Raw genomic sequence first — 72,089 nt, forward strand, 5'->3', positions numbered from 1 at the left:
GCTACCTCCCACTAAGTCATCACCCTGGAAAGACCTGAAAAAGAAGATGCTTTGAGCAAAGCTGGGTCCTAAATCCTGCCATATTTCACTCTGCTCCCCAGAAATGAAATTTCAGGTGTGAGAAGGCAGAAAAAGTTCTCCCTGGACAGTCTGCACATCCTCCAACACTACATGGGCAAATAGACAGACTGCTCTGTCACATTTGGATTTTCATGTCAAGGTTCAGTTCAACCCTTCCCTAGCCATACTCAAGAGTTATTTTGGTTTCTGAATGCTGTAGTTACATTTATTTGATCTGCAATACCTGGCCTTTTAACAATTTTGAAACTGGGACAGCATTTGCACTTTTGGTTAAAGATATGTCAGAAAAAAACATGGGGAGATGTTTTCAGCAAGCTAAAAAATAGGTTATCGGTCACACTTGGCATGACATGGCATTTTAGTCATCTGTGTGCACCAATAGGGATCTTTATCTGAGACAAGATACTAAGTCCTGGAAACCCTGAGGAAAGTTCTTGAAAAGTAACCACAGGGTCACAGAATGTTACATTTAGCACAGAGGCCAGATCTCTATTCAATACAAGATCTGCAGTGCAAGATTTTGCCACAATATATTCTACAACCCAGTGCTTGTATATGTATTAGATTGCTATCATCTTCAACCAACCTGGATGATGCTCATGACTAGAGAAGGATGGGATTTGTACTACAGAAATCCAATATATCAGAGGATACCAACTTTGAACAAGCTGAACTGTGGTATCCCCAGCCAATGAGCATTCAGCCTCTGCTCAAAAGAGAAATCCCAGAGCCTCCAAAGACAGTCTGTCCCACTGTCAAACAAAGTTTGAAGGTTTTCTTACTGTTTAACAGAAATCTACTTCCTTGAGATTTTTATTCCTTAGTCTTCCTTCTAGAACAAATTCCCTGCATGACAGTCCCTCTGTTGTGCTTCTTGTTAATGTTCTGTTCTCTGGGCTGAAACCTAGTAATGTAACACAAAGGATGTTAACAAGGCAATGCATTATCAAAATGAAGGAAACTAGAGATGGTAATTTACCAGGACCAGGACAGGGGCAAGGAGGGAAATTATTATTATTCCTGGAATGTATAGTGTCTACACCTGAACATTTAAGAGTAACCCTCACAACTACTGGTACGATCAGTTCCTACAACCATTGAGCCACATGGACTATGTGAACAGAACCCATATGCTTATCCCTTAACACTTCCAGGTAGCAGATACCGAGAAAACTCCCTGATTGAAACCTCTGAGAGCTGTTACCAGTCAGAGAACTTGGCTTGATGGCCATGAAAACCAACAGACTATCTGGATGAAACCAATTCTGAACAAAGCTGAGCTGTGACAAACTGAATAGCTTTGTAAATCTTCTCCATTACAAGTCAGCTAATGGTCTTTTGGATATGTTGACAATAAATCTTTTGTATGTCAAACAGCCTAAATAAATTCCAGGAAATAAGCTAGATAGTTTAATTTGCATAATCAGCTGATATATGGGAGAGATTTCTTCTATTTTGATGCTGTATTTATGTGAGAGCACAACATTCATGAAGCCATGAAACATAAAAGATGCTCTTCAACAATTTATTTAGGAGTGACTTGACATGATTGGATGGCATTTAACATGGGAATTCAATGGGTAAAAAGCTTTTCAATTTGTCAGAATGTTCCATTTCTGACCTTTAGGTTGCTGTAGTTAGACAAATTTTAAAAGGCAACTAAAGCAGGAGGCTGAAGGATTGGAATTTAAGAACTCTGACTGAGTTTCTCACGCTCCTTGAAAAGGGGGCAGGGATGCTCTCCACTGGAGGACATGATTGCCTTCCACTTGACAAGTATTGATGCTTATTGCTTCATCTGTGGTTTTGGGGCCTGGAGGACATCTAGAGCTGGCTGTGCTTCCACTGATACAATATTTATTTATTTATTTTATTATTTAAATTTATATCACCGCCCATCTCCCCCAACAATGTGTGAAATTCTCAAGATAACAATTTGCTCTGTGCCAGAAAGTGAACTAGCCTCCTGGCAGACTCAGTTGGCAAAGAACCAGGTAAAAACATCTGAGACAGACACAATTAGCAACTCAGTAGCACTCAGCTGTAGGCAAGTATTCACCCAGAGGCTCTGAGTGAATTCACCTCAAGTCATCCCTCCGACTTACTTGTGTGTCTGAAGATCTTCAGTGGAAGCTCTTTTGCCAGAAATATATCAGCAACAGAGAGGTGACACCCTACTTAGGAACATCCTCTCTAGCTCAGCTAGTGTTGATGTAACTATAGTCCAGTGTTTCCAAACCTTGGCAGCTTGAAGATGTGTAGACTTCACCTCCTAGAATTCCCCAGCCAGTTCCAATTCTTGGAGTTGAAGTCCACACATCTTCAAGTTGCTGAGATTGAGAAACTCAGTTTAGACTATGACATTGATCACTGATTTCATTTTTATCATTCATATTGCTCTGTTGTTTTACTTGTTTATTGAATTTGGTCACCACCCATCTCCCCCAAAGGGGGAGTTGTTATTCTTGTCTGCTACTTTTGTGGGCTTTTTGTTTGCTTGCTGGGTTTGTGTTATGACTGAGATTTTTCAACAGGAAAAGAAAAGCAGGATATCATCCAAGGAAATAAGCAACTCCCCTGCTTGCCTGGGAAAGAAGTGAATGGTAGACCATTCACATAAGAAGATTTGACCTGGGTTGGGAAGGTTGAGTTAGACTTCAGTTGGTATTGATTTGATTAGGAAGATACAAACCCATATTTCAGATAAATCTTCCATGGAGTACTAAATTCTTCCTTTCTTTCCTTGTTTGTTTGCTGAGAAAGAATGGCTTTAGTCCAGTGTTTCTCAATGTGTGGACTTCAACTCCCAGAATTCCCCAGCTGCAGCATGCTGGCTGGGGAATTATGGGAGTTGAAGTCCACATATCTTGGCTGGGGAATTATGAGAGTTGGTCCACGTATCTTGGCTGGGGAATTATGGGAGTTGAAGTCCACACATCTTTAAGTTGCCAAGGTTGAGAAACACTGCTATAGTCTGATCTGCTGTTTTTATGACTCTGAGATGTCATTTATGTTTTTATGTCTCACATTTGTAACATGCCTTAATTTTTTCCCCTTTGCATGCCACCCTGTTTTCTGTTAAATTAGTTTCCCATTTTAAGATGGGTAAAAATACTTAAATGGGTAACTAATTTAACTCGTGAGGGCTAGATGAGGAAGGGGCAGAAAAGAATGATCATCGGCATTTCATTCCTCTGACCAATGGCAACCACAAACAATGAAGCCAGCCTGACCAAGCCAGCAGAACAAGAGGCAGCCTTATAAACCCAACAGTAAAAGGGACAGAACCAGTCCGGCAGTGCCAGCACAACAGAAAAGCCCCCCACAACCCCCCCCCCACAACCCTGGCCAGAGAGACCACAGCAGTACAGTCATCTCAACTCATCAGCAGCCAGATGCACCAAGCAAGAGTCACAGTCTCTGCAGCATCATCAGCAAGCCAGCAGTGCCAGTGGCGGAAAGGGGCTCTGTAGAAACAGAAAAACTCAGAACAGCCCAGCAGGAAGGAAAGTCAAAGAAAAGTTGGTTGGAAGCACCTGGGACTGGGGCAGAGGAGGAAAGGATTCAATTCCTCCCCACTTCCAAAGTTTGGAGTGTGTGAGCAAGGGAGTGATGGTGGGAACAAGGAAAGGGGAAGGGGAGCTTTTTTCAGATGGCTGCTGGTTGACCTCTGTTGACTGTCCATGTTGTCAGGCTGGTGTTGCTGGACTTTTCTGACTTTTGTGGCTCTGCCAAGCTTGTTACCACCATTGGCATTGCTGGGTAGTAGGTTGCTGTTGCTACAGGAGCTGCTAGAGCTGGCTGGTGCTTCTCGCTGCTGCTGGGTTGGGGGTGCCCTGTTGCTGGGCTTTTCCCTGCTGGGGATTGTGGGGGTTTGGTTGCTGGGCTGGTGCAACTGCCCCTGGCACTTTTTAGCCTTTTTCCTCTCTCTACCCTCTTCAGTGCACCCCTTCTTCCCTCCATGATGCCTTCCTGCAGCCTCTCCTCCTACTTCCTCCTGTATTCTCCTTTCTTACTCACCATCCCTCTCTCTAGCACTTTCTCCAATTCCCTGGACTCTTCTGAATATCACCATCAGTCCTCTGGGATACATATATAGGGTGGTAGAAACAGGAAAAGGGGTAAAAAGAAATGGTGCCCTAGAAGACAACAAAATAACATATTCATTGGGATGGAGAAGAAGAGATATGGGCATTTTTCCAGTTGTGTTCTCTTCCTTCTGCATGCATACCTAGCTGGATTACTACATTCCCTTGAATAGAGCTGATTTTGAAAAGTGTTTGAAAATAACAGCTGCTGCTTCAAAAAGTTACTGCCACACTGTTGACAGATGGCTTTATTTAGAACATATGGCTCCATTGTTGTTCAGTCTACATCCATTCTCATTCTATAAGTTTGGCCTACTTCCTCAATGTGGTGTCAGGGGATACAGGCCAAGAAACAAGCTGAGTCGATATCTTCAATTCTAGTTCTTTATTATTCTTACCATACAGACAGAATCTTGCCAGACTGAAGGTGCTCTAACTAAAGTGTAAATAATCAGCGAGGCTCTAGGGCAGAGCTATCTTGAACCTGTTAGCTTCCCCACAAACAGAATCCAGACTGTGAAACCTCTTATCTGCCTGGAATGCGCCCCCTCCTCCCTGGGAATGAGGGGCAGCTCTGAAATCCACCACACGTAGTGACCTTCAAATGTGCTGGACTACATCCCCTAACATTTCCTGGCAGTGTCTGGGAGAAAGAAGAGTTGTAGTCTAGCACAGCAGTTCCCAACCTTTTTGGCACCAGGGACCAGTTTCGTGGAAGACAATTTTTCCATGGACCGTGGTGGGAGGGGTGATGGTTTCGGGATGATTCAAGCACTTCGTCTTTTTCCCAACCTTTTATTCTTTTTTCTTCGCGCCGTTTGGAGATAGCAACCAATGGGCTTGCCTTCTCTGACAGGAGGCAGAGCTCAGGCGGTAATGCGAGCGATGGGGAGCGGCTGTAAATACTCAGGCTGTAAATTCGCTCGCTCGCCCACTGCTCACCTCCTGCTGTGCAGACCGATTCCTAACAGGCCACGGACCAGTACCAGTCCGCGGCCCGGGGGTTGGGGACCCCTGGTCTAGTATATCAGGCTGAGACCAAGTGGGGCAAGGTGCACATTTAAGGATGGGGACATGGTATTTCAATTAGACCAATCCACCTGTTAAGACTTCGTTAGGCATTTTGCTACAAAATGCATCTTGCTTCTCTCAACTTTTGAGGAAAAAAATTTATGTTCCTTATGGGTGAAACTTCTTTTGTTTATTTGTTTTGTATTTTATCACAACGTAATTTCTTTCATAGAGCCAGGAACTCAGACAAAAATGATTTCTTGGATGCTATCCCTGAAGAAAAAAATAATTGCTATGAGAGGAACTGAAGAAAAAGGTAAATACCAAGCTATAAAAATATAATTTGGCCTGTAAACATAAAAACAGCTCATTCTAGTCCTCTGAGGTTTCTTCCAGGGGACACTTTATTTTCCACTGAAGTAGCCACAAGTCTAAGATTAGCTCAATATGAGCTATCTAGTTGATTTGCTGGTCTTAGGGCTCTAGACAGCAGCAGCCCCATCCTACTTCGTTATTCTCATGGTGTTGGCAGGAAACCACTAACAGAAGTCAACCGACAAAGCTGAGTTACTTTATTAGAGCATTCCTCCAGTTGCGTGAGTTCTTATCCAGAAGAGCAAACTTCATTAGAAGAAGACCTGGTTTGTCTTTGCTTTTGGCAACTCTGGAGGATTTCAGGAATTTCTTGAGATATGCTTTGAGCCACGCACAAGGAAGTCTAAGGTGAGAAACTGAATTAAATACTCACCATTGGTGCTGCTTATTCATTGGTACTGCATTTGTGGGCACTGAATGTGATCCATAGAACTGAACATTGGAGAGACAAGTCAGTTCAGCTCTTGATTTAGTGTTCAGAAATCTGTTTGGGGGCTAAGCTTATACCATTCACTTAAACTTAGCTTCCCTTCTGTAAAGTGGAAATATTTTAAACAGATGTTAACAACAGCTAGGGGAAAATATAGCTTCTAGCAGCCATGTGTATCCAAAGCTATATTCACTGATCCTTTTGTTCTACATGATTCGGCATTCTCAATTTTCATCAATTTTCTCTTTCTTTTGGTATTTTGTAAGTATGTGATCATGTGGAAGATTGTCTTCAGTGTATATCGGACTGCTTATTTTATGAAAATATTCAGGATAAATTTGTATCTAATGTTGGGTAATGTACAGCCTGCATATAATATCTGATGACTGAATATTCCTCATATTTCATATTTGATTAATTGTTGGCAGTCACAAACAAATCTGAAGATGATCACAAACCCCAGCCATGTATTTTCAATTTTAAAGGGTCACCTAAATATGATTGGCAGCAACCCTGCTGAAAACAGTTCGTGAGTTTTTCTTTAATTGTGAAATTTCTCTGGCATTTTGCTCTGAATCTAAACAATTCACCAAATTTTGGACATTTGGCCTGATCTTTATTAAATACAGTGTTGCATTATTTACAGTCAAAACAAAATAAAATGAAAAGACTCCCTGTGGTGGATTGCTCTGAAGAATTTAAATTTTGATGTTATATTAAATACAGTGACATTTAGCATTTTTATTATTCTTGTATTGAGGGCTCTATTAATTTGCTTGTCAAAAAAGTTGCTGAAGTTTTAGAAGATGTTTTGCACTGTGTGCTGAAGAGATGATGCTCTCTTGTTCATTGGATGGATTATTTAAAAAATACAAGAAGAGAAGTGCTGCAGAGTTAAGACTAGAATTGAATCCATTCTGTAGAGGAGTTATGCTTATCTGAGTCACTTTATACTTGTGTGACTAGAGAAGCGTTCTTACGTTCACCCTTTTCAATTCACCTGAGCATTAGACCACTTCATCCCCAAGTGTCCCACTTTCTCCACACCTTTGAAAACTGCTAATACACATATTCGACTTAAAGCGGTGATCCTATCTAAGTGCATATCCATAATTAAGTCTTTCTGAATTGATTGGCCATGACTACACTTGTGCAGGCATTTATTGTTGATCTTTCTAGCCTGTTGAGTTTGCACAAGATGTTTATTTGTATAGGCTATGGCAGATTGAGAAGACCTACTCACTAAAATATATCCAACTTTGCCGCTGAGTATTTCTCTCTCTTTCTCTCTCTGCTTATGTCTTATTGTCCTTAAAATAAAATTCACCACAAATGGGAGTCCACTATTGACCTCCACATTGCCCTGGCTTCCTCCCCTTATGTTTTTTCTACCTTCTTCATCCCATTCCAGCCTTCAAATAGCAATTAGATGAAGGAGAAATAATAGATGCCTCTACTTTCCTTTATAATCCTTCAGAACAGCAGCGGATTGATCCCAGATGGAGACAGCAATTGAATAGAGAGCAGTGGCTGTGGTGAGGGGAGGGGAGGGATCCCATGAGGGCCCTTGGATTCAGTCCTGAACTAGTGCTGCTTGTTAGGAAGAGAAAATGAATTTGCTGAATTCATATTTTCATGAAACCTACTTTCCCACTCTCAGATCAGTTCATGAATTGAACGTTGGTAATCTTTTGAAAATTGGACTTCAGTTTTGAGATGCAGTTCTCCAATTAAAGGTATTTAGAGAAAAATCTAAGTACACAGTATCATGGATTTCTATGAAAGTAGCACAAAACAGTGCATTTACCTGAGAGCTAATGCTGGCAGAAATGTATGTACTGTTCAAAATTGCATACCCAATTTGGTGGACCAGGAGGAATATACACAAAATAATGTAAACACCCTGTTGATGATTTTTGTTTGGGCTTCTACTATTAAGGTTAAGCAGTGAAAGGGCTGTGCTGATCAATAATACCAAATAATTTATGGTGCTTAAAGTAAAATGCAACCATAGAGATATCATAAAGGATAAAGTTTTGCAGGCCTGATAAAAAACAAAAAATATGGAAAAAATAATATTTATCTTTTGGGTCATTTTTTGTTTTGTTTTATCTAAATATTGAAAATAGAATTATAAAATTTTCCTAATATTTTCATTTTCAATTATTCATAAAATGATTAAGATGTGAAAGAAATTGATCAACATTTGTAACAGTTACGATATAAACTAGCATGGAAGAAAGGTCGAGCCATTTATCTCAAAACAGGCAAAATTTCAGTGTTTAGACATCCATGGTGATGACTGAGTTACGAAAATAAAAGATCTTAAGAAGAACCGCTTATATTTCAGATATAAAAAATAAATCCCATTAGAGAACATTTCATGGAACAAAAGATACAGTGTAAACCAGTGTTTCTCAACCTTGGCAGTTTGAAGATGTTTGGACTTCAACTCCCAGAATTCTGGGAGTTGAAGTCCACAGATCTTCAAGCTGTCACGGTTGAGAAAGACTGGTGTAAACTGTCCCCTCCACCAATCTTGTCCTTTTGTTAGCTTTTTTTCCTTAAATTATTTCTCTTTGTATCTGGTACAGTGGAGGTCAAAATCCTGAATGTATAACTCTCTTTGCTTTAACACAAAGTTACTGGTTTCTTCTGGTCCCAGTGTTAACTTTTTGCCTGCCTGCTTTTCTTAGAGCTCTTTACATCCCTAACAGTGGCATGAACACACCCTAGTAACCATTCTGATATGACTTGTTTTCATTTATTTATTTATTAAACAAATTTATATAGCTGCCCATCTCACCAAGAGTGACTCTGGGTGGTGTACAACAAACAGATAAAACAACAAATATAAAAACAACAGATAAAAAATTAAAAAAACACATTAATATACTGTATACCATTAAAAAAAACAAAGATTCAAACCATAGGTGGAGGGAGGATAAAAATGCCCCCCTCAATAATGGAGCTATCTGAGCAAGTCTCCAGTTCCCCGGGAACCCCAGGCCTGATCACATTTCATGAAGTTGCCTTCAGCTCATTGCCAGCCATCACGGAGGTAGCTTATCCTTTGACTATTATAATTTTTTTAATCCGTTCAATTGTGTCCGATTCTCGGAGGCTGCCTGGACAAGCCCCTGCAGCTTTCTTGGCAAAGTTTTTCAGAAGTGGGTTGTCATTGCCTCCTTCCTAGGGCTGAGAGGGAGTGACTGGCCCAAGGGCACCCAGCTGGCTGTGTGCCTAAGGCGGGACTAGCACTTCTAGTCTTATGGTTTCTAACCTGATGCCTTAACCATACACCAAACTGGCTCTCAATTATAATTTAAAGTAGTGCTTTCTCCCTTGTCCCAATATAGTTTTTGCCATGGAAAAATTCTAGGATGCTTCATCAACAATGTAGTTGATGTCACTGGGGTTGGGATCTCCCCAGCAACTATTGGCTACCTGCTGTGAATTTTTTTAAAAAAATTAAATTAATACAGTTAATATAATAATTCATTGTATGTATTATTTCCCTTCTTCTGGAACATTAAGAATTGCATGGCACATAGCAAAATATTTCATGGAGTTGTGTGCCTCTGTTATCTGCCATTGAGATGGCAGATAACAAGATCCCTTGATAGGAATCAGCAATAAATCACAGATCTTCAGATAGTTCACAGCCTCTCTTGGCTTCTTGGCTAGACAGTCTCAAAGACGTGGCTTAATTTGATGATTATTTTTGCAAATAGATGTAAAGCGATACAAACAGTTGATTGCCCACTACCAGTGAGATGAAGTAACTGCTTCTGAAACTTGTGATGGTTGAAATGCATCGTTAATTCATGGGATGGTGAGAAAAAGAATCAAACTCTTGAAGTAGTGCTTGTTGTCTGTTTGTTTATCTATTGATTTATGTGACCCATCCCAATTTGTAGAGTCTGGGCAGCAAAGAACAAGTACTAATAACTGCAGCAACAAAATATATTAAAGAAGAAAAAAAACCACTCTAAGAGATGCACTACAAAACAATCACCTTAGGTTGAAAGCCCAGTGGAACAGAGTTGGAGGGAGAGAAAACTAGAAGAGAAGGGACCACACAAACCTCCAGGGATAAAGATTTCCACAACATGGGAGCCACAACAAAAATGGCCTGCTTCTTGTCTACCTTCCCCTAACCTCCCACGGTGGAAGAGTAGGCCATTTTGGAATGCCCTTACTGGACAGGCAGTTTGTATTTTTGCAAATGCAATCTTGGCAAGGCAGTGCCTGGGATAATCCAGTAGTACCCCTTCTAAGACTTTGTAGAGGACAACCAGCACTTTGAACTGGGTCTGGAAGTCTGCTGAGGACCAGTGCAGAGCCTTCTGCAGTAGTATTACTTACACTGGTGGAGTGGATCTTGCCACTTCATTCTAGACTGGCTGTAGTTTCTCAATCATCTCCAAAGGCTGCCCCAATGTGTAATCTGAGTGGTCATTAAGGCATGAATTGTAGGTGCCCAAGTGTCCTAATCTAAGTAGAGACATAACTGGTGCACCAGCTGGAGCTGGGCAGAGCCACCCCCCCCACAATAAGTAGTAGCTGTGAGTCTAGGAAGACACCAGATCATGAACCAATTCCTTAAGGGGGAGTGTGATTTTTCCAGAGTAATTACAGGGCCAGTGTTCCTGGATGTTTAGTGACATCCAGCAGTTCAGTCTTGGGAGGATTTAATCTGAGTTTAGTTTTTTCCAACTGCTGATTCCCACCTCACCCCTCACAGAAGGAGCTGAATCTGGGATCCTCTATCTTCAAGGCATATGTTCTATTCCAGATCAATGGCTCTCCCTTGCATTATGGGCCTGTTCCAGCAAAACACTTTTCACTGACGTATTAATGTCCACCTTCCTATCTCCAATCTCAAGGAGTTTCTGAATGTATTCAAAGAATTTTTTGAAACCAGTCTGTAGCATTCCAGATATGATTGGCAGAGGGAGATTAATTTATGTTACTGAGGTTGAATAAAATGGCTGGACTAAAACAGAAAACAAAAAATCCAGATCACTGCCATATCTAGCCACAAACTTTGTGGCTCTCAGGAAGTTATATATCTTCTGAATTAATTTACTTTTCATGTATGGAAACAGAAATAGATTTCAGCAACAATAAGTGAAAAGGGAATGGACACTTAAAATGATACTAGACTAGGGGGCTGTTATGAATAAAGGCCTACAGAAACTCAGTTGATGGCTCTTAGCATGGGGGCAAATGCTCAGATAAGAAACGCTGAAAATAATTCATCAGAGAAAATTCCAGGGAAGGAACTTATGAAAAATGTGCTAAATACATCTCCATCTGTTTGATTCTGTAAATATACTTAGGCTGATTTTTGTTTGGAACTGTTACTAGGTGAGCAAAACTCCACCTCCATGAATTAGAATTCAAGTTTCCATGAGATGCAATTAAGGAGTCCATTTTGTTTCATAGAAAGATTTGGCTCTTTAGCTAGCTCTGTGTGACTCCTTTGCCAAATAAGCCTCAGTGGGATTTACTTATCAGTAAATCTGATAATTAATCATTTAACTGGAAAAACATTGTAAGGAAGTAGCAAACAAATGGAAATAGTTAGAAATCCTAACTCAAATTTCCATGTCTCCCTAAAATATGCATTGAAAAGGTAGTCAGAAACCATATTACATTTTAGTATCCTACTTTTAAATAGCCTTGGTGACCAACATTTATTTAATAAATAATGTTCAAGAAGTAATTCAGAATATATACCCTTCCATTTAGAAAGCCAACTCTAGAGCAAAACCCTGCACTGGTTTTCTATTCCACACAACCAAGCCACTTCTTAAATATTGCAACTGGTGATTGTGTGAATTATTGAATAGCTAGAAGTTTAAAATAAATTTGGAGGGATTTGTTCACAAAAGCGATAACAGTGTTCTCTATTTTTTCAGTTTTTCAGCACTATGTTTTTAAGTAGGTGGGGGGGATAGGGAACTCATGGGCTCCTCACTGTACCTGGACATGATTTTGTCTTTCCCAAAATGCCTTGGAAATTTTCCACATAACTAAAAAAGATTAACTTTCATTCATGTAAAGCTTAACTGCTGATGACTTTATAGATTTCTTGGTAGCAATACAGAAGTATTTTGCCTATATTTATTAAGAATTTTACAAAGGAAGGAAGGAAGGAAGGAAGGAAGGAAGGAAGGAAGGAAGGAAGGAAGGAAGGAAGGAAGGAAGGAAGGAAGGAAGGAAGGAAGGAAGGAAGGAAGGAGAGAGAGACAAAGGAAGCAAAGAAGCAAGCAAGGAAATATTTGTAGCTCAGGGTTGAACTGTGGAGTCCTTGGTGCTCTCTGAGCCTTGTTGTTTTCTTGCAGACGTTTCATTGCCAGACTAGGCAACATCTTCAGTGCAAAGAGGGAGTGGGCCTTGCTCTCGGTTTATATACTGTGGCTTGCAAACAGCAGCCCAATCAAAGAACTCCCAAGGAGAGAACAACACCCCTACCAACACAAGCAGGGCAAGCCACGGTATATAAACTGAGAGCAAGGCCCACTCCCTCTTTGCACTGAAGATGTTGCCTAGTCTGGCAATGAAACGTCTGCAAGAAAACAACAAGGCTCAGAGAGCACCAAGGACTCCAAAGAAAGAAAGATTATGAAATATAATGACTTCTGTCCTTCTCTTCAACAGATAATTACAATCTTATAATCCCTCCTCCCTCTTAGATGTTATACAAATCCCTTCAGCCCCTCACTTAATCCACAGCTTTTTAAATATTCGAACTCATAAATCATCATATTTTTTCTTCTTTCAGCATAAAGTCCATATAAGCTTTTCAGTCTTTCAGAAAAGGTTTTGTTGTTTTTTTTCCTCTGACCAAACAGGTCAGCTTTGCCATTTCAGCAAATTCTCTGACACCTTCACAATCCATTCCTCCATCATGGGAATTTCATTGTTCATCCATAGCTGAGCATACAATAACCTTGCTGCAGTTGCCATATACAAAATCAATCTTCCATAGGTCTTTTCTAATTCAGTCTGCAAGTCCCAATAAAAAGAGTTCTGGTTTCTTCACAATATTTATCTTTAAAATCCTTTGCATCATTGTATGAATTTGTATACAAAATTTGTTAGCTTTCTCACAAGTCCACCATGCACGATAAATGTCCTGTTATGTTTTTCGCATTTCCAACACTGGTTTTAAATACCTTTGTATGTTTTTGGTAATTTCTCTGGTGACATATACCAATGATACATCATTTTATAGAAGTTTTCTCTTAAATTATGACACAATGTGAATTTAGTACCAGTTACCCACATTCTCTCCCAAGAGTCCAACTGTATATTATATCCAAAATTAATAGTCCATTTTGTCACGCAGACTTTAACCTGCAGAAGTATTTAGCTATTAACTCCTTACAGAATGTTTTTTCAGATTCTAATCTAACATATAGTTCTGGTATTTTCAGATGATCTTCCATCAGAGTTCAATCCAGGCCTGACCCTGCTTAGCTTTTTAGAAACAGCCCATCTTGGGCAGATACTGCCATCTAGTAGGGATTTACTTAATTATAGGGAGGAGAAAACATGGCAAACTGCAGCAGGAATTAACACTGGTGAGATCTGTGTCTTCTGTCATTTTCACAATCTTCAAACAGAACCATGAAAGGCTAGAGATTTTTGCTCAAAGTTAGTGGCAGCAAACAAGCAGCTTCAATACAAGAAATGTAAGCCTAATGCTGTCTTCCAGAATATGATAGCAACCCCTAGATCAGTGTTTCTTGACCTTGGCAGCTTGAAGATGCATGGACTTCAACTCCCAGAATTCCGGCTAGGAATTCTAAGAGTTGCATTCTTAATCTACCTGGCAAGTTCCAGGTTGGGGCAAGCTAACCTAATGAATCAATTTGCAGGCTGTTTGTTCGTTTTTGATTCAGCTGATATTATAATTTTAAATATTTTAGCTACCTGAACATTGTTTGCAGGAAAATAGTTTTAAAATGGTTAAAATAAAACGAGCAGATCAATGTTCGCTTAGGGTTTCATAATAAAGATTGTCTGTCTGTCTATCTGTCATCATTAGCTTCAGGACAAAAATAGGATGTAGTAAATTAAACGGTCCCTGCTTTTAAAAAATGACCATAATTTTGAATTCAGTTAATTAAGGATGGACAAACTTTGGTGGCTAATGCTACACTTTTTTCAAAAAATGTTTGTTTGTTTGATTATTGTACTGCCATACTGATGAATTTAGGAAATTACCCCTGGTGTTATTTTTTATAATAGGGAAGAAGCACTGACTAATTAAGTTACCCCACAGAGGACAGAGCTGCAATTTTTAGTCAACCTCTCTACTTTCTGTTCGAAAAAAATTGCATTTTTTTAGCTTAAAGAACATATACATTTTTTTAATTAAATATGTTTGTATTAATACCTTAAATAACTTATTTTATTATCACCAAAAACAATATTGTGCCTCTGGTATTCTGTGGTACAATCACAGCTGAGGGGGGATCAAAAAAGGCAAGATGGTGGTTACCACCATGCAACTGAAGCCCCACATTTTTTAATCTCTGTACAAAGGGGTGGGAATTCAATCACAGGGTTGCAATTATCATCTTGCTTTTTTTTTTTTACTCCTCCCCAGGTGCCACTAGTACAATCAAGGGAGGTTCTAGCTAAACAAGAATGGGACTGGGAGGCTTCATGCAAGCCATGGGCTTCAGCTTGTCCATCCTTTTATTACACCATGCATGTTATTTCTAAATATCAGCTGGGGGTAGATCAAATCAACATCAAGTTAAGTTTGTCATTTGGTGGCAAACACAATGGACACATTCATGCAGTTTTCTTGGCATACGGAAATGGTTTGCCACTGCCTTCTTCTGAGATGTCTTTTCAACCTCCTAATCTAATCTACAGCTTTGAACTTCCTAGAAAGTTCCTCAACCAAGATCTAACCAAGGTCATCCTGCTTAGCTTTCTACCTTAGCCAAGGACAGCTAGGGGCTGTGAACACCTGAAAAACGAGCCCTGCACTTTTCACTGACATCATCATATCAGCAATGACCTCCTCTTCAGAAGGTCAGCAGCCAGAATTATGGTCCCTGTTCACTCAAAGGTTGCCCACTTGCAAAGTAGTTGCCTCGTCCTTTTTCCTGGGCAATTGGCACCCTTCTGCAACTCCTGCCAGTCCAGCAGTCTCCTCTCACAGTGGCCAAGCAACCCCACAAGGAAGCATGCAAGAATCCAAACAGAAAAGAGAAAATAGCTGAGGCTGATACTTGGCTGTGCAAGCCATCAGCTTCCCATTTAATTTATTTTAATTCAAAGACTCCTGTTGAATCTCATGGGACAGGAACTTGACAAAGGCCAAGGGAGATTCCGCAGCACCATATCAAGCCCATGTTTATTGCAAATCTAGTTTTGTTTGAAGACAGTTTAATCTGTCATCTCATGTGTCTTTGTGTGCCTCATATCAATCCTTCTGTAGCGAGAGATGCTTTTCACTTCCTGTTTTTCTCAGGAAAGGTTGATAACAGCCTGGTTTGCCCCCCAGATTAAACGATGTGGGCTTTTTATCAAAGCTGATAGCTTTTATTTTATCATGGATCAACTACCATTTCTCATGAACTTCCCCCTAATTAATATGCAGGCAGAAAAGTTTCAGTGCAGTTTGCATGGTGTGAGAATAGATTCCAATAGGTCTGTCACACTAATAGAGCTCAGCAAAAAACTAAACGAAACTTACTTACAAGCCTAATACAGATATTACTAAATGTTGCACATTTCCCCCCAGTTCTTCGCATTACTCACACGCAGGGTTGGAATTTGGCAAAAAAAAAAAAAAAGGGAGGGAGGGAGGAATAATAGAGCTGGACTACAGCCATTACGCTACTAGTGACTTATACTAACTTCTAGCTTCCTCCAGCGATCACTGAGGAAATATAAAATCTGTGCTCATTACTGATACAGGTAGTACTCACCAATCACAGCTGGGACTGGCAACTCTGTCTCTAAGCAGCACCATCATAAAGTGAAATGCCATGTGACCACGCTCCACTTATGATGTCAGTTTGTCAGTTCTGGCTGCAGTCATTAAGCGAATCACCACGGGTCGTTAAGCACAAGGTCACGTGACCATGACGTGCGACTTCCTGCTGGCTTCCCCATTGACTTTGCTTGTTGGAAGCTGGCTATGAAGGTCGCAAATGGTGATCACATGACTACAGGATTCTGTGACCATCATAAATGTGTACTAGTTGTCAAGCACCCAAATCGCAATCATGTGACTGCAGGGATGCTGCAATGGCCACAACTTCAAGGACCGGCTGTAGGTCTCCTTTTTCAGCACAGTCGTAACTTCGAACAGTCGCTGAACAAATGATCAGTAAGTGAGGACTACCTGTGTAATATTTATTTATTTATATATCAAATTTATTCACTGCCCATCTCACTCAGAGAGCGACTCACAATAGTTGGATGATTCTAGAGCAGGGGTCCCCAATCCCCAGGCCACGGACTGGTACCAGTCCGTGGCCTGTTAGGAACAGGGGCACACAGCAGGAGGTGAGCGGTGGGTGAGCGAGCGAATTTACAACCTGAGTATTTACAGCTGCTCCCCATCACTCGCATTACTGCCTGAGCTCCGCCTCCTGTCAGAGAAAGCAAGCCCATTGGCTGCTATCTCCAAATGGTGCGAAGAAAAAAGAATAAAAGGTCGGGAAAAAGACGAAGTGCTTGAATCATCCCGAAACCATCCCCCCCACCCCGGTCTGTGGAAAAATTGTCTTCCACGAAACCGGTCCCTGGCACCAAAAAGGTTGGGAACCGCTGTTCTAGAGGATGCTATGGTCATCTCCCGCCCCCTTCCCACAGCAACTTTCTAGAGTCATCTAATCATTGTTATGCTGAAACAACAGTAATGAGGCCAGTCTTTGCATCCCTTCAATGAAGGCTATATGATGCTAGGAAATAATGCTAGGAAAGTGCCATAAGACACTAGTGGAAAAATGACCGGTAAGTGATCAGTAAGAAAATAGCTTATGACTGGGGAGACTAAGGTTCAAGCCCAAGTCAGCCATGGAAGCTTGCTGGGTAATTTTGGGTCAAGCTGATTTCTTGGTCCAGAGTAGATTAGTTACTTGGGTTAAAATAAACGAGGGAATGTATATTGCTTTCCTGAAGGAAAATGTCGTGTTCACTCTTTCAATGTATTTCAAACATTGTAATATTTCACATGCCATGGCGCTGACGTGCGTTTCTGTTTGGGAGGGAGCTGCTGTGAAACCTTGTACCAAGCTCTGTATGTGGAGTCAGGAGAATGGAATGTGTTTGGGTTATTTTCTCTGTTCAAGGCCTTTTCCCGCAGACCATCAGAAACTGTTAGGAGCACCTGGGATTGTGGACTTGAGAAGATTCTAAGGGGGAGGGATTTCGTTTTCACCGAGGGTTTTTAGTTTGAATTTGGCGTGCTTTTACCATTCTCAGCTTTCTTTGTGATGCTGCATGCTGTTCTTTAATAAATCAGATATCTCTGAATTCCTGCTTATGAGTCTGATGCATTTTAGAATAGGCAATCATTACAGAAAGCCAGTTTGAAGGAGAGCCAGTTTGGTCTAGTGGTTAAGGTGCTGGGCTAGGAACCAGGAGACTGTGAGTTCTAGTTCCGCCTTAGGCATGAAAGCCAGCTGGGTGACCTTGGGCCGGTCGCTCTCTCTCAGCCCAACTCACCTCACAGGGTTGTTGTTGTGAGGAAAATAAGAGGAGGAAGGAGTGTTAGGTATGTTCCCGCCTTGAGTTATTTATAAAAAAAATAATTAAGGTGGGATAGAAATAAATAAATAAAATTGAAATAAATGAGTATGTACAGACATATAGGCCTCTGCAATTGAAAGTGTGGGCCTGTATTTATGCATACGTATAGCATGGGCCATATTTCTATGTGATGTTGCTCAGAATTGTGAGCAGCCTTTGGTTGACTTTTCCCTACCACTTTATCTTTGGACTTTATAACAGGTTCAGAAACCATTTTAGGCACTGAGCACTGTTTAGTGATTTTCCATGATACTGTGGACACTCAATAAGAAACTTTTTAATTAAAAAAAGAATTCAAGATGTTGGCATTCTCACTTAAAATCTCATGAGATTTAGCAATCATATGAAATTTCAATTATTTTTAGAGACAATTTTGTATTTAATTTTGGAGTCCTGGTGATGCATCTGGTAATGTCAATTTTGTTATCAACTCCCAGCTTTTTATGTTTAGGAGTAAGCTATACAACTGATAACATGTTGAGGGGTTGAAATCTGGCTTGAAATAATAAATTCTATATTTCAGAGTAAAGTGTAAAGCATATATTTCTTGAACATACAAGAATTCACACATGCTAAAACTTGGAGAATTTGTGTGATCTCAATTCCATTCCCCCCCCCCCAAAATAAAACCAGAAGCACATGTGCGTTAAGCAAATACATTGTACCACTGCGCAATAATTTTCTACTAAGAAAATGAATATTGACTATTCTTGGTTGGACATTCAATAATATTGGCTTTCACTCTTGGTACTTGACTTGAATATCTAATTGCAGTATGTGTCAATTGATACCTCACAGTGCTTGAGGTATCAATTAGGGAGCACATAATTTTCAACATTTGTACTTGCTATCAACATGTCATAGAAAGCACTGGATGGAAGAAGAGCTATATTCTAAATTAATTGGTATTCCTTTATTTCTGTTCTATGCTTACTTACGAAGCACAATATAAATGTATGGACGCTATTAAATTGAAATAATCATTTAAAATTTTGTCTAATGCACAGGAATGCTATCTAGATGTTAGTAGGCAACATGAAGTAGGCACAGTCCTGTTTCTGTACATTTTATAACTAGCAGCTTAGAACATTTCATAGCAAAAGGGAAAAAACACAGTAAGGCTGAAAAACTCATTCTGTTTAAATCTGGATGGCAAAATCTGACATTTTAGAATCTTTGCTCTCAGCTGAAGAAGAACACATTTGAATACAAACAAATGAGCATGCGTTCAGAAACTAAAACAAGTTTAGTAGCAAGTGGTGTTTATTATCCTATTTATTTGTTCAGATTCATGATGTGGATTAGTCTGACAATATTTATACTGAAGAACAGATTATGAATTACTGTTGTTGTATTGTTGTTGTTATACTATAGCAGTGTTTCTCAACCACGACAACTTTAAGATGTGTTGACATGGCTGGCTGGGGAGTTCTGGGAGTTGAAGTCCACATATCTTAAATTTGCCAAGGTTGAGAAACACTGGACTATAGTATAGCGCATTTAACGAGATAGCTGATACAGCCGATACAGGAGCCTCTTGCAATCCTTCCTCCAAGTTAACTACGGAGCTGCAAGCTCAACAAGATTCCTTCACGGCCTTGTGGCCACCCTTACGGAGCATGACTGGAATAGTGTTACTAAAGAAATGACATCTGGTCATCTTATCCATGTTTAAAATATTGGGGGATATTCCAGCCCTGGAGAATAGTCAGGCATTAAGCATCACCAAAGGCATTCAGGAAATGATCACATTTTAGCTGACATGACGTCCCCTCGCTTGCCTTTATTTCAGCACAGAATGGGAATATGTGAAAGCAGGAACAAGAGCAGCCGGACAGAAAAGAATAATTCTCTATATAAACAGAAACCTCAGAGAACCCTGGAAAAGAAAGTTCCTCCACCTTTACCACCGGTAAGCAATAATATTCAAGGAAGTGTAGTGCTTACAGTGTAAGAACTGAAATTCTGCATCCAGGCAAGATGATTTCTGCAAACTGATGCATATCTTTGAGAGGCTGAGTCCAGTTGACAGGCTGCCAATCGGGCCACAAAAAGGGCATTTCCCATCTGGCTACCAACATTAACCTCCATTCATCAGTTATGAATTTCACCCCGTTTCCTTTAGCAGGATTTCTCATTATACCTCTCAATTGTTCAGCTATCATATAGACTTCATTGCAGGCATAAGACATACTGGGTTTCATGAAAGGTCCACCTAATCCAGCATCTTGATCATAATAATCAAGTAGGTGCCGTAAGGCAGGAGAGAAATTGGCTTCTCTCATCTGGTAATCAGTGGCAGCCAAGGCCTATGGCATGTGTAGAATTCAGCTAGAGCCCCTGCTGATGTTCACATGGCATGAAGGGGATCAAATTTTTATCACTGTTCCTTCAGTTTTTGGTCGGTATCCAAAGACCTGAAGGCCCCTGGTATGACAGCGCTGCTGAAGCTAATTATGCCATCTGAATATCACTGAATGGGAGCCCCCTCCCACCAGACATCCCTGGCTGTGCTTCTTGAGCATCAGAAAAACAAATCAGGATATCACTGCCACACTGTGGTGGTGAAACTGTGAGTCCACCAGACATTGTTGCTTAAAATGTCTGTAATTTCTGAACAACCCTGGAACTGAAGCAAGTTGGAGCCAAGAAGATCTGGAACAGACAGAGAAAATGCCCAGATATCCAGATACTTTGGATTGGAATACCCATCTTCCTTCACCACTAGCCCTGTGGCTAAGGCTAACGAATTAAATTAATAGATTTTGATAGTATCTCCCCATCCTTGATCTCTGGTAAATAATACAGTGGCTTCTGTTCAATATGTTTGTTTGCTGATCATGGCTAGATTTCAGCATAATATAATATTTCAAGAGGGAAGAACCTGTAGTCTTCAACTCTCATCATCTCCAACTGGCCTGGTCAGTGGTGAGGAATGCTGGAAACTGTAATTGAGCCATTTCTGAAGGGGCACAATTTGCTCAATCCAGATTAACAGATGGCGCCTGCTATTAACTGCAATGAGTAAATTCTCAGCATGCTGAATTTTGCTCCCAGAACAACATTTGGTAATAGAATTATATATGAATGTATCCTTGGCATCAGAAAGGATGGGTTTTAATGCAATGAAGTAATGCTTGGCTTCTCTTTATTTCTTCCAAAGGTCAAGAATATACCCATCACTTCTGGTGTCCAACCTGAAAAAGGTAAAAAGGTTTTATTTCTTTGTTTCTGAAATATTTGTCATGGGTTCTTACCAAATGATGCTTAATGATATCAACAACAATCATGAAATAAAATAACATGTAATGACATTTAAATAAAAGAGAGAAATAAGAACAATTCATTTGAGTTGGGGCTATTCACTCTAATATGAAAATAATTTCAGAGTTAGGCATCTTATTAAATATGCTTTTCAAAGATGGAAAAGTGTAAAGAATGGTTTCTAGTGAAATTGAATATAAACAGCCAATGGACAACACGTGAAAAAACACCGTTAGCAACATGTACTATGGGTTAAGGAGAGAAAGAGTGTAGATATTAGCCTCACATAGGCAAATATGTGAGTATTCCTACTTTTGTTTGTAAAATGCTGGTGAGCCTCACATCAAAGTACCTTCCTTCCCTTGTGCAACATCTTGGCTTGCAAACTGACATGATTCTATCCATAAATCCAAAAGAAGAAATAACCAGTCTCTGTTCCCACAGAACTATATATTGTTTCAGAGGCATGTGACCTTGGATTGAAAAGGAGGAAGCTTGTAAGTGTTTTTATTTGAAAAGGTCAGACAGTGTGAGATTTAGAGGTATCTGTCTCATGAGTGCCTATATTTAGAAAAATATCTTGCTCACCATCCATTAATTAACCAGCAAGTGCTTGAATCATAAAACCCTTTTTCTCTTTTACTGGGGAGCAGGGAATGCGGGAAATCAAGTTTAGTGGGATCAAGTCTGCATTGAACAATCACAACTAAAGGGACAGAGGTGATGCTTGTGATGCTGCTGCTGCTACTTTCTCATCTCAAGCTGGATCACACTCAAGAATGTGACAATAGAGGGGGAGGGATTATAAGATTGCAATTATCTGTTGAAGAGGAAGTCGAAAGTCCATTATAATTCATAACTTCCGTTTTTTACCTTTTTACCTTTTCTTTCTTTCCTTTTCTTTCTTTCTTTAGATTTGTCTTTTACTTTATATAAAATTCTTAATAAATATAAATTTTTAAAAAAGAATGTGATAATAGAAAGCAGAGCATAAATGATATGGTGATCTTGATAATCCCCAGCATGGAGGACATCTGGTTAGGAAGGTCAAAAGCATGGGGAGAAGCCATTTTAGTAAGCAAAAGACTGGTTCCAGTGTACCTTTTATAACCTGATAGATCTCAAGTTATGACCATTTGCCCAGAAATCTCCAGGCACTTCTTCCTAGCTGCCCCATATGGCTGGCGCCTCTCTTACATCCTAACTCTTTCTCAATGATAGCTTTTCTGTAAAACTTCGTGTCCTTGTATCTTACTGCAGAGATGGGTAGCCTGTAGATCTCCAGATACTGCAATTCCCAGAAGCCCCAACCAGCTAAGCCAGTGATGGGGAAAGCTGGAGGTTGCAGCTGAGCAACATCTGGAAGGTCATAGATTACCCATTCCTGCCTAGATTACCCATGTAACTAAACCCAAATATTCTGAAATGACTGACCAGTGAGTCCTCCCCTTACCTTCATTTCCTCCCCTTTCTCTGAGCTCTTCTTGTGTCTAGATAATGTAGACACATTATCTAGATAATGTAGAAACATAAAGTCTAGATAATGTAGACACATAAAGCCTTAAACATCCTTTCTTTCTTTGAAAGTCCTTTGTACAATGGTGTTATGATAGTGATTATGATTTCCAGCATTCAGTCTCTTATCATAATTATTGCAACAAGATGCAGCATCTCAACACAGAATAATTTCAGAAATGATTAGAGGAAGGAAGGAAGGAAGGAAGGAAGGAAGGAAGGAAGGAAGGAAGGAAGGAAGGAAGGAAGGAAGGAAAATTATATACTCATTTGGCAGAGAATTACATGCTCAAAATGCTTCAAGATCCGTTCTATGCATAACTAAATGTATTCCTGCTGTGGAATCATCCTTTTTGTTCAATATGTGCAGATGTTTGTTTGGAGCTTAAATAATCATAGAGAAGGAGGAACTGGATTGAGCACATCAAATCATTCTTTTCAGACTACAGTGTGGGGCCTAACTCCCTTTCCTGTGATAATTTGTACTATAATGTAAAATCTACAGAGAAGATACACACACGCTCTCTACTCTCTAGTGCTACATTGGAATAGACAAAAAAAAAAAAAAAGGAACAGGCAGACAGGAGATAGCTGTGCAGTCCAAGAGTATGGGATGATGGTCTTTATTGAGTGCCCTTTCTTATACATTGTGACTTTTCTTCTTTGTAAGATTGCAGGCCGGTAGTATCTTATTGGCTTGTCCAGAATTTATATCTCTTAGCCAGTTGCTGGTCCCGGCAATGGAACACTGAAGGGCAATTACTCCTTTTTATTAATGTTTTTCTTGTTGATAATTATGATTTTTTTTTTTAAAGGTGATGCCAAATTGCTCTGGATGCAAAAAGGAATTGAAGTACTACTTTAATTCCTTGGAACTACCTATATAAGGACTGGTTTCAGGAATGTTATAACCAAGTAAAAACTATTATTAAAAAGCTATTAAGCCTTAATTATTCAGGCCCCACTCTGGTGTTGTCTAATAAGGAATAGGATCAGAAAACTCTCTTGATCTAACTGAAGCTTTGAGCCACAGGGCCAGCTCTATATATGTAAGATCGAGACCCAATCAATGCTTCTGCTTTTCTCACACTATAGGCAATCAATATGTAATTGCACAGTATGATTTTGCCCCTATGAGTGACCGTGATCTGCCTTTGACTGTAGGAGAGAAGTTTGAGGTCTTCTTCAGGTAGGTGATCTTACCCAACTTTTGACTGGTTCCATCAGCTCCAATATCTCTTTTGCTATCAATGCAGAAAAGTATTTCTCAAATATGGAACATGCCCATTAGAAAACTCCTGTATTACACTTGTTTTGCTCATCTGCATCTGACCTGGGACACCGCCTCTTAGAAAATGTTCAGAAGAGACTTCAGAAAACTGTTCAATGTTCATTCCTCCCAGTGCTAGTCAGCCATAATGCCATAATAACCATTGTGAGATTTCATTTTTCGAAGATCATAATGCCTCTGTCCTGTATTTAAGTGCATTTCTCTTCAGAGTAGATATTGCTTTGTTCAGTCTACTTTGTTTATTTATTTATTTTTTACTGTACTTTGTTCACAGTAATGGGGATTGGTGGTTAGCAAAATCCCTTACTACTGGAAAGATGGGCTACATTCCTAGCAATTTTGTGGCCTACATCAACAGCCTGGAAGTAGAAAAGTAAGTTTGAGAAAGCCAGGAGGCTGAGAGATGGAGGGCTCTTGATATTTGTGTGATGCATGCAAAGAATGTGTCATCTAACTTTGACATCATGTGGAAACCCTAGGTGATATTTAAACATGTTTCTTGCCATCATGATCTGCCACAAGCTATTCTCAGGTCCATGGTTGTATGCATGTATGTTTGTGCATATATATATGTGTGTGTGCACGTGTGTGTGTGTGTGTGTGTGATAGATAGATAATTAGTAGATAGATTCCAATTATGCTTGTGTGGATGGATTTTTGATGGTTAAGATGACTGCTTTGCCCAGGATCTTATTCTTACGTTAGGCTATGTTGATGTTAATAATGGTAATATTTTTTCAATATTAGTAATATTTTCTATATTTGATATGTGAGATGAAGATATTTTTGTCATTTCGAAAGATTATATAACAATGTTAAGAAGTATTGGGAGTGGATATGCATTTTATAAATAAGGTAATAACTTTCTGAGGTGGGATAAATTTTTATGATTATGGCTGATATGGATTTTGGTGATTAAGATGAATACCCAGGATGTTCTTCTTATTTGAAATAATACTAATATTGATAACGGAAATTTTATATGAATGTTAAGAATTACTGGGGAAAGATACAGTATATATTGTGATCCTAAAGGTTTTTTAAACTGAATATAGAACAGAATTTATCCCTCGTAAGTTTGTGGAATATTTAGTTTGAAATAATGGTTTGATTTGTATTTTTTATATATTAAGAGTTAGATATTTTATGTATAATGATGGATGGTAGTATTAGGGATATAATAAGATAAAATTAAATAGATTTGGCAGAGAAGGCGAAACTGATTATAGAAATATGTGATAATATTTAATATAAAATTTTTCTTTGCTTTTGGTTCTCTTTTGTTTGTAATTTTAAAAAATGAAGTTATAGTTTTGAATTTTGATTAAGTTGAAATGGACTATAGAAATAATGTTTACTATAGTTAAAACTGGAGTAAGAGATTGATGTACTTTTTTATGTATATGCTGTAAAGAGTCGGAAGTCATTTTCTTGTATCTTTTTCTATTCGTTTCTGCACTTTTTCGTTTTTTTCCTTTTTTTAGTTTCCTTTCAATCTTTTTCTATCTTTTCATGTTTTATCTTTATTCTGAAAATATAATAAAGTTTCTTTAAAAAAAAGAAAGAAAAACACTGCTCTAGCTGGAGTCGTTGAATAAAAATCTTGCTTTTCTTTTTCAGATGGTTTTTTAAAGGCCTTAACAGAAAAGATGCTGAACGCCTTTTGATGGTGCCAGACAATAAAGTAGGCTCATTCTTGATAAGGGAAAGTGAAACTGTTCCAGGTAAGAAGTTGGAAGGTTGTTTTGTATATAAAAACTTGCATGAGTTGCCCACATTAGGGATTACATCATGGTAATAAAAGCAGCAAAAAGAAGTTATTTTTTCATTCTGATCATCTTCACAAACAGCAGTCCAGAGGCTGTTTAAAGTGACTCAGTCCTTGCTGGGGAGGGGCAGGTTGCAAGGTCATCTGCGGGGCTACTATGGGGAATATTCTAGCTATCTGGAGAGCAAAGTCACTTGGATTCACTTAGACTATGACTAGGCAGGTTCTGTTGAGGTGACTGAGGTAAGGCCTGGTGTGATTAGCTGCGATGAGTTTGAATCTGTCATTCCTGAGGATTTGGACAGGGTACTTAGGGCTGAAAACCAAGAAACTGTCCTTGCTCCTCCTGGCTCGTGAAAGTCACCCAGGAGGTGACATTTGATTGGGTCCATGCTGTAGTATCAGGGAGGGCATGGTCCCACCTTCCTTGAAGGTGATGGTACACCCCTCCTCAAGACGTTATCACTGGAACCAAGAGTTCTAGACAATTTTAATCCAATCTCCAATCTTTTCTTTCTAGGGAAGGTTGTTGAGAAGGTTTTTCAGGATTCTGAAGAGGGCTCTGGAGAAAATGGATTATCTAAACCCTTTTTAGTTTGGTTTCAGATTGGGAAACAGTACAGAGAGAGCATTGATTATGCTTGTTGGTGACTTTTGGCAGAGCCAGGTCAGGGATGATGCAACTGTCTTAGCTCTCTCTGAACTCTTAGTGGTTTTGATGTCTTCAACCACGGTGTCCTTCTGGACCACCTATGAGGGTTAGGAGTGATAGGCATTGTGGGTGGTTCTCCTCCCTTCTCTGTGAGTAGTTCCAGTCAGTGTTGGCAGGATGGCGGGGGGGAATCTGGGCCAAAACTCCTGATGTGGGATACCATAGGGGTTGCATAATGGGCTATGAGAATAACCTTGAGAAAGAAGAAGAAGAGCCGCAGCCAAGGCAACAGTCAGATAAGAGAAGTCTCAGCCCAAAGCAGCAATGGAATTTGAGAAGCATCTCAGACTTGACCCTCCCTAGTTCTCTTTAGGATAAAGGCAGGGAGGGGAGAGGCACATTCAGAGTTGCAAAATTCTGTTACTATAACCCTACTGTATAATAAAAGTAGTTTTAGTATTCATGACTTTAGGCTGAGATTTCTCTTATGTGACCATTGCCTTGGCTGCAGCTCTTCTTCCTCAAAGTTATTCTCACAGCCCTTTACAGGTTGACACTCTCCCTCTCTCTCACATACCCATTTAATATCTATATGAGGCCACTGGAAGAAGTTATCCATCAGTTTGGAGTCAAGTAACATCAGTATCTTGATGATACCCAGCAGTATATCTTAACTCTAGGCCAGCTGAATGATTTTGTCAAGGTCTGACTCTTGTTCCTGGGACTGGAAGTTGTGAGGGTCTGAACAGAGAGGAACTGGCTCAGGCTCATTTCTACCAAGACCAAGTGGCTGTGGGTGTTGGTCACTGTGACCAAGTGACTCCTCCATCCCAGGAAATTGCCATCTTTAGTTTTGGATAGGGTAGCAGTTTCTCATTCACGACTGATGCACAATTTCAGGTTATTCCTTGACTTACAACTCCTGCTCAAAGAGCAAGTGGCAGCTGGGCTAGAAAGGTAATTGCCCAGGTTTATCTTGGGTGGCAGCTGCTCCCATTCCTGGACTGGGAGGCTCTCCAGAGAGTCACTCATGCTCTGGTCAGCTCATGAATGAATCATTGCAATGTAGTCTACATGCAGCTGCCCTTGCACTTGGAAGCTTTAATCCAGAATGCAGCAGCATGGGTAGTAATGGGCGTATCATAGCATGCCCAGGGAACACTTCTGCTTTGTGAGCTGCAGTGGTTGCCAGTTAGCTTCCAGGTCCAATTCAAGCTGCTGGTTACCACCTAAAAAGCCCTTCGTGGCTATTTGAGGGACCATCTATCTCCAGTACTTTCTGCTTATCTGATGAAGTTGATGCAACTGATGAAGTTGGCATGTTCATGGTCCCATCAATCAAACAATGTCAGTCAGGAAACAGGTCTTCTCTGTCACTGTGCCTGCCCTCTGGAACAACATTATCCCAGAGATTTATATGACTACTATCCTGCATTTGTTTAAAAGGTTGTTAAAAATATGGGTCTTCTCCCAGGACTTGTTACAATGGGTAGTGAGCTTCTCATAGGATTGTCTTTGTTGGGTTGGACGGTTGTCTCTTTTGGATGTCCTTTGTCTCTTTTCTGCTTTACTTACAGTTTTGTATTGTTTTTACTGTTGTAAGCTGCCCAGAGTTGGCAGGGAGTTGGATAGCCTTATAAATCTATTTCTCTTTCTCTCTCTCTCTCCCTCCCTCTCTCTCTCTCTCTCTCTCTCTCTCTTCAAGAGAAATTAGCATCTATGTTGTGGAAAAATATGGAATGGATCACTTCTCGATTAACCAGTTTCCCTTATAATCATGGAATCATAGCGTTGGATCTTAGAGATCATCTGATCCAACTCCCTGCTTAGTGCAGAATCTATTTGAGCATATCTGACAGATGATCATCCAGCCTCTGATCTCACACATGGCAGCCTGCTCCACTAGGTGACAGCTCATACTGTCAGGAGACTTCTCCTGATGACCTGGACCTTCTTCCTTCTAATCTTGACCCATCAGTTCCAGTCTTGCCCTCTGGAGCAATAGAGTATAAGTCCACTGCTTTTTCTGTGTGATAACCAGAGGTATGCTGCTAAATTCTTAAGAACTGGCTCTGCCAGCTCCATTGCCCTCATGGTGCCACTAGCCGTGGAACAGTTGATTGGTGTGCTAGGCATCAAGGCTCTCCTCTGCTGTCAATCAGCTTGCAAAATTCCATAAAATTTAACAATTGGCTCTTGCAAGCTGGTGCAAGCTGGCTCCAGCACACCAGTGGTGATAACCCTTCAGATATTTGAAGACTGCTTGTCATTTCTTCCCCCCAGTTATATTTTCTGTATGGCTAAATATATCTAGATCTTTTAACCATTCTTCATAGGACTTGGTTTCCAGACCCAACACCATCTTGGTCAGCCCTCCTTTGAACTTGCTCCAATTTGTTACTGTTCTTTTTATAAATGCGATGCCCGGAATTTAACATAGAGTCTGATCAGGGCAGAGTAGAATGAAACAAGTACTAATCGAAGAGAATATCTGTAGCTCAGGGTTGAACTGTGGAGTCCTCAGGCAATAAAACATCTGGAAGAAAACCAAGCTTAGAGAGCACCAAGGGCTCCACATGGAACAAGTGCTTCCTAGGATCTGGACTCTGTGCTTCAGTTAATTTGCCTTTTTAGCAGCTGCATCACTCTGCTGATTCATGTTTAATGTGGCCAACAAGGACGCTTAGATTCCTTTCACGTTACTCCTTCCAAGCCAACCTTCCCCATGTTATATTGTGCCTTACATGTTTCCTACCCAAGTGCTGAAGTTGACACTCCTCCCTTTTAAATTCCATCCTATTCATTTCAGCCCACTGGTCAAGCCTGTCTTGAAGCCTTTGTAATTACCTAAAGCAAATCTGATGACTGCCTTAAATATTTTTTTAAAATAATATTGGTTTAGAAAAACTGTCTGAAATCTTGCAAGATAGCAAAATCTCACAAGATAAGATGTCCCTATGTTATGTCTGTAACCGTCTGCTGTAAACAAGGTCCTGAATGCTGGATTAAAAGTCTGGAGAGTTGAGATTTAGTTCCATTCCTGGTATGAAGCCTGATGTGAGGTACTTAAGATTGTGGCATTCTTGCATGACAGCTTGGAGGGAGATTGTCAAAATCTTGCAAGTTTTGATAACAGTAAAATGGTGATAAGGCACCCTGCTGCCTTGACCTGAAATGGGGAGAAAGAGAGCCATTCAGTTTAAAAATAACACAATGAAATGGTGGCAAGGCACATGATGGGATGAGGTGAGTGATCCCACCATTGGGAAACTGCCCACCTCTCAGATTGAGCATTCATAGTGCAACTGCAGAATAGCTACAAAAAACTCAAAAGTCAGGAGAACACAGGAGCATGGCTCCAATTCCAGTTCAGCTCAAATGCTATGTACAGAGGAGCCCTTCTGGCTGTTCTGTTCACAAAATGGCTGCTCAGAGGAACAATTGCAGGCAAAACAATTGGAATGGGCCAGGGAATGTTTGTTCCCTGTTGATTAACTGACTTGAATCATCTCTGGTGCTACTGCCTCTTCCCTGCACAGTGGTAATGACTCAGAAATTGCCTCCCTCCTACTGAAATAAATAAAGCAGTGGAAATGTTATCCAAACATCTCCATGTTACCCTAGCATCTGTAGGTTGCAAATAAATATTGTCATGTTCACTGTTTCAATGTACAGTATACATCGTAATGTTTCACATGCCATGGCGCTGACATGCGTTTCTGTTTGGGAGGGAGCTGCTGTGAAACCTTGTACCAAGCTCTGTATCTGTATTCATTACAATGGAATGTGTTTGGGTTATGTTCTCTGTTCAAGGACTTTTCCGGCAGACCATCAGAAACCGTTAGGAGCACCTGGGATTGTGAACTTGGGAAGATTCTACGGGGAGAGGGGTTTCATTCGCACCGAGGGTTTTTAGTTTGTATTTGGCGCGGTTTTATCATTCTCAGCTTTCTCTGTGATCCTGCATGCTATTCTTTAATAAATCAGATATCTTTGAATTCCTGCGTATGAGTCTGATAGTGTTTTAGAATAGGCAACCATTACATAAAGCTGAGAATCACCAAAGTTGTATCATTAGCTCCTACCAAGATTAGTTTCTTGTGAGGGAAAATAGTTAACAATGGCCGAGTCCAAGCTCACAACCGGAGGCCTTGAGGAGACGGCTAGCTTGATGCCTGAGTCAACGGTCAAGAGCGGAGAACTGAGCCTCACCCCAGAACCTTCAGATTTCCGGGATGAATCAAGTTCCAGTCCTGAGGTGGAGGAATCTGACAGAGAGAACCAGAGCAACCGGCACCCAGTGAATCACTCGCAGAGTTGATCACCTGGGATGAAGTGGGAGACCCCCAGCCAGGGACGTCCCAGGCATCCTGGAAGTATCGGTTCACACTAACCCCAGACAAAGAATCCACTAAGGTGTCCACAGAGAGAAAGCCGAACACACGATGGAGAGAGGACTCTCAAACACCTGAGAGACTAAGAGTGGTAGAAGCCAAAATAGAATCGATAGAGTACATGTTAAGAAACCTGTCTCTATCACTGGAGGAGCAGGGGAGACGCGGAGCAGCTTCACGCAACCATCCCCCATCCTCCCATCCGGGCTGCCAGCGGAGCAGGACCGGAGATGGCTCCGGGACGAATCTCCACCCCACAGGGCTCAATCACCAGTGTCCCCCCCCCCAAAGAGGGAAAGCTACTGTAACCTGGGACCCAACCACTCAAGTAGCTGCCGATTCCACTCCAACTGGAGTGGGGGTGAGAGACTTTCCTGTCAAGTTTGATGGGGATCCAACAAAGTTATCTTCCTTTTTAACTAATGCTAAAAGTTACATGAGGCAGTTTGGAGCATACTTCCCTTCCGAAGAGGCTAAGATAACTGCCATTGCCACCAAGTTGAAGGGTCGAGCAGCTGACTGGTATGTTCAATTAAGTGATGCTGACTCCCCTGCACTTGATCATTTCAATGAATTCATGTGGGCTTTAAAGCTGCATTTTGAGGATCCTCTGGCCAAGGCAAGAGCTAAGCAGGCACTGAAGAATCTTACCCAGGGCCAAATGTCCATAGCTGATTATGCCCTAGAGTTTAAGGCTCTAGCTGGGAAAATCCCCAACTGGTCTCAGTCAACCTTAATAGAACAGTTTAAAGAAGGACTCAACCGGGACATCCTATGGTGGGCGTTGTGTAGAGACGATCCAGAATCATTGTACGAATGGATCTGTCTGGCAGGCAAGGCTGAGCATGCTCAGCATACCTTCATGCATGCTAGAAGATATGAAAGACCACCCGCCACCATGAGGGGACCCTGAAGTGCTGCAACTGCTGCCCGGCCAAGCTATAGAGCCTGGGATGAGGAGAGAGATCGGTGCTACGCGAGGGGTCAGTGTCTCCAATGCGGAAAGGAAGGGCATCGAGCAGCTGATTGCCCGAAAGCCAAGGCTGGGGATCAAGTGGGGAAGCTGCCGGCTAAATCGCCCCCCCCCTCGTGGCGGATGACAGCAGCCAAGGGTGCAGCCGATGCCGAGGAAGTATTTTAATTCTCGGGAGAGGCTGAAGACGACTCTAAGGAGCCGGCGGGAAACGCTAGCCACCTGCCATGAAGAGCGCCTGCGGGCAAGTGGAGGAGGATGGGTGCGAAGATGCTATGGTGAGTGCTGACTGTCCCATTTTAGCAGTAAAAGTGAAATTAGGCTCCCGCATGAAAACTGCAGAGGTCTGGGCTTTAGTTGACTCTGGGTGTTCCAGGTGTTTAATTCACCCTGATTTGGTTGCTGCTTTGGACTTGCCTAGCTTTCCCCTCCAGCAGTCTTTGATCTTCACTCAGTTGGATGGTTCAACGGCAGGGAGGGGGGGAAGCAACCCATTTCACTGGAACTGTCACAATGCAAATGGGTAGCCACCGTAAGACTTTGAAATTCGTTGTAGCACCTGTTGGCAATCCCTTGGTAATTCTGGGGATCCCCTGGTTGACCTATCGAAGCCCATATATAAACTGGGAACACAGAACTGTGACTTTTAAAGATGGGTTATACCAAGCTCCTGCAGCGGAGAGAGCTGCACGTGCAGGGGTTGGAAGGGCTCCAATCGCCTCACTGCGCCCTACCTTGGCACATTTAGAAGGCTTGCCCGATTGATACCAAGACTTTGCAGATGTATTTGGGGAAATGGAAGCAGATCAGCTACCCCCCCCCCCCAGAAAACTGACTGCGCAATAGAGTTGGTTCCCAATGCTCAATTGCCCAAGCCAAAAATTTACCCAATGACTCAGAAGGAGCTTGAGGCATTACGGGACTTCATTGATAAAAATCTGTCAAGGGGGTTTATTGAACCTGCTAATTCCCCAGTTGGGGCCCCTGTGCTATTCCAGGAAAAGAAAGATGGCACACTTTGACTCTGTACGGACTATCGAGGGTTAAATTCCATCTCAATTCTCAACAAGTACCCTCTTCCGCTCATGAAGGACATGTTAGCTCATTTGTCAAAGGGCAAGATTTTCTCCAAGCTCAATCTTCGCGAAGCCTATTTCCGCATCTGCATACAAGCTGGGGATGAGTGGAAAACTGCTTTTAATTGCCCACTGGGTTCATTTCAGTACAAAGTCCTTCCTTTTGGGTTAGCAGGGGCACCCAGGCTCTTCATGCAGTTGATTAATGAAGTTCTACATGCTCATTTGTTTAAAGGGGTCCTGGTTTATTTAGATGATGTTCTCATTTACACTGAAACCGAGGAGGAACACGAACGCCTCCTCAAACAGGTGTTATGCAAGCTTAGAGATGCCAAACTCTATGCCAAACTTTCCAAATGTGAATTCCACAAGACCCAACTTGACTATCTGGGCTATTGGGTGTCTGACAAGGGCATTGAAATGGACCCTGCAAAAATTCAGGCAATTTTAAGTTGGGAACGTCCCCGCACCTGGAGGCAATTGCAAAGTTTCCTCGGGTTCAGTAATTATTATTGCCAATTTATCCAGGGGTTCGCTGAGATTACCTTGCCCCTCACTGATTTACTCCATACCAAGGGCTTGGGGGAGACATGCAAGGTAAAACATCCTGGAGCAGTGCTGAATTGGACGCCTGAATGCCAGGCAGCGTTCGAAAAACTGAAATCCCTTTTCACTGCTGAGCCTATTCTACAGCACCCCAATCCCGAACGCCCCTTTGTGGTCCAAGTTGATGCTTCTGACTCCTCAGTTGGGGCTATTTTGTTACAGAGAGATTCTGAAAATCACTTAAAACCCTGCGCTTATCTGTCCAGGAAATTTTCTGAAACCGAACGCGGTTGGCATGTTTGGGAAAAGGAGGCGTTTGCTGTAGAAGCCGCTTTGGAAGCCTGGCATCACCTCCTTGAAGGCACTAAATGCCCTTTCGAGGTTTGGACCGATCACAGGAATTTGGAAGCCCTCCGCACCCCCCAGTGTCTCAGTCCTAAACAAATTCGCTGGGCTCAGTTTTTCAGTCATTTCAACTTCCAGTTAAAATTTATCCCAGGAAAGAAAAACTTTCTGGCCGATGCTTTGTCACATTTACCTCAGGATTTTGACCAGAGGGCAGATGTGGTTGGGACTGTTCTCACTCAACCACAACTGGGTTTGGTTGCTGTCACTCAGAGCCAGACCCGTGCGCAGGGAACCCTGCCCCCAGCCCAGTCTGGGAAGTGGAAAGTGCAAGTTCCTTGTCAGTTACAGAAGGACTTTCTCCAGGCGCTGAAATCTGACACTTGGTTGCTAGCTAATAGAGACACTGTTTCTTTTGAAAACGGTCTGGCATGGGTGGAACACCGCCTTTATGCGCCTGAAACTTTAAGAGCTGATATTTTATAGCGTTGCCACGATGATAAACTTGCTGGACACTTTGGTTTTGTCAAAGCCTTGCATTTGGTTCGTCGTCAATTCTGGTGGCCGACCTTGAGACGTGATGTAAAAGACTATGTTGCTTCCTGTCCTGTTTGTGCCATGTCAAAACGTAAGGGGGGAAAACCACAGGGGCTTCTACAGCCAGTGGCCAGCCCGTCCCGTCCCTGGGACGAGATTTCTATGGATTTTATTGTGGATCTTCCTCCCAGTCAGAAGAAAACTGTAATTTGGGTTGTAAAAGATTTTTTTCCCAAACAAGCACATTTCATTCCATGTGCATCCATCCCGTCAGCCCAGCAATTGGCGCACCTATTTCTCCTCCACATCTACCGCCTCCACGGTAGCCCATCCCATTTGGTCAGTGACCGCGGGACACAGTTTACTTCCCAGTTTTGGAAATCATTTTTAAAATTGATTGGCACCAAACAAGCGCTGTCCACGTCTTCCCATCCTGAGACTGACGGTTCTACTGAGATTTTAAACTCCACTCTTGAACAGTTTCTTAGAGCATACATTAACTACCATCAGGACGATTGGGTGGAGTTATTACTTTTTGCTGAAGTGGCTTACAACAATGCTGTCCACCAAAGTACCGGACAAACCCCTTTTCATGTGGTTTCTGGTCACGACTTTGTTCCCATCCCTGAATTGCCACAGCCCCCTTCCCAAACATATTCTGCATCTGACTGGGCTGTTAAGCTGTCTGATTCCTGGCCGGTGATTCAACAAGCTTTGGCTGATGCCCAGGCTGCTTACAAGTTCCAAGCCGATAAGCATTGTTCCTTACAACACGACTTCAAGGTTGGAGATCAGGTGTATCTATCTACCAAATTTATCAAGTCACCACAACCCTCTAAAAAACTTGCTCCAAAGTTCATTGGTCCTTTCCCTATTGTTGCTCTTATCAATCCAGTTACTGTTAAATTGGACCTGCCTCACAATTTGAAACGCTTGCACCCTGTTTTCCATTGCAGCTTGCTCAAGCCTGTGCACCACTTCTCCCGCTGGCATCCTCAACCTTCCCCTCCATGATTGATAGCCAACAGCACTTTGAGGTCAAGGAGGTCGTTGATTCTTGCAAGCTTCGGGGCACCCTCCAGTATCTGGTCCAATGGAAACACTTTCCTCATCCTGAATGGGTGTCTGCCCACCATGTTAATGCTCCTGATTTAGTTCACCGTTTCTGTTGAGGTTTTCCTACTAACGATTAAGACTGCTATTGTGCCTAATCATTTTGGCCGGGTGAAGAGGTTGTATTTGATTGCCTCCTTTCACGTGCTTCATGCAAATCGCCTGGGGGGAGGATCCTGCCCAGACTTGTTTCTTACTTCTTCTTTTTCTCTCTGCCGATATGTAGCCAAGCCAGGCTTGCTCTCAATGAGAGCTAAGTCCTTTAAATATGTTTTGCTTTTGTTTTGCTTTCTGTAAATAAATTATTTTTATAGATATGCCTGGTGTGTGTGACTTTTCTGACCTCTCCTGGGCTAAAGGCTTTCCCAGCATTCTGCCAACAGGTTATGGGCCCAGTGAGCAGCCCAGTAAAACCCAGAGAGAAAAGAGAGATCAGCTCCACACCTCATGCACAATTTAAAGGCAGGTAGCAAAGACCTGTGAAGATTTTCTTTGGAGCCGCCTGGAGATTTTCCAGCAACTGCCGGTCTACAGGACAAAGAAGCTAGCTGAGGTGACTTGCAAAAGAAGGAAGAAGCCATGGCTACCTCCCAGCCGTCAGCGATGCCTCTGGAGCGCCTATCAGAGACCAACTATTTGAATTGGGCCCTGAAGATGGAAATGTATCTTTGCAGAGAGAATCTTTGGCTGCCAATTGGTGAGCAAACCCCCCAAAATCCCAGTGCTGAATGGCTGAGACAGGATGAGCAGGCTAGAGCCACCATTATCTTGGGAGTTGAGGACAATCAGCTAGTCCACATGCGAGGCATGCAGTCTGCAAAGCAACTTTGGGACGCTTTGAGAGACTTATATGTAAAGGCAACAGCAGGGAGTAAAGTTACTCTGACGAAAAAGCTGTACAGAGCCTACCTTGCAGAAGGAGATAGCCTTCCTGAGCACCTGCATTATATTCAGCAGCTGTTTGTTGAGTTGCAGGAGAGAGGAATGGAATTTACACCTCTCACAAAATCATATATCCTCCTGTCCTCACTGAATGCAACGTGGGACACACTGATCTGTAGCCTGGAGGCTATGCCTGAAACAGACCTCACCCCATTGTATGTTACACAGCACTTACTCGCTGAATGGGAGAAGAGAGAGGAAAGATCCCCCCCCCCATCTCTTCTGGAAAGCTGCAATACCAGAAAATGAGGGAAAAGAAGGGAAAGGAACCTGAGGCCACAGCACTAGCCAGCCAGCGATGTTTCACTTGTGGTTCAGCTGGACATTTGCAAAGAGACTGTGCCATGAGACCCAAGACTAGAAAGACAGAGAAGAAGAACACAAGGGCAACACAGAAGAAGGCTCTTCAGACAACCCAAATTGCACAGGTTGCTGAGAAGGGTAATTCTGATGTATGGGTGTTAGATTCTGGGGCCAGTTGTCATTTATGTAATTGTAAAAGCTCTTTTGTGTCACTGTCTAAAACTGAAAGACAAAGTGTATCTTTGGCTGATGGGTCTGTGACCAAAATTATGGGACAAGGTGACTTGTATTTATCCTGCTTAGGAGAAACTGTAAAAGGTGTGTTGTATGTGCCAAATTTACAATCAAACCTTTTATCTGTGGCACAATTGGCTGCAACAGGGTATATCATAACATTTAAGAAAAATGGTTGTGAGATACGAAAAAATGGGAAATTGTGTGCCACTGGTATGTTAAAAGACTCCTTGTACATTGTGCAAAATGCAAGGAAGCCAAGCTGCAAGGCTGCAGTTGGCAACACTCCATATCATGACCAATGTGTACACCTGATGCACAGGAGATTTGGTCATGCTAATTTCAAGTATATAGCACAAATGCCACAGCTGTGTGCTGACCTAAAGATAAAACCCTGTGATAAATACTTAGACTGTGTAGTTTGCAAAAAATGCAAAACACTAAAAGCTCCTGTGAGTAAGCACAGTGACAGAGTTACAACTAGACCTTTGGAAATTGTACACTCTGACATTATTGGTCCTTTTGCTCCAAGTCTTGGACAAGCAAGGTATGCAATGACAATCATTGATGATTTCTCAAGATACACATTTATCTACATCTTAAAACATAAAGATGAGGCATTTGAGAAATTTAAAAGTTTTGTGACATGGGCAAATGGAAAATTCCCTAGGCCTGTATCTGCACTCCAATGTGATAGAGGAGGAGAATACCTTTCTCACAAATTCAGAAGGTTCCTAGTGGAAAAGGGGATAGAACAAATTCTTTCTAACCCTTACACCCCTCAGCAAAATGGTGTTGCTGAAAGAAAGGGCAGAACCTTGCAAAATGCGATGGAATGCATGATTAAAGATTCACAATTATCTTTTAAGTACTGGGGAGAGGCCATATCTACTGACACTTATGTACAAAACAGATTGTATAACTCTGTGATTCAGGACACTCCATTCCATTTGTTTTATGGTGTGAAACCAAAGGTAAACCATCTTAGAGTGTTTGGTAGCACTGCATGGGTTCACATTCCAAAACAGCAGAGAAGGAAAGGAGGCCCCACAACAAAGAAAGCCATCTTTGTTGGCTATGAACAAAGCCAGAGGAGCTACAGGTTCATAATGGGAGAGAAATTGATAATTAGCAAAAGTGCTTCTTTTGCTGAACAAAACTGGGGGAGATTAAATTCTAGCTCTCCAGTTGATCTGACCACCACAAGAGAACAGCAAGGACTTGCTGATGGTGATATTTTGCCTGATGAGGACATTAAACCAGAAAAGCAAACTGAAGATCTGTCTGATGAGACAGATGCTTCTCAGGAAAGTGATAGGAGTCAAAATTTAAGCCCTATATTACCTCGCAGATCTCAGAGGAGTAATAAAGGCGTTCCTCCATCACGTTTTCAGGCTGAAACAGTAAAGGCTTTTCACATATTCACAGAACCTGAGTCTTTAGAACAAGTGAATGCTTTACCACCAGAGATTGCACAAAATTGGCATTCTGCCATGCAACAGGAATTAGCATCCTTGAAAGAAAATAAAACATGGAAACAGGTAAATCTACCTCCCAATGAACGCTGTCTGGGTTGTAGGTGGGTTTTCAAACTGAAAAGGGATGCTGATGGCAAAATCCAAAAATATAAAGCAAGGTTGGTTGCAAAAGGGTTCACTCAAAGGAAAGATTTAGACTTTGACAAGACTTTTGCACCAGTTACTAAAGGTGAATCAATTAGATTACTGTTAAAAGTTGCTGCACTCAAGGGAATGTCAGTTAACCACTATGACATTCAAACTGCATTTCTCTATGGTGATTTAGACCACAGATTATACATGCAGCAACCCCCTGGCTATGAAAAAGGGGGGAATCTAGTCTGTGAACTGCAGAAGTCAATCTATGGGTTAAAACAAGCTGCTAGATCCTGGAACCAAAAAGTAGATGAAAAACTGCAGAATTTTGGTTTTGAAAAAGGAAAAGCAGATCCCTGTGTATATATGAAGAAGGACAAACAAGGCTGTATGTATCTGTGCATTTATGTTGATGATTTGCTGCTATTCACATCAACAGAAAAACAAAGGCTTGATTTTGAAGCCTGCATGAAAAGCCATTTCATATTAAAAAGCCTTGGAGTTGTGACCAATTTCCTAGGTTTGGAAGTACACAGAGACAAGGATGGTAGCTTTCTGTTAAACCAACGTAGTAAAATTCAAAAGCTCCTAGAGGATTTTAATATGCAAGACTGTAAACCAGTCTCTACTCTGATAATAGATTTTCAGAAAGATATAGGAGAAACTCAATTAACTGAGGCAGAGAACTATAGATCTGCAATTGGAAGTTTACTGTACATTGCAAATCATTCTTGCCCAGATATCTCAAATTCTGTGGCCATTTTAAGTAGACAGATAGAGAAGCCTACATCTACTGGAAAAGCAGCATTGAAGAGGTTAATGAGGTATTTGCAAGGAACAAAGAATTATTGCCTGAAGCTAAATGCCTCTGGAACTGAGAAATTGCAGGCTTTTGCCGATTCTGACTGGGGAGCAGATGTCAGTGACAGAAAATCCACTTCTGGGATTTTAATTCAATTTGCTGGATCTAGATTAGGCTGGCATTCTAGAAAACAAACACTTGTTGCTCTTTCCACTGCAGAAGCAGAGTTTTATTCTCTAACACAAACCTGTAATGAGGTTACATGGTTTAAACATTTGTTAAAAGACATAGGCATGGAAGTGAACCAGCCTGTAACTGTTTATGAGGATAATCAAGCTTGCATTGCTATGGCAAAATCTGAAGCCTGCAGAAATAGAACAAAACATATCAATATTAGATATCAATATATCAAAGATATGATAAGCAAAGGAGAAATAATGTTAAAATATTGTGAATCAAAAGACATGATTGCTGATATTTTAACCAAACCTCTTCCTGTACCAAGACACAAAGAGTTGTCAGAGAAGATTGGTTTGCATCTTAATCTGTAGTATAAAAAGGGGAGTGTTGAGGTTTTCCTACTAACGATTAAGACTGCTATTGTACCTAATCATTTTGGCCGGGTGAAGAGGTTGTATTTGATTGTCTCCTTTCATGTGCTTCATGCAAATTGCCTGGGGGGAGGATCCTGCCCAGACTTGTTTCTTACTTCCTCTTTTTCTCTCTGCCGATATGTAGCCAAGCCAGGCTTGCTCTCAATGAGAGCTAAGTCCTTTAAATATGTTTTGCTTTTGTTTTGCTTTCTGTAAATAAATTATTTTTATAGATATGCCTGGCGTGTGTGACTTTTCTGATCTCTCCTGGGCTAAAGGCTTTCCCTTTAGCATTCTGCCAACAGTTTCCACCTTGCTTACCCTTTGAAGCCTGCTGCTTAGTATTTTCTTTCTTTTGGGGGGGCAGTATGTCATGTTCACTGTTTCAATATACAGTATACATTGTAATGTTTCACATGCCATGGCGCTGACGTGCGTTTCTGTTTGGGAGGGAGCTGCTGTGAAACCTTGTACTAAGCTCTGTATCTGTATTCATTACAATGGAATGTGTTTGGGTTATGTTCTCTGTTCAAGGACTTTTCTGGTAGACCATCAGAAACCGTTAGGAGCACCTGGGATTGTGAACTTGGGAAGATTCTACGAGGGGAGGGATTTCATTTGCACCGAGGGTTTTTAGTTTGTATTTGGCGCGGTTTTATCATTCTCAGCTTTCTTTGTGATCCTGCACACTATTCTTTAATAAATCAGATATCTTTGAATTCCTGCTTATGAGTCTGATAGTGTTTTAGAATAGGCAACCATTACAACATGCACAGGATTTGGCACAGGCTGGCCACACCAGGCATTTATTGAGGCCAACATGTAAGCATTGATCCTACCACCAATCCCTAGATGATCCCTCACTTTCCTTGTTATCCCTTGTCGTTCATCTTCTGGCTCTCAGATAGTGAGCAGTGACAGAAGAAAAGGAAGAAACCCTAAACTCTGCGCATCTTTTGTAAGTTGGGCTCAGAGGGAATCACAGCAGTAACAATTGCAAAGAGCAGAAGGAGTCTGGTAGCCCCTTTTTCAACTTACAGTAAATTTTTATTAAAAGGCATGAGCTTTTGTGAGCTACAGCTCACTTCTTCATTTATTGTATGGAGTGGCATCTCCCTCCCTTCTTCCTCCTTCCCGTTCACCACTCCATGCTTCTGATAAAGTCAGCTATAGCTCACAAAAGCTTATGACTTTTAACACAATTTTATAGGTCAGAAAAGTGACTACCAGACTCCATCTGATTTTTGGCTACCATACTTAATCTCTTTCTGCAACTTCAAGGAGAGGAAAGAAGGAAAGTTTGCAAAGCTCACTTGATCATAAAGTGTGTTGCTTTGCAAAGGGAGCTGAACTGAAAGTGGTCAGGAGTAGAGAGATTCTGTGCCTTGTGTGGCAACCATGCATCCCAAACCAACAGTGATTAATTGAGTATTCACATTAAATAACACAAATTAACATATAGGTGCACATTTGGGTGGGTTGTATAGTAGAGTCAGGCTTCAGAAGAACTTGGCAGATCACTGGTCTTTTCATTGTTCAGTGCTTTGACCCTAGTAATATGAAATCAGATCCTGTAGTCTGATGTGGCTTGAAATTCAAGAGTAGTTTCCCCCAGTCTGGCACCCTCCAGAGAAGTTGGGACTGGAATTCCCAGAATTTCACACTTCTGGCAATTCTGAGATTTGCTGCCCCAGCCTATCTGGAAGGTGCATGGTGGAATAGCCCCCTCTATGATAGACTGCTCCTTCTAATGGGACAATATAAGCACTAACAAATAATTCCCATTCTTGTTTTTTCTTGTTCCAGGTGCCTTTTCACTGTCCATCAGAGACTTCTCTTCCCACGGGGATGTTGTCAAGCATTACAAAATCTGCACAATGGACCAAGGGGGATGCTATATCTGCCCCTCAATTACATTTCCTTCTCTGCAGAAGCTTGTTAAGCATTATTCCAGTAAGAATACTTCTGAAAGGTGTCAGGTTCATATTTAACAAGATATAAAGCAGAGACTGTCCCATAGAAGCAGAACAACTCAGATTAGGTTCTGTGGTTTCTTTGTGACAAAAGAAGAAAGCAGGGCAGTTTGCAACACAAGCCAGCTCAGGTTTTCCAAAGCCAGTGAAGAGTTAAGAGTTGAGATGGCCACTTTTGGCACGTTAAAAAAAATGTATGGATGTTACTATTTTTTAAATTGCTTTTTATCAGATAATTTAAAAGCACAATAAAGAAAGAAAAACAGAAAAAAGATAAATAGCACCTAAAACGGAATACAATTCAGTACTAAAAATGTGACTGTAGGTCTACCTAGTTAAGTGATCAGTATAATATGAATTATAAATCAGAAAAGAGATTGTAGTGATTTCTGTCTAATCTAAGAAATCTATCCTTGTTTAGCAAATCAAACCAACACTTAAACATTAAAATCTTATGTTAAGAGAAACCCAAACTTTGTATGCAGTACAAGCCCATAAATAGAATTATAGGGCAAAAATAGTTTTCATCTTGTACTGAATTCTGTATCAGATCTGTTTTTCAGATACCAGGTTATTTTTGACATTGTCCTGTACTCACAAAACTTACTTACTATTCTCCTTCCACCACTATCAAAAGTGGAGGGGATCCAAACCCATCAATGCTGTCCCAAACACAGGACTTGTTAGTACAAAGACTGCACTAAGGATAGGACTGAGAAGCTGATGTATGTGGCATTAGTGTCTTTCACATATACGTCCTACCTGCATGAGTAAGGTCACTAGAGAGCAGCAGACCTGAATAATTCCTGTTCCCATGGCATATAGCATCTCTCATGTAGTGGCTGCTTCCATGCATTCCATGCATTTTTCCCCATTGCATACTATTTTGGTACCAGGGTACTACCATCAAGATTTCTGAGAGCATCAGAAGCTTTAGTGGGCAAGATGATGATGCAAAATGTGAATTTCTCTGCTTGTCCTGATTTTTTCCCTACCTTCAGGAAAGGGATCTGGAGGTTCCCTTCTTTCTTAACTTGGGGAGAGAGGAGGCTTTTCCAACCTCAAAATAACAGGAAACTGTCCAACTGATTTTTGTTATCTCATTCTCTGAAACTGAACCTTTGGTTTGTTCTCCTTCCCCTCTGTGTCACCCTGCATAGCTAATGAGAATGGTTTGTGCCAGAGGCTAAGATATCCATGCAAGTCTCTGACTCCACAAATACCCTGGGCTGCTGATGAATGGGAAATCCCACGAGACACCATAAAACTCATCAAGAAGCTGGGAGCAGGCCAGTTTGGTGAGGTGTGGATGGGTAAGTTAAGCATGATACTGTAACCTCCATGACTCTTTTAGATCCCTTATTTCCTCATTTGTATGTTATTCTTACTTTTTTTGCTTTTACTCTTTCTCTAAAACATCTAATTAAAAGAGAAAGAAAAAAGCTTGGTATTACCCATCGCAGGAGAACATGTGTGTGAGCTTTTGCCTTGCAGTTGAAGGCTATGATATGCAAAGAGGAAGTAATATATGAAGATAGAGAGAATTGTTTTCCATTCGGTTGCAACTTTATAAGGCACTGACCAAGAGAAAAAAAAAGGCAAAATTATGACATTTAAATGCAATCCATCTAAGAACATTAGAAGAATGCTACTGGATCAGGCCAAGGCCCCTTCTAATCCATCTTCTACAACACACAGGAGAGCCAGTTACACTCAGGAAGCTTACAGAGAAGATTGATAAACCTTTTCTAGTGTTGCTCCCTATCAATTGTATTTAAGGCCTGCTTTCTTTGATTTTGGAAGTATATTTTCTTTTGAATCTGAGCATTTTTAGGACTTTTCCCCACTTGTAAGTAACAAGGGAGAGCCAGTTAAAGTGGGAGACCGTGAGCTCTAGTCCCACCTTAGGCACAAAGCCAGCTGAGTGACCTTGGGCCAGTCACTTTTGAAAAAACTTGCCAAGAAAATTGTGGGGACTTCTTCCAGGCAGTCTCCGAGAATCAGACACGATTGAACAGATTTTTTTCTTAAAAAGTAACAAGGATATCCGGGAGGGAGTGGGAGTTAAAAAATCAAAATGGCAGATGCACCTGTAAAATTGAAACCACACTCTTTTTCTGCATGTGTTACATGTACAACACATGTTTAAAAAGGGTGGGGCTTCGATTGCATAATCACAGACACAATTTTCACTATTTTTACCACCACCACACCAGTGGACACCTCTGACAACTAACCATGGATCAAATATGCCTTAGCAAACCTTTTTTTCTTCTACTGTGTCCCCATGATGTTGTGTCCACTTCCCCCAACCCGTGTGTAAGACAGCCTTACACCCAAATCCTTCCATGGAGGAAGTCAGGTAATTACAGTGACTTGAATGAGAGGCAACACAGTAGAACAGGGATTGGCCACGGGGATGGTCAATTCTGCCCTGGTCAGGGGCCTGATGGAGAACTCTTCAGCTCATTAGTGGGGAAAAGTGCTTAGTACTGCATTGGCTATGTCCCTGCAAATTGTGGCAAATAGGGAGGAATCATCATCCACTGTGGTGGAACTGAAGGCAGAACTGATGTGATAGAGTGGTTAAGACACCTCACAGGGTTGTTGTTGTGGGGAAAATAGGAGGAGGAAGGAGTATAAGGTATGTTCGCCGCCTGGAGTTATTCATAAAAATAATAAATAAAAATTACATAAATAAATAAATAAATAAATATTGGAATGGGATCAGGGAATCCCAGTTCAAGTCCATTCTCAGCTGTGGAAGCTAAATGGGTGACTTTGGGCCAACCTACTGTATCTCATAGAGTTGCAGTTATGAGAACAAGTGGGGTAGGAGGGCAATGTATATCAGAGGTTATCTGCAGGACCACATCTCCTTGAAGGCACTGTATCTCCCCATTAAATGGTCACATCCTCAGTTCCAAAATCTTGCTGTACATTCAAAAGAAAGGTTCCTAATGAGGAAAATGTGAACCACAGGGTCTCTTCCCGTTTGGATGAGTTCATGATTCCCTGTCCACTTTTAAAACTACCCATGGTTTAAAAAGGCCTTCCCCTTCCCCGGTTTTTTGTCTGTTTCCCATGAAAACTTGATGGAAGCTGGGCCACTCTTATTCAGTGACGTGTTCCCAAGTGGTGGCAGTACAGATTTGGGGTATTCTGGGGGCTGCTGATTCTGGGTTTGTGGACCACCATTTGCCCACAAACCTAGTTGCATTTTACAGAACATTACCTGATAGTCATTAATTTTCCCCCAAATGTTCCCCTGTAGGCTATTACAAGAATAATGTGAAGGTGGCAGTCAAGACTTTAAAAGAAGGCAGCATGTCCCCTGATGCCTTTTTGGCAGAGGCCAACTTGATGAAGAGACTTCAGCATAACAAGTTGGTTCGATTGCATGCGGTGGTGACCCAGCAGCCAATTTACATTGTAACGGAGTACATGGCCAACGGTAAATATGTCTTGTTAATCATTCCGATGGATCTCTATCAGTGCTATAGATCTGAACTAAGCAGGGAAAATCTGATTGTAGTTTTTTTTTTTTTTGCCAAGCATTTGTGATTTGCTTAATGAGCCTCAAATACTTGGACTATTTTTCTTTCAGCAAAGGTTCACAGTAAAAGCAACTATCCAGATAAAATCTATATGCTATTGTTGCAAAGGAAAATTGCCACAAAGAGAACATGGCTGTAATTCTTCCATCCTTACTTTTCTTAGGTTGTACTTTGGGTACAGGAACTCGGATGCTAATAGAGCTCCACTTTGGGGAAAGCAGCAAGTCTTTCCTCCTCCTACTTTCCTCTTCCTTTTTCCTCCTCCAGCCATTTCCTGGAATTTGGGGGGCATTTATTGAGGGAAGGACTGAGTAACATTGACAATATATTAGCTAATCAAGGCTCTGCCTTAGGCAGGCTACACTGATAGTAAATCCATTCACATATATACACAAAATCTTAGTGAAGAATCACTGAATTGGAAAGTATTCTAAGAGGTCCTCCAGCCCAATTTCCAATCTAATAATATGGTAAAGCAACCATTACAAAATCACATAAAATCTGATTTAAAAAATCACTGATTGAGTGATATGATTCTTCCCTTGGCAAGAGCCACAGCCTAAAGCTGAACACAGATACCAGCTGAAACTGACTGGACTAATATTCTCACATCCACCTTTATGATTGTTTGAATTTTTAATTGTGTTTTTTCCCCATTTTTGGACAGGATGCCTGCTGGATTTCTTGAACAAGCAAGGGAAGAAACTCTCTCTTCCAAAATTGATAGATTTCTCTGCTCAGGTAAATTATTTGATGCCTTAAAAACCATGATCGTGCAAAGTCTTAGTATATTTCTCAACCTGAAAGTTATATTAGGATCCCCAGTCACTGTCAATCCACTGTTTTTCAAAAGGAAAGAGATGTGTGGGAAAACAGGGGGAAAAGGTTGCACAGAGAGAAACAGAAGGGCGGCAGATGAGAGGAGAGGAGAGAAACCGAAGAGATAACAGGAAGTGAAGAGGTAACAAAGAAGACCAAAACAGAGACAGCAAGGGTGTCAGAGAAAAGCCAAAGAAAGAGGCAAAAGAAGCAGTATTTGAGAGACAAAGAAACAGAGGGACTGAAGGGATGGCTGAGAATGACACTGCTGAATTAAAACACTGTCCCTGAGTTAGCAGGAAGCACACTGGAATACAATTTGCTGTGTCAGTCCCTGTCCTGCATGGCCTCTGTTTGGGCAGGCTGCTGAATAGAGGTAAACTGACTTCATGAAAGCAAGGCATTTTAAGCAAAATGGTGGCTTTGCTGCCCTCTCCTTTTCCAAGGGTCACAAATCATCTGTGACACTTGCACGACACTCATGCAGGGATGAGGCTTGGGGAAGTGGCACGTTTTGACCAGTGGCTTCACTTGTGCTGTCTGCCAGACCACCTGCTAAAGAGAACACATGTTGTGCTCTTTTGAGACTCTGCACTTCCACAAGCTGCTGGACAAATTTGTGGAGATGAAGAGTTTTGAAAGAGTGCTAAATCCATATTCTTGGACAACTTGGTACCTCCTCCAGCCCACTAAACACATGTTTCTCCTGATATACCATGCTTTCACCAGAGTCTGGTTCTTTTAAAACACAAATGCTCTTCAGTGGGCTTGCAGAGGTGCTGGGTTTTCAAAGACCATACTCTTCTATTTTACTATGTTTAACTCTCTTGGTATCTCTATAAGTCTGCTGAACACAAACAGCTGCCCCACATAGCTGGGGATCGAAAGGAAGGAAGCATGGGAGCACCAGTCTAAAGTGGCAACGGGCAATAGATTGATCCCACCCTGTACTGCCAACATGATGGGCAGCAAAGCACATCAGATTTGACATAACGTGAAACCACCACAAGTTGCTCTTGGCTTAAGCAGAAAACACTGGCACTGGTACAACTATGGAGAACTTAAGGATGTCTCTTGGAAGACCTGACAATGAGTGCAATATCTTGAGGATACAGAAGAGCAAAGATGATGCCATGAGATGTTTGTAGTATGACTGGATGCAAGTGGGGAATAGACCAAAGACAGAAGTGACAGAGGTACAGAACAGGTGGTAGAGAAAGAGAAAGAGAGAAATGGAAAGAGTTGCCAAGAAAGTCAAAACAAGAGAATGTGAGGAAGACAAAGAAAAAAATGTAGAAGGGGTAAGCAGGAGAGACAGAAAAAAACAGCAGGAGTAATAAAAAGAGACACAGAGAGACAAAAGATACAAGCCTCTACTTCTTCTGGCTTGTCTCCTGACCACCACTGCCATGTAATTTCCAGCAGATAATCCCTGAGGGAATGTGACTGTCAGCCCCAAAAAGAGATTCCCTGGCTATGGTGTCATATTTGAAGATTAAGGCTCAATTTTCTCCCTACCCTACCATGACACTCACTGAATGGCGAGGGAGAAGTCATTACCTCAAAGCCTGATGATGTTGTAGTGACAATGTTGTGCCTGACACTGTTGTAGTGAAGACTGAATGTAGAAGAAGCCCACACAATACCTTGGGTTCTTTGCATGAAATATAAAAATATGTATTGATTAAGCTGCCAGTTCATCTCAAATTGTTTCACAAAATACTTGCATCATGAACATAGCACATAGCAGCAGCATCTGGCCACCAAATGTAGGTCCAATAGCAAATGTCATCACAACAGTACTGTTTGTGTAAACAGCCCCGGCACATCCAGTGATGACCCCTTATTTCTACGTAAAAGTTATAATTAGAGAGCTATTGGTGTGCATGTTGTCCTGTGGTCAGCTCCACTAGCACACTGAGGGGAAACCAGACTGCTGTCTTTATCACATTGACATCAGGACAGGAAATGACACCCCCTTCTGATTGCTCCTTTTTCCACTGAGGTAAGCAGCATTTGAACTAGAAGCAAATCCATTTAAGCATATCACATAGTTGTGGAAAGTATGTTTTCATATCCTTTTTGAAACTGTGTGAAAGTTAAAGAGGTGGAAAAAAAAACCCTAGCAAATCTCTATGGAATAGAAAATGCAGGGTCCCTTTAGTCAGAAGAAAATAGAACAAGATAGCCATGAGGGTATGTAGAACATCTGGGCCATATAGCTTTGTTTGCTGGCAGGAAGGTCCAGGATTGCATCTCAGTTGCTGATACAGCATGAAAGAGTCACTCAAGAGCCCACTTTCAATAAGATGCTGAGCTTAGCAAGAGGAAAAAATGACTAAAATTGTACCTAATTTTCATTTCCAGAAGCAGCACACAAAGCCAAAAGGCAGTTACCTTTTGGAATTCACTGTTACAATGCAACTTTCCATTTTTTTAAAAAAAAAGTGTTTTCCCCAGAAGGGTCTGTTAAGAATAGTGGTGCTCAAAAATGCATGTTAGTGAATGTAATGAAAGGAAGGGGGAAGGACTTGCAAAACTGCATGAGAAAAAACGGGTATAAAAATACATCCTTTGGGAGAAATAGTCACAACAGTGGGTTTGAATTTTCATGTGGACTTTTTAATGACAAATTTGCAAGCTGATGCCAAAATGTGATGGAACCAACTTGTAAAAAATAAAAAACAGAAACAGAAATGTGTGGTTTTCTTTATCCCTTACCAAACTCAGAAACTCTGCCCTCCCATTGAGCAGGCCAATCTTTGATCATTTTACCACCAGGTATGTTCAGCTGTTGTTCTTATCTCTCCTAGGTTGCTGAAGGGATGGCATACATTGAGAGAATGAACTCGATCCACAGAGACCTCAGAGCAGCCAACATTCTGGTCTCAGAATCCCTTTGCTGCAAAATTGCTGATTTTGGTCTGGCTAGAATCATAGAGAATGAATACCTTGCACAAGAAGGTCAGTGAAGCTTTGTAGTAAAGGAGATAGAATTGTGGGTCATCTTCCATTGAACAAGAGAAGTCTGGAGGTAAAAGATTTGGTTCTTCATGCACAAGGATTATTACCTCAGTAGTATTTTCATAGTTCAGGCTCTGTGCCCTTAACAATATAACTGCAGTTCATGCCACCTTGGATAGTCTGCAGAAGAATACTTTCCAGTAATAGGAAAACAACACAAATAAATAAATATTGTATTGTAAACACAATACAATTTTGCTCTTTAATCCATTCGAATGATTATTATCCCTTGTCTTGAATTTCTTCAAAATTTCAACAAGCCTCTTTTGTAAGTCCAGCAGGAAGAAATTATTCTAATTACTCTCTTGAATTGGCACTTCTATTTCCTTCTTAATTTTAGAGCCTCTTCTGATTTTTTTGTATATCCAGTAATAAATTCTTGTTCACGCTGTTCTCCATAATCATGTCAGATAGATTTTATTCCAAATCTTTTTCTGTAACAGCATCTTCTGGTGTAACAGGTATATCTTTTAGTAACTTAGTTAGTATAAGAAGGATTAAAGGAGAGAGAAAGTGAGGCTTGATCAAATTACTATGGCAAAGGATTACTGGAAGCTCTGTGAATGCTTGGAAATAGTCCGAGTGTTTGCTATAGTCAAAAGACATTGAAACAGCCTAAATACATAGACAAAAAGACAGACTGTTGCTATTTATCCATCCCTCCACCTGTCTATCCCATCCCATCCCATCCCTCATTATTATATACTGCTTAGGTATCTGGCACATGAGATGCAATATTCAAATATGCTATATAAAATAATAAAATCAGATATTGCTTAGCTCAACTGCTTTCCTATCCATGGTGTTTGGAATAGTTGAGGTTTGAAAAGAGGACATCTCCCCCTTTATCTGACACACTGTACCCACCCTGCTTCCTGCAGGCCAATAATGCAATATTACTTGAGGAGTAATGTTTGGATAGAATCTAGATATGCAAAATCTAGTGCATGTAAGCTCAAATCACAGCCTTAACTCCTAAATTTTATCTGATATACATACATACATACTGCCTTCAAGTCAGTCTTGACTCCTGGAGACTGCCTGAACAAGTCTCTGCAGTTTTCTTGGCAAGATTTTGGAAGTGGTTTGCCATTGCCTCCTTCTTAGGGCTGAGAGAAAGTGACTGGCCCAAGGTCACCCAACTGGCTTTGTGCCTAAGGCAGGACTAGAACTCGTGGTCTCCTGGTTTCTAGACCGATGCCTTAACCACTACACCAAACTGGCTCTGTTATATTGACTGCACTAAATAGGCCAATGCATAAATAAAATTACCATCTATGACCACTTTCAGTGCTGAACTTCCCCACATCCCCAAGTAGCAGTCAGTGTCAGTGAACTGGGTCAAGTGTTCCTGGTCTGGCATATTTACATTCTTCTTCGTACTCCCACACCATGGAGGAATCCATCTTATCTGGTTTAAACAAAGAAACTCAAAAGAGATATCCAGAGCCAGATACTGCTGGGAGGTTGTTTTTCATTTTAAATGTCTTCTTTAATGGCAGGTGCCAAATTTCCTATCAAATGGACAGCACCAGAGGCAATTAACTATGGACTTTTCACAATTAAATCTGATGTCTGGTCCTTTGGAATTCTTCTCACTGAAATTATCACCTATGGACAGATTCCCTATCCAGGTAAGGCAGGCTGCAATCTAACACCCTTCACTGCATTGAGCCAGCACTTCTCTCTGATTCCTCCATTAAGGGCAAAAGGACATTATTAGTCCAATTGTTCAGCCCCAGTATCAGGCAGCTTCTCATCATTGTATATACACTTCAAGTGAGTCAAATGGCTCATTTACTAGTTCAGGCTCAGCTGTGTTTGAGTTTGACTTCATCAGGTACTTAGTCTTTATTTTTAAGGAGTTCATCAGCTTCTTTTTTCATGAAACAGGTGGGACATGCATGTCTTTGAAAAGTTGAAGCAGGAGAAGTTAATAAATAACTGTAATTATCACCACCAACACAAACACACACCACCAACCTTAATGCTGTCTGCTTGGAGAATCTTCCTACTGAATGGATTGGAAAACACATTGTGCAAGGTGTAAAGACTTGAGCCACTTGAGGAACCTAAAAATTTTATTTATTTATTTATATTTCAAATTTCGTCACTGCCCATCTCCCCCAAAAAAGGGACTCTGGGTGGTTTACAATAAAACTAAAACTAAATACAGATTAATATACAAAAACCATACCTCTTCAATATAAATATAAATATAAATATAAATTATAAAATCCAGGATGGCAATATTAAAAGTTCTTAATTTAAATTCATAAATAGTGGGATTATGCCAGAATTCCAAAAGCATATATCAATATTATATAATGCTTGTAGGTTTGTCCAGATTAAAACAAAAAGGCATGGGATTTGCTAGATGTTCCACTATCTTATGTGGAATTGAAGCTGATTTAGGGGAAATAATTTATACTTCCTACGCCATAAGGTCCGCATAGTTAAAGCAATGGTGTTCCCCGTAGTAACGTATGGCTGCGAGAGCTGGACCATAAGGAAGGCTGAGCGAAGGAAGATCGATGCTTTTGAACTGTGGTGTTGGAGGAAAATTCTGAGAGTGCCTTGGACTGCAAGAAGATCAAACCAGTCCATCCTCCAGGAAATAAAGCCAGACTGCTCACTTGAGGGAATGATATTAAAGGCAAAACTGAAATACTTTGGCCACATAATGAGAAGACAGGACACCCTGGAGAAGATGCTGATGCTAGGGAGAGTGGAGGGCAAAAGGAAGAGGGGCCGACCAAGGGCAAGGTGGATGGATGATATTCTAGAGGTGACGGACGCGTCCCTGGGGGAGCTGGGGGTGTTGACGACCGACAGGAAGCTCTGGCGTGGGCTGGTCCATGAAGTCACAAAGAGTCGGAAGCGACTAAACGAATAAACAACAAACGCCATACATTCTATAGAAAACCTGTATAATGATTTCACAGTTGAACCTGAGGCCTAATTATATACTGCAGCCAGCCTTCCCCAATCTAATGCATTCAGATGTGTTGTGTTCCAAAATTTTGTTAATCCTAGTCACCCTGGCCAATGGCACTTTATACTAGCTAAGGCAAAATGTTTATACCCAAATAAAATCCATCTTCTAGAAACTGTGAAAGTGTGAATCTGCCTTATTGCGAACTGTTGATAAGTCCATCTGCCTCACTACTGTTTGTTTTATAGGACAGGAGCTGTTAAGAATTCTGGCTAGATTCCAGATGGAATTTTGGACCTTCATCACAGAAGGCCAATGTCTTTCCAATGAACTTTTGTCTTTCCCCAAAGATCTTCTTGAATTTCAACTCCTAGCCCATTTTTCAAACAGTGACTTCTTACAAACTGAGTTGACAGTTTACTGGAAAGATTCATACCAAGTCAGAACATCTAGGCTTGCCCAAATAAAGTCTCAATCTCAGTTGAAAGCCTTTTTCATCCTTTCTTTTGAGTTCGATGGGCAGAAGCACTCCAGTATCTGGGTAACTGAACCTTTTTACTGTCCAATAAGATGCAGCAATTGGTAGCAGTTTTCAGAAACCTACAGAGAAGTTATTTCACAGAGTTCTAGCTCAGGCAGCTCTAGGCAATCTTATTTCCTCTTCTAGTTGGCTGCTGTTCTCTTCCCACCTGAAGTGTATCTTCTTGTACATGTATATGGTTTATGTATGGTTTAATTTTTCCTTTTTTTCCCCATAGCTATGGTGAATCATGATGTTATCAGACATCTAGAACAGGGCTACCGGATGCCCCGTCCAGAATCTTGTCCTTCTGAACTCTATGCAATTATGTTAAAATGTTGGCAGAACAACCCGGAAGAAAGACCTACATTTGAATACCTCCAGTCTATCCTTGAAGACTTTTATACAACCACAGAAAAACAGTATGAATCTGAGCCCACTACTACCTGACCCATATTCATCAAAGCTGAAGGGGGTTTTTTTTAATCACAGCATGAAATAGTGGGGGAGAACATCCTCTTAGCTGGACTTTGCAAAGTTGTTCCCAATCATTTCAGAAGGAAAGACATAACAATCTCTGAAGCCATATTTAATGCTTGTCATTGCCTGGCTCTGGTTTCCCCACCCAGTGAACAATAATGTGAACCATCAAGACTGAATTTAGAGTCAAGGAAAAGAAAGAACATGTGACAAGGAGCAGGCTCTCACTCTTTTACCCATGCTTCTGAAACCCATATCCACGCCCATGTCATTCTCTGAAACTGCATGTTCTGCATTATGAGAAAGAATCCAGAGTAATGGTGTAAGGATTGTTCAGTCCAGTTAAAATCATTATTTCCATTCAGACTGTCCCTGGAATCAGATGTGACCATTCAAATCAATCTGGAAAATCAAACTTCTTCATTTCAATGCTGCAGCTCACTTCATCAGATGCATGGAGTGACTGATGTAGGATTGAAATTGGGATGAGGTGGGGGAAAAGTGGGGGAGACAGGATGACTATGCATATGAGATTACATGTGAGACATTATAAATACCGTATCAATTAACAATTTGCAATGTCTTAAAAAACCTGTGTCCGTTAATTCTTTTGTGCAATGTCTGGCCTGTTTGTCCTAAACAGAATCTAGAGGGGCCTTGCTGGCTGAAACCTGAACCTCTGGACAAAGCTTTGCACATCCCTAGTCCTAAGCAAATACACCTATGTGCAGGAAGGTTTCTTCTACTTGACTCAAATGTGTCCATAAACAGTGCATTCCTACTAATACCAGAGCTGCTGAGAAATGTGTTTGGCAGATCATGTCAGCTTTGGGAGCAATTATTTTTATTTATTTCAAGATTTATAATATAAGCACACAATAAATCAAAAATAAGAAAAAACAAAGCATACCCAGTGGGCAAGGTGCTGGTTGGTATTAAGATCCCAAATAGGACACCATTGTAATGGGATAGATAATTCTCATAGGAGTTTAGAAGGTTTGGATCCAAATTTAGTTTATACATAAGGTAAATATGTTGTGAGTCATTGTACTTCATAGATTCAAGAAACCTCAAACAATGTCTCCAGACATATGTTGTTGGCAGTAATCAATTAATGTACAATTGTACTTCATTAGTTTCACTTGCTTCAGCAAAGGATCATTACCTTGTCATGGTGCTGGAGCTTGAACACCTCAATGATGCCATGAGCTAAACCGTGAAGGGCCACCCAAGATGGGAAGGTCATGACAGAGAGGTCAGACTAAATGCAATCCCTGGGGAAGGTAACGGCAACCCACCCCAGTATTCTTGCCATGAAAACTAAATGGATCAGTACAACCAGAGATATGTCAGTATACCATCGGAAGATGAGACTCCCAGGTCAGAAGATGGTCAAAATGCTACTGGGGAGGAACAGAGGATGAGTTCAACTAGCCCCAGACGTGATGACGCAGCTAGCTCAAAGCCGAAAGGAAGGCTAGCGGCCAACTGTGCTGGTGGTGAACGGCGAATCCAATGTTCTAAGGATCAACACACCATTGGAACCTGGAATGTAAGATCTATGAGCCAGGGCAAATTGGATGTGGTTATTGGTGAGATGTCAAGATTAAAGATAGACATTTTGGGCGTCAGTGAACTGAAATGGACTGGAATGGGCCACTTCACATCAAATGACCACCAGATCTACTACTGTGGACAAGAGGACCATAGAAGAAATGGAGTAGCCTTCATAATTAATAGTAAAGTGGCTAAAGCAGTGCTGGATACAATCCAAAAAATGATAGAATGATCTCAGTTTGAATTCAGGGCAAGCCATCTAACATCACAGTGATCCAAATATACGCCCCAACCACAGATGCTGAAGAAGCTGAAGTAGAGCAGTTCTATGAGGATCTGCAGCACCTACTGGATAACACGCCTAAAAGAGACGTTCTCATCACAGGAGACTGGAATGCTAAGGTGGGCAGTCAAATGACACCTGGAATTACAGGTAAGCATGGCCTGGGAGAACAAAACGAAGCAGGACATAGGCTGATAGAATTTTGCTGGGCTTGAGGAATCCAAGGCTGGAGTTAAAATCACTGGAAGAAACATTAACAATCTCAGATATGCAGATGATACCACTTTGATGGCTGAAAGCAAAGAGGAACTGAGGAGCCTTATGATGAAGTTGAAAGAAGAAAGTGCAAAAGCTGGCTTGCAGCTAAACCTCAAAAAAACCAAGATTATGGCAACCAGCTTGATTGATAACTGGCAAATAGAGGGAGAAAACGTAGAGGCAGTGAAAGACTTTGTATTTCTAGGTGCAAAGATTACTGCAGATGCTGACTGCAGTCAGGAAATCAGAAGACATTTAATCCTTGGGGGAAGAGCAATGACAAATCTCAGTAAAATAGTTAAGAGCAGAGACATCACACTGACAACAAAGGTCTGCATAGTTAAAGCAATGGTATTCCCAGTAGTAACATATGGCTGTGAGAGCTGGACCATAAGGAAGGCTGAGCGAAGGAAGATCAATGCTTTGGAACTGTGGTGTTGGAGGAAAATTCTGAGAGTGCCTTGGACTGCAAGAAGATCAAACCGGTCCATACTCCAGGAAAGAAAGCCACTGCTCACTTGAGGGAATGATATTAAAGGCAAAACTGAAGTACTTTGGCCACATAATGAGAAGACAGGACACCCTGGAGAAGATGCTGATGCTAGGGAGAGTGGAAGGCAAAAGGAAGAGGGGCCGACCAAGGGCAAGATGGATGGATGATATTCTAGAGGTGACGGACTCGTCCCTGGGGGAGCTGGGGGTGGTGACGACCGACAGGAAGCTCTGGCATGGGCTAGTCTGTGAAGTCACTAAGAGTCGGAAGTGACTGAATGAATAAACAAGAAAAGTTTCACTTGTTCTATTGGATTTTAGTCAAACTGAAGTATTTTTCCATGTGATTCCCACAGTCAGCCATTGAAGGTTAAAGTGCTTGTGGATTATAAGTGTAACATGGCATGGAAACCCAGTCGGCAGTGAGTGTGCTGCCTCTTAGAATGACTGAAAAAGCTCTTTTTTCCTCTTCCTCTTGTCCTCCTCCTATGGATGCCAACAATTTCAGGGAAGAGAGTCAGGAATGAAGCCATGGAAAGATAGAGAGTCACAAAGATGGAAAGATTGACCATTACCCGCCATGGAGGAATCGTTGGTGAAACTGACAGAACTTGCTGAGTTGGACAAATTGACTTCTTTGATTAGAGAAAGGTCACTATTAAGATTCATCAGTGACTGGAAACCCCTTATGCACTTTTTGCATAAGAAAGAAAATGACTTTGTGATTTATGGGTTTAATGATTAGAAAGAATAGATTCTAGAAAGAAAGGATTTATGATGAAATTGGAGAGAGTGGTTTGATTAGAACAGTATGTATAACTGCCAAGAGGGATATCGGAAGCCATTTCTTTATATACGCTTTCTGGGTTTTTTATTTTATTTTTTCTATCTTCTTTTCTCTGTGCTTTTTTTTCCTTTTCTCCTTTCCTTTCCTTTCCTTTTTTCTTTTTCACACTTACTTTCCTTTATATTTTTCATTGAATGTATTTCTTATTATCTTTGTAAAATCTTTTAATAAATATGATTTTTTTAAAAAAAGAAAGATGGAGAGTCGGTACTTATTAAGTCAGAACCTTGGTCCATCTAATCTACACTGCACGGTGCCTAGTTTTCTTTTGCGGGGGGTATCAGGGAGAAATGGACAGTCTTTGCTAGCATCTGGAAATGTTAAAGGTGGAACTTGAGACATGCATATAATGCATCTGCTCTTTTACTGAGCAGCAGCCCCCTCTTTTCCTCTGGGGCTGGGAAAGCCCTATCAAGGAATCAAACCAGCAGCTTTGGGAAGTAAGAATGTTCTCTCCATGGGTAGCATCCATCTGGCAGATTCCAATGCAGATTTGCTGCTCCTGCACCTTCTGCCATCTGGTTAACTGGCCAAGTTGGTTGTCATTGTTTATTTGTTTAGTCGCTTCCGACTCTTCGTGACTTCATGGACCAGCCAAGTTGGTGCTGTCATGCAAATTCAAAGAGCTACTGTATGTGTGCAAGTGGGTGTACAAACTACTGCCAATGCCCAGTTCAATGCAATCTGTGTGGGTTGTAGCTAAGGAGGAAGTACACTCATGTGTAGCTGCTCATGCATGAAGGTGTGAAATTGTGACCCGGGAATGAGCATAATAATTAATTATGGGTGACTGAGTGGCAAGCCTATAGACGCCAGACCTGCAAGGGAACGTGCTGGAGTTTAATGGTATGTGCTTTCCCTACAACATATGTAGCTCACAGCATATCAAATAAATAGCAGTAAGTGCCATGTAGCAACTAAAAAACGTTGGTCTGGTTGTCATCTCTCAGGCTAACCTGCCTCACAGTTTTTTGGGACCAAAATACTGGCTTAAGATGCAATTGTGATAACTAGTGAATAAATGTACATTCAAACTCTCCCTTTAAATAATTAGAATATAATTATAATTTAATATAATAAATCATAATTTCATACCTTTGTGCATGAGCAGCTACACATGAGCGTACTTCCTCCTTAGCTACAACCCACACAGATTGCGCTGACCTGGGCATTGGCAGCGGTTTGTACGCCCTCTTGCACACATACAGTAGCTCTCTGAATCTGCATGAGCCAGAAAATGCAATGCAGAATTGGAAGGGTCTTGGGTAAGACTCACCCCATTACATCCTCACCCAGTTGCTGAGTGGAAATGAGCTCTACCCATCTTTCAGTTGGCCCAATACTACAGTATTTTGGCATGGAATTGACTGTCCCCATTGCTGGTTCCTCTCCTGCCTGTATTTCCCAGTCATTGTGGTCCCCTGATATCCCTCCAAGACAATGGGGGACAACGGCTAATAGATTTTATACTTCCTGAGGCTGCCCTTGGACAGTGTCAGAATACGGGGTAAAATGATCCCTTATGGACTTTTTGCGTGAAAATGAAAAAAAAAATGAACTTGGGATTTATGGTTTTGATGATTAGACAGGACAGATTATAGAAAGAAGAGAGTTATGATGTAACTTTAGAGAGAGAGGTTTAAATATATTTGTACTTATAACTGCTGTGAAGAAGATCAGAAGCTACTTCTTCGTACCTTTATATTTTTCTTTATATCTTTTTTCTTTTTTTTCTATTTTCTTTTTTTCTTGCACTTTTAGCTTTTTCTGTTATTTCTCTTTCTCTTTCATTTTCTTTGTTCTGAATTAGTTTGTATTAGTTCTTATTATTGTTTTTAAAACTTTTACTAAAAATTATATATATATAAAAATATGGGGCAAAATGCTATTTTAACATCAACACAGCTAGGGATGGCTTAGGCTGACTCACTCATGGGCTAGGAATTAGGACTTGTACAACATACTAACCTGAGATAAAATGGGCTTAGGTTGCTGGTAGTTCAACATGTAGGAACTCAGCCATTGTCTTAGCCTGTTGTATCAAACAGGCTATCATATTTATCTGAGCATAACAAGTCATGGGAACACAGCAATTCTGTTTTGCTAACTTTAGACTTTATCTCTTGTGTGACTCTAGCTATTTGTGATTACTGATAGAGGAAACAGATTATTTTGAACAACAGCAAGTAGGTACCTACATTGCTGATTACAATGCCGTACTACAGTGATTTATTTTTTAAGGACTACCAAAACATCTAGACTTTTTGTACACTTTCTGTCCATTGTATCTTTTATCCTCCTCTCCCCTCAGCTTCCAATGCTACTGGATCTTATTTTGGGTTGATTTACCAAGAGAGAAGAAGCTATTCCATGGCTGTTAATTCTCTCTGCTTAATATGATTTTTGGAGAAAGGGCATTGATCCTAAATGGGAGCCTATGCTTTCCCCTCCCCAAACTAACATTTCATGGTATACCTCAAGGATTCCCCCAAACATTGTCAAATGCCGCCCCAGGTATCCGCATGCATCTTGGTTCACATAATTAATGAAAGGTTTAAGAATAGTGAATGGTCACCTGATCAGAAGGCAACACTTTGGAGAATGGAGTTGGGACCAGAAGTGACTGAGCCACTGGGTGGCTAAAGATTGCTGGCAGGAGAACAGACTGGGTTGTAGCTGTAGAAATGTAGAAACAGACACAGCATTTCATGTATTGGTGTGATGGACCATATACTGTAGTATTGAAGGCTATGATTTGCTATAATGACATTATGCCACTAAATATTAGGGCCCTTCTTGGGCCAAAGCACCCTTAAAAGCAAATGATTAAATCAAAGTGGTCAGTGTGTTTCAACAAAACACCAGTTCAGAGCAACTGCACCTCTTTGAAGCAGAAGGTCAAAAGGGATTTCTTTGAGCACGGAGGCCCACTTCCAATAGACTGAAACAGCCATTTGGAACAGATCAGCCCATTCTGATATTGCAGTTTGAGCCATCACAGTGGAATAACTCAATTTTCTACAACAATCCAGATGCAGCAGCATCACTTTGCACACATAGGCTGATTAAATTCCGTGTCTAAAGGATTATTTCAAAGTTTTAATCTTCTCTGATTTCTCTTCAGTATTTTGAAAGACAACAAATAAATAGAACCTAAATATACAAACACAGCATCCCTGTCATCCTTTTCTTCCTCCTCCTCACAGTTATTGATTATTGAATATTTGCATTTATTAAGTAGATACAGAGGGCAAAGAACTGGACAGACCCTGGATTAGGTTCCAATGCTTGTGATACCAAAGGGGGTGGGGGGTGGGGGAAATAACAAGCAATGAAAGGGGAAGCAAGTGAATTCAGGTTCCAATGCAGTGTTTCTCAACCCTGGCAACTTTAAGATGTGTGGACTTCAACTCCCAGAATTCTGTGAGTTGAAGTCCACACATCTTAAAGTTGCCAAGGTTGAGAAACACTGTTCTGATGACTGATGTTATCTGGTCTTAATAGGGTTACTGCTTTATTTAAACTATTTGAAGTGACAAGCAGCTCCCTTGGCATTACATTCACATACACTTGTGCAAACTATAGTTCCGCTATCCTGGACAACGGGCAGTTGCAGCCAAATGTTCATTCTAGTAAGTAAGGTCAAAAGCCACTTCTCTGCATCTTTTCCTGCTGTGGATGTTGATGGGTCATCTCAGAATTGGCTGAAATAGAAACATTCTGTTCAGTCAATAATGGTCATGTGAGTACCTATGACTATAATATAGGAAAATGGCCCACCAGTTAATTCACCAAATATGGATTCAGGGGATTCAACTTTAGATTGAACTGATTTAAACTCACAAATCTGCTTAGGTATTTCCCTGTGGCAGAACTTGGAAGAGGCTTCACAAAGAGGTAGGGACAAGCGAAAAGATATTAATGTATTGTTCTTCATTTGACCACTTGGCGTCACCCTCCTCTTAGTTACCTTGCTCAGATGAAACAGATGCTAAGATAGCCTTTTAGAAAGGATGTTAAATAGATGTTGTGTAAAAGAGGTTCAAGTCCCCTCCAAAAGGCAGTTTTTTAATGCATTAAATGTTTAAGAACTTTTAAAATATGCATTTCTTTTTCAGTGTTGAAAAGGAAATGTCCTCTCAACTATTAAAATGTATAAATGTGAAGTTAGCAGTAACAGTGGCTACCTCTTACTCTCTGTATGTAATTATTTTGTGTCCTGAATTGATAAGGCTAAGACTAGGAAATTGAAAGAAAAAAAGGCATTGCCAAAAACGGTAAGGGCAAACCATAGCCATATGATTGCTAGGAAAACTACATGGAGGTGTCAATTTTATCAACCAGGAGTTGAGCTCAATTTGAAGATTTTAAGTGAAAGCCAAAAAGCCATTAAGATTTCCATATAAAACAACCTAATAAAAATAGTGCCAATTAATATCATCTAAACAGTGAGTGGCTGGATTCACACACTGTGATGGGCTAAGCTGAAATGGGCTTAGGTAGTTTGTGATTTTAAAGGTTTTTCAAAAATAGATTACAAGCTCATATCATAGACCCATTGCTTAGCCTGCAGTCCTGGGATTTTCTAATCACAGATTAATATTGATATAAATAGTTAAAATGCCAGTATGTTTATGGGGAAGATAAGTGTAAAAATTATTATTATTTCAAGATGTTATTAGAAGTGTTTTTCAAATTAATACCTTCAGGGTGCTTTGTCTTCATTGAGCTAGGGATACAGCAAAGAGGATAATCCTACATTCCTGAAAAGAAAGTCACTCTCCTGATTTTAAGCCATGGGTCCATGATATGAGCTTGTTACCTATTTTTGATAAGAGATTTTTGTGCTCTAAAATGAGAAGATGACAGATTATTTTTCTACATGGGCTAGATTTAATTATAAGCTCAATGACTTCAATATTATCTATATCTTTTGTTGTTGTTGTTGTTAATTGGGAGTCTTGTATGCTTAATTTATTTAACCACTACATTATACTTTGGGGTATTTTTATTGTCACTATTCAATGTAGGCTTTTTTCTTTTGTATTTCACTACTTTAACTATGATAGAAATATAGATATAGATATACACACAAATACACACATACACACATAAATACCTTCAAGATATTTCAAGAAGATCAATAGATTATTAAGAAAGTTTTTATGGGAAAGACAAGTCCGTAGGTCAGTGTTTCTCAACCTTGGCAACTTTAAGATATGTGGACTTCTCACTGGCTGGGGAATTCTGGGAGTTGAAGTCCACACATCTTAAAGTGGCCGTTGAGAAACACTGCCCTAGATGTTTTATATGGGTGTGTAAGATGTCATGATTTGGGGGAAGGGGGAGGCAGCACTTATGTCACAATGTCACAATCCTGCTTTCATCATTCTACCCCTCTCCCTCTGCCCCAGAGATCCCACTATGCATGGGCTATTAGGAGCATTAATATTTTGCCAATCAAGTTTTTAATTCATTGGAGTGATCGCAAGAGGAATATGGATTTCCTAAAACTGTGGAATGGCACCATTTGATCCAGATGTCTTAGTGGCATCTAAAACATCTGAGTTACTATCAACACTACAATATGTTTTGGACAATTCCACATTGATGGTATTTTTAATAGGCAATTAAAGAGTATTATTAAGATGGATAAGGATATTTAGTATGTGTCTTACAATTGTGAGATTAATCTAACAAGGTTTTTTTATGTTTATTGGACACCTCTGAATGTTTAAAAAGGGCTGGTTGTCAACTTCATAATGCAGAAGTAAAAAATGATGCAAGGGGCATTTACACATTCTGAGGTAGTATCCATAAGTTTCCCAGTATGGTTCTGGGAACAATAATATGTTTTAAAGGTGTGAATTTGGTTCTGAATTATATACTAAATATTAGACTTTCTCATCATACAAAGAACTATGAATTACTGAGGAAGAGGTACAGCAAAACATATTTTTGGAAACATAGTGCTACTCTAGATATATAGGCTTTGATTGATTATATGTGTTCAGTTTCTGTTTATAAACTGGCCCCAACAGTGTAATGGAAAGACTGAACTTCGTTACTCCTTGTGGACAAAGTTTAATGCTTTATTTAAAAAGTGACCATGGTTTTGTTTGTTTTGGCCCTTGGGTTTTTTTTTTCCTGTTTCTTTTCCCTTTTATATATAACTTTTTCCCTTGGGGACACTCCTGGAAGTATACTAACCATTTTGGGTTTCATATAACAAACCCTGGGTTTTGGAGGCAGAATTACAAAGATCTCCATCTAGGCTTTTGAACCAATCACATTGTCTCAGACCATGCATATGTATATATCAAATTCCAGCTTTTATGTCTGGCTGGGAGTAGCTGACTAGCTTAAGTATTTGTGGAATACATTATGGAATTCCCCATTTTGAAGAAGAGACATGTGTTATTTCAAAATTGTTTAATAACTTGATTGTATTTGGCTATGGAGATATCCCATTTCAAGACTCTGGGATAGGGAATGGGAACTTGTGGCTCTCCAGAACTGTTGAATTCTAAGCATAGCTCATCTTCAATCACATTGGCTGAGACTGCTGGGAAATGTAGTTCAGCAAGATCTGAAGGCCCAAATGTTCATCACACCTGCCCTATAATTTCAAGAATTATCCTAATAGTTTCACACTTCTTCCCATGAACAAGTACCCAATGATTTTATTGGAAGCATGATTACAAGGAAGGCAACCTAATATCTTCCAGATATTTTCAGGTGAAAACTTATACAAGAGCTTCTCAGTGATCAAACTGGATGGAACTTAAGAAAGCTGCAGTCCTCAGGATGTGAAAGCACCAGATTTCCTCCCCCCCCCCCACCTCTGCATTGTCATACTTCCTTACGTTTCTATCTTTTGAACCTTTGCAACCAACTAATATTTTACATTCATTTCTCTTCCTTGTATCCTTCAGACTGCATACTAGGTGGTCCTCAGGGCCATCACAGGATTTACTTCCCTTTTGAGAAAGCAGGGGTTGAAGAGATCACTTGGAGGTCAAACCCTGGGTATGTATTACCCATCTCTGGACACAATGGACTTCAGGGGTAGCTACATCCAAGGCCAGTTACACTCTGATCTTTCATAACCTGGTGGCAGCTTGTATAAACTGTCCTCTCCTTGATGTGACTGTGATTTCACCTTGTAATTGATTACCTCCTCCCCCACCAGTGTTCTGGACTTCTTCTCTTTCCTTTGGGTCTTCACTGCATCCAGCTTCATCATCCTTCTAAGAGAGAAACTAATTAATAGCTATGTTAGGCTCTGTGCCTGAGACTCTGCATATCCTATAGCGTGATAGTATGCAACTTCCAGCAGCTTGAAGCCTATATCCTGTCCTGCATGGCATGCCAAGGGCTGCAGTCTAAAAGGTGGTGGGCCAAGGACCCCAATTTTTTAGTTTTTTCAGCATTCTTTGAGTTAGAGTGGTGCCTTGTATTTCTGCAGAATTTAAGGCACCCTTTTTGCCCTGTAACCCCTCCCCCTATAAATCTCCCATGCCAAAAAAGGACTGAATTTGAAGGCTTCATCCACTTGCAGGGAGGAGCAAAAGGATTAATGGGAGCCCACACTTTTTGCACCCAGAATATCCAGTATGGTTGTCATCACTTGAATAGAAATATTTTATAAGAATTCTCCATGTTAAAGTCTTGCATGATTATCAATCTTGGGCAGGGCAAGTGGGTAAAGAAAAGTCTTGAGATACGTTCACTATGTTTTCCATAGCATAGACCCATTTATCCATCATCATATTTCCCAACAGGACATTTTTCTAGGAAAGCCCAAAACAGTTTCCATCAAGAAACCTTTCTGGTGTTTTATCACGAGCAATTGAAATCAAAAATTTGTTGCATTCAAACAAGGAGGTGATTTTCTCTAAGAGACCTATATCCCATGAAACTTCAGTGTATTTCACAGCTTCTGTATTAAGAACAAGCAGTAGAACTCTGTTCCTTCTATCCCATGCCAAACATAACTATTTCATATTCTTTTGATCTTGTTTGGATTGTCTTTTTTTTTTTTTTTTTTGCTAATGGTCATTGACATAATTTATCACCTAAAATAGAAATGTTTGGCTGCAGGATAGGAAAGGAAGCCAGATGAAGAATCTGTAACATCATCAGTACCAGCCAATTGGAGAGGCTGACAATCTGCTTCTGCCTCTGGAACTTGTAGAGAATGGCCTTTCCCAAACTGGGGCCTTCTGGATATATTGGGACTTCAATTCCCAGAATTCCCAGTCAGCCTGACAATGTCAGCTGCCAACCCCAGGACATCTGGAGGGCATCAGATTGGGGAGGTGTGGTGCTGAATAACAAGGCCAGACGCAAAACTACAGTATGCCTCCATTGCAGCTATGCCACTCACTGTCTTTAGATTTGGGGAATGCTTCCATCTGTGCAAAGTTGTCTTCTACAAGGTTGCCAGGCTCTGATTAGCTTCAGCAGAAGCTAAGCAGGTTGTTTTTGTTTTATAACCTGGAAAGGCCCAACTAAATCTCGAAGGCCACCCTCCCTGCCTTTTCAGCTCCAAGGCAAGGTGAAGGCCATGGGATCTGGCCATCTGTGTGCATCAGCACCCCAGAAGCCTCCTCCCTTCAGCGTTCCTCCTCCAGCTCTTGGACAACTCCTGCGTGCCTTGGAGAGAAAACAAGCTGACCATATCCAAATCATGAAAGAGAAAGAAGCTCAAGGTAACAACAAGGAACAGCTGCACCCGGTTCCCATGTCTGCCCTCTCTTCTGGTGGGAATGTCCTGTACCCAGCAGCAGAAGAGGAATGTTGAAGCCAGGAGGGGAGGGCAGTAATCTGCGTCAGTTGGCCCCAGCTAAGGGGCCTTGACTCCTTGCATGGGAGAGAGCGGGACCGTTGAGTGTTGCATTCAGTGAAGGGCATGCTACAAATCTTGTTTATAAAGGAAAATAGAACATCTGGGAAATTAAATCCATACTGATGCATGCATGCGCAGCCATTGTTGAATGAACCTCAGTCCACTGATGAACAAAATCAATAGACAACTATGTCTTAGGACTCTAGCAGGGTCAGCTGCCAGCTGGTGACAGACTTACTGCTTTGTACTGAGTCAGAGTATTCATTCATCTAGGCCAGGGCTGCTGACACAGACTGGCAGTCGCTGCCTGGATTTCTGCAGGAGGGACTGAACCTGGGCTCTTTTGTTTCTATAGCAAATTCTCTACCACTGAGTTATTGCCTGGAAACCAACTCTGGTGAGGAGCACATGAAACAACTGGCTGGATTTATGCTGCGGAAGGGCTGTCATGCAGAAGTTGGGACAGATGTGTTCTTGGTGGCTCCAGAGGGTGGAAAAAGAGCCAATGATTGGTCATTGTAGGGAAGCCAGTGGTGGTTATACATTATGCAAAACATTTTCTTAGTACTGAAAGCTGTGCAAGAATAAAACAGATGGCCTTTGGTGATAGAAGTTATACCTTTTCTGGCAAAGGACAGCCAGTTATCAGGGCTGCATTTTTAACCTGCTTTCTCGAACTTCTAGAAGGACTAGAAGGACCTTCAGGTTCTTTCCCAACTGTATAAATCTGGGTGTACTTACAGTAATGCTAGAACATATAGAGCTAAAGTCTTCTACACAATAATGAGTTGCCTCATTGCAGGTTCCCTGCATTGCTATCAGGGAGGAGCAGCAACTCATTCAACATCAAAGCTTTCTAAGAGCTCAGCTGGATTAAGCCAAAGATTTGTCTAATTCTGAATCTTCTTTTCTTCAGTGGCCAAGTAATGCCCCCAGAAAGCCCACAAACCAAGCACAGAAACAATGGTACAGCAAATATATTCAGATGCACGTTGCCCATAATCCTGTATGGAACACATGGTCCCAAGACTATAGACTAATATACTGTGAAATAATTGAGTCTCTTTTAAAACTTTTAAGCTAGTAATTGTCAGCACATGTTGTGACAGTGAATTCCATGGTGTTTTTTTTTAAGGTAAAGGGACTTAGGAAAGTGAAAATTATAAAATACATTATAGCACATATTTCTGTGGCCTACAGCCATTGTAGAAAATGCAGATGCAGAAAACATTTTATGAATTGCTACCATCAATCTTGTCTTTTGCTGGTTTTCATGAACTACAGAAACACAACAAATCAAACCTCACAGGGAGCATATACAGATGAACATAAAAAATATACAGCTTGCCAAGATGAATAAAACAGCCCAGAGGAATTGCTTTATTAATGGAAATGAATGAATGAATAAGTAAATGTAAAAGGTAGGGAAATCATGAAAGTAAAGCAATACCAAGTGGTCTGTTACCGCATTAATGGTAAGCAGTCGGCTGAAATGGCAAGAGTGGAGAAATGTGATGGCTTCTCTGCAGATTAACCTTTAATTTAATTTCAACCATAATAAGAATTCTCTGCTTGAACAACAGACATTTGGAGATTACTGAAAGAATTGCATTTGTGTGTGCTAGGCAAAAAATGCTGAGCTTGGCTGAAGCAGAAGAAAGCTCGGCAGAATTTTGCTGGCCATGGGTTTCCTCCAATTCATTTAAGGATTTCCCCTCAGAAGCCACTCATGAAGTGAATTAATCTCCTTATTACAACATCCTGTCAAGAATGTGGCCATTTGTTTCTGATTGGTGATGGGGCAGGTTCCAATTTGTCTTGCTGACAGGAGCAGCACTTCATGGCAGGGACGGGAGGTACAAAACTTTGAGTGAAAGCCTTCCATCCCTGTTCTTCTTGCACTAGCATAGATGGAGATTTTAAAAAATTAATGTATTTGCATGATTTTTAAAAAATGCCCGACATTAACCAAAAGTTACCTAGGTAGCATACAGAAAGCATTTTGAACCATCAGCTATAAAATATGTAATTATGAGATGGAAAGAAACCCAGTTTGCTGTACTGGTTAAGGCAACACGCTAGAAACTGGGAGACTGTGAATTCTAGTCCTGCCTTGGGCACAAAGCCAGCTGGGTGATCTTGGGCCAGTCACTCTCTCTCAGCCCTAGGAAGGAGGCAATGGCAAACCACTTCAGAAATCTTGCCAAGAAAACTGCAGGGACTAGTCCAGGCAGTCTCTGAGAATCAGACATGATTGAAAGGATTTTAAAAAATGAAACGGAAAACAAGCTACAGGGGCACAGTAAGAATTTTAGAAGCACTCGTGTTTTTAAAATGGAAAAATCCACACAAACATTTCCAAAGAGTCTATGCCTGGCACTGAAAAGATTGCAGTACACACACATCAGGCCTTTTACCTACCGTCAGGCCCACTGGTGAAAAACCTGTCTGGAGTGGGCTGTATCTTGAGGCTTGCATTTAATTTCCACTTCCAACAGGTGGCAGCATCTGGCCAAACTTGGCTGATCTCAGAAAAAGCTAAACCAGGTCAGACTTAGTTAGTCCTGGAATGAGAGACCATCTGGAAATCTTAAAGCTGCCGGCTACACTGGGAAGTCCAGAAAACATTCCAGGAGCTGATGATGGCAAACCACCTTCATACATAACAATAAACAACAAAGTAATAAAGCATAATAACAGTTTTATTATTTTGTACACAGCACCGGGTTCTTTGGGGCAGTTAATTAACCTTAAAAGTAAATAGATGTGTTGCCATGGATGTGTCCACGTATCACCAGGAGTCAAGCTTGAATCAACGGGGTCTTTGCTTTTAGTTAACCTTTATTATTACTTCATTTAAAGTTTGCTGGAAAATGCCATAAAAATCTTCCAAAGTACTAAACATAGATATGTGTGTGTGTGCAATTTTACAAAATCTGAGAAGCATCAGCCACTGGAAGAATAAGTTATTATGATTCGCATCTGATCACAGGAAGGGCAGTGAACTGGCAGAGTAAACAAGCCAAGAAGTAGGACGTCAGCAGTGCGGAGGAGAAGTCAACAGAAACATGAAGTTGATGTAGAACAAGAGCTCAGAAACAAAGGTTGGACTGGACTGTTCAGATGCTCGCCCTGAATCTTTTGTAGCTCTTAGGCTTATGACAGTTTCTTCCCTTTTTGCATGTTTAGTTTAAATACCAGAAATGAAATACATATGGAGTTTTAAAGGTTGACAATAGAAGAATGCATATTTAAAAATGAGTGGAGTAACTTCCATTCTTGAGCCTGTATGATCTATTGCAGCCTATCACATGACTGGCATGATGCTGCCCTGTTTCAGACTGCAGTTGGGTTCATCTCAGGTTTGCTTCCCACCATGTTAAACAAAATGAAACTAAACCAAGAATGGAGTGTGGAGACTTCTCCATAAGTATGAAGCCAATGTTTAAGAACAAAAGGCTTAAAGGTTGTTCCATGCAGGAACAGCATTGCTCACCACCGTGACTGTCCAATAGCACCAGAGTCTGGAGAATGGTGTTTCTCAACCTTAGCAACTTTAAGATTTGTGGACTTAAGATGCATGGCTGGCTGGGGAATTCTGGGAGTTGAAGTTCATACTTCTTAAAGTTGCTAAGGTTGAGAAACACTGCTGTAGACTGCTAGAATCTGAAAGCAAAACAGAAACAAGTTCTAGATGGTATCACATTATGATCTGATGTACATCTGCTTTGTTTTAATACAGGCTTCAGACACCTTTTGACTTTTGAAAATGTTGGACTACAGCATTCATCAAAAGCATCCAGTACAGTCAATGACCTCTTAAGAAAGCATCTATTCAAGGTTTTTTCAGACTTGGCAACTTTAAGATGTTTGGACTTTTAACTCCCAGTATTCAACTTCAACTCCCAGCATGCTGGCTGGGGAATTTTGGGAGTTGAAGTCCACATATCTTAAAGTTGCCAAGGTTGAAAAATACTGCTCTATTCCAACACATTCAGGGATTACCAGGTTGAGGAAGATTGTCCCAAAATTACAATCCTCCTCAACTGTAATAAATCAGCATTATTTTTCTTTCTCAAGTCATGTTAAAAAGTTACAGCTTCTCGCATATAGCTGGGTATGTTTCTGTAATATGTGGAGATTCTATAGAGTTTCTGAGGGCATAAGGAGCTGTCTCAGATGCTAATTTGTTACTGATCTATGTTCAAAGTGCTTCTATTGACATACAGTAAAGCCATCCACAGCTTAGAACTTGGATACCTAATTAATCTGAATAATTTTCTCCCTTGTGTATCAGACCCACCATTAAGATGGGGTTGATGGCACCGCTGAAACTTAGCTAGTGCTGAGTGTCTGTGGCAACCTAAAAGAAAGCATTTTTTTTTTACTCTGGCACCCTGAAAATGGAATTCCCTCCCAGTCCTGTTGCAAATGATGCGAAGCCTTATAAACTTTAGTGCCTGCTGAAAATTAAATTGTTTATCCAACTGGACCTCTGCTGCTGGGTCTCATGTTATCTCTTCTTGTTATCTCAGTCTTAAGATGTTGCAATGTTATGGTTTTATCATTTTAACAATGCTGCCCTTTTACAGTTTTATGGTGTTAATCCTATTTTGTATTGCCTCTTTGGAATCATAGGTGGTAATCATGAAAAACAGTTTGTACATTTACAGATATATACATATGCACATAAATGCATATATATATGATGGAATTATTACTGACAAATAAGTTTGTTGCCATGACCACTATAATTTGGTTGCAGCTTAATTATACTTGGTATGAATATGACTTTTTCTTCTTCTTCTTTTTTAGCCTATCTGAACTATTGCCAATAAATTTCAGGGAGTGACCAATTGTAAATGAGGAAGGAAAAACAAATCCAGAAACTTAATGATCTGGATTTCATTCTGTGTGTATCCTGTGTACTGTTCTGACTTGCCATGGTAGAGCCTAGGTTTGAAGGATTCAGCCTTAAGAAGCAGTCTTGCAAGGCTGTCACAGAGCTAAGATTCCCTCTAGAAGTTTTCTAAAAATACCCCCAAATTCCCTACTGAGATCTTCCCTCCTCTCTCTTCCCCACATGACCCTTTTCTTGACAGGAACCATGCCTCCCTACAATGTCCATCAAAGCAAACTTGGCCAGTGTCAGCCACAGTTCCCCATAATCTCCCAGGAGGTATAGTGGTGCCAGAAGTGACAGAACTCTTTATCCACATCTCTGAGATATAAACAATATTCCAGAATAATGACAGAAGCTGCATTAGCAACCAATACCCTTTAACCACTCTGGTCCAGATAACGTTAAGGAAAAAAATGCTTTCATTAATACCTGGCTTGGGGTCTTCAACACATCTTTATCCTTATCTACTATAGCAAAGTACCTCAGCAAAACGCAAATTTCAGACTGCTTCTCTTTTTTGTTTTTCAGAGGGAAAGGAAATCTTTTCTGTAAGCTTCATGTTTCTACAAAAAGGCAAGATCAAAGATCCTGCTGGGTTTAGGATGGAAAGTCTGGAGATCAGTTCAAATGGCAGGTAAACAGTGTCAGATTCTTGCAGAAAATGACTATGGCTGTTGAGTCACTTCAAAAAAACAAGAAAAGCAAAATGGATTAACTGCCTGCCTTTTAATTCGTTCCTCAATTAATCCATGAAATGCATGTACACTAGGGACACTAGGATAGATGCCTTTTAGGGATTTTGAAGAATAGATAGAAAGTGGTTTCTTTCACTAGCTTCCTGGAAATTTAATGTGAATGGAAGATGGGTTGACTAGAGAAGACAGACCTGCCATTGGCACTGATACCCCAGCTTTTCCCAACCTACTTCTCATCAGTTATGTTGGAGAACCAAATGTACAGGCACATGTTGGGGAGGACTGGTGCCATACATCACTCATAACTTCCTCCTATTGCTAAATATGGCTCCTCTAGTGCACAATGGATTCTAGGCTATGCCATAATATACATGTACTTAAATTTGGATAGGTAATGATGATTCTATAGGCAGAACTGGAGACAGAGATGGTATTCCAATGAACAGACAAAATTTGGGAAAAAGAGAGTAGGAAACATATTGGAAGAATAAGGATTAGCAAGAGTGAGAACTAGGCTTGCATCTTAGGAATTACGTGGCCAAGGCATCTATTGTTGCAAAATAAGTTATTTCTGAAGTACTAGCATATGAACAGATGTTTGCTGCTATCACAATCTTAGCTTCTACAAGAGAAGAAACTGGAAGCCCAACTGAAGTTGAAGCCAGCAACTGTTAAGTCAGGTGATCTGCAAGAGGTAGCAACACTCATCACTAGCAGAGTTCCATTTCTCATCACCAACAGTGTGTGTCCCTGAACCAGCAAACCACACCACACTCTCTGCAGTGTTGGGGAAAGCATGAATCAGCCAGGCTTGCAATAAGCACAAGACCTACTTGACCAATAGTGAAACTTACTGGACTTGCACCAGTGCACAAAGTCAGACTCAGTTAAAGTTAGCTGCGTTCACAAACATGGTTGTGAACTCTTTAATTCCATGAGCCAATTCTTCACTCTGTTTTGTTCAATGTGTTACTAATGTGGATCAGGAATTTAGCAAACATAACTCAATTTTTAGCCTTCAAACATGATACACATTAGAGGGACCATTTCAAATACTTTGGCTTGAATTGGAGAAGTGGAGAGAGAGGGAGAGAGCGAAGAAGATCTAGTTGAAGGATTTTGGGGGCATATGGTGGGCCCAAGATCTGCTCTA

At 40.9% G+C, this 72,089-nt stretch overlaps 1 protein-coding gene across 1 annotated transcript; it reads left to right on the forward strand.

Moving 5' to 3' along the window:
- Nucleotides 1–23,659: 23,659 nt before the first annotated feature.
- On the forward strand, nucleotides 23,660–53,127 carry BLK (BLK proto-oncogene, Src family tyrosine kinase). The gene is made up of 10 exons (XM_063300961.1): nucleotides 23,660–23,749; nucleotides 24,126–24,224; nucleotides 25,472–25,575; nucleotides 41,549–41,695; nucleotides 42,876–43,028; nucleotides 44,990–45,169; nucleotides 45,940–46,013; nucleotides 48,905–49,055; nucleotides 50,618–50,749; nucleotides 52,809–53,127. Exons 1-10 carry the CDS (start codon nucleotides 23,694–23,696, stop codon nucleotides 53,018–53,020), a joined length of 1,308 nt encoding a protein of 435 aa, XP_063157031.1. The 5' UTR covers nucleotides 23,660–23,693; the 3' UTR covers nucleotides 53,021–53,127.
- The last annotated feature ends 18,962 nt before the right edge of the window (nucleotides 53,128–72,089 follow it).

The sequence above is a fragment of the Candoia aspera genome, chromosome 1, assembly GCF_035149785.1.
Source record: "Candoia aspera isolate rCanAsp1 chromosome 1, rCanAsp1.hap2, whole genome shotgun sequence".
NCBI lineage: Eukaryota > Metazoa > Chordata > Lepidosauria > Squamata > Boidae > Candoia > Candoia aspera.

Bases quoted from the DNA above. Each gene is read 5' to 3' on its own strand.
- BLK (XM_063300961.1), top strand. From the start codon at position 23,694: ATGAGTGACCGTGATCTGCCTTTGACTGTAGGAGAGAAGTTTGAGGTC. The intron at 41,696-42,875 runs GTAAGAATACTT...CACCCTGCATAG, and splicing joins GCTTGTTAAGCATTATTCCA to CTAATGAGAATGGTTTGTGC. The intron at 49,056-50,617 runs GTCAGTGAAGCT...CTTTAATGGCAG, and splicing joins TGAATACCTTGCACAAGAAG to GTGCCAAATTTCCTATCAAA.